Here is a 72,089-nt window from a genome sequence, read left to right on the forward strand (position 1 = left end):
TGTTCTTTAAAGATTAAAAGAAAATGAAAGCAATAAGTGTAGATATGGATTTCTCTTTGAAAATTGTATATTTCTCCAAGTGGGATTCAGGATCATTACTGGGTAATAGGTAACCCTGTTGAGGCTGTAAACGCCTGTTGGCAGCAGAGGCTCTACCTATGACAAATGAGCATATTTAAAACTGATTTACAGAGAAGTTTTTGTTTTTGTCTGTATAAACTAAGTAGTGACTGATATAGATACAATGACTAGCTCTAGGAAGTAAATAAACAAAGTTGACATAGAAGAAACAAACTATTATTGACGGCTAAAAGGCATAATGTATTTTATCTTTCTATAATAAAGTTTAATTTTCTAGAAAAAATTCTGTTTTGGAAGTTTAGGAAATTCAAAAGAAAATCAGAGATAACTGGTTCTTCCAAGTGAATCGCCAATTGTTGTAGCTAGCAACAACTCCCCTTCTTATTTCGTTTTATCACCAATACTAAATAAGTGGGGACCCTTATTCAAAAATTTAAAAAATCTATTAATTCTTGTATTTCCTTTTTCAATAAAACTTACTATCATAAACTTAGGAGAATACCTTCAAAAAATATAAAAAGACTTAAGTTTTATGATAAGTTATAATAAAATCATTCCTTCAAATGCGTTGCATTGCAAAAAGGGTAATGAATGCCTTCCTACAAGCGAAATTCTAAAAATGCGAAATTGCGATGCAAAATCACACATCAAAAGATCTTCATCACATCGCATGCCTCAAACATCACTTACGCTGAAACGCCTTAAACTACTGATATGTGATGGTGCATCTTGCGAATCATATTTCGTAGAAAATGTATTGACGGATGATTACCACATGCAACGAAATTGCGATAGTGCGATATTGCGATATGCGATACTACGATCTGCGATACTGCGATATTGCGATCTGCGATATTGCGATCTGTGATACCGTGATCTACGATATTGCGATTTGTGATATTGCGATCTGCAATATTGTGAAGCAAATCACAAAATCGCCTTATCGCAGATCTACAGGGCTTCTTGTTCCAGAAAGTTTTTCATAAAACCGAGGCCCAATTATGTGCATTTATGTTAATTAATGAGTTAGTTGGCAATCATTAATAAAATATGGTTTTGATCTTATCAAGGAGCCATTTCATGTAAGGTGGTATATTTTATATGTTTTCCTCATTTAAAGCTTTCCCATCACCTTTTTCTTATCATCATTTGTAAACTGCATGGGCGAAGAGCAGAGAAGTATACAGAGCAGAGTTCAAGATATTATGGGAAAGAAGGGTAAAGCTCCCAGTTCTGAAGATAAAGAGATGACTCCCTTGTACACCGACACCACCTGTAACAAAGGTGCCATTATTACTATTTGGGAAGGCATGTATAGTTTACTTGAGGAAGAAGATCCCAAGGTATTGGAGGTTATGGCTACAACAGGCTCACACGGGTCTTCTGAGGCATCTATTACAGATCTAGCATGTTCATTCTTGCACAGGATAGTGGTGAGGCCCAAAATCCTCCCATATACGAACATGGTTAAATGGATACTAGATAGTGCTGATATCACAAATAGACAATTCAAGACTCAGGGTCAAGGACTCATTGGCTCGTTCTTTCCACAAAATTTAAGCTTTATATCCTGTAGCAAAAAGCACGCAAGAGGCGAAAGTCACACCAAGGAAGCCTAGATCGTGAAACGAAGGTAGTTTCTGATGCACGATTAGCATCGCCAGGCAAAACCCCTCGACATGGAAAGGCTCAAATTGCTCAGTCACCTGTAAGCTCAGAAATTTGTAGAAAAAAAATGCTAAAGAGGGAAGGTAAAACTGGAACTCAAAACCAGTGGTATTTATCTTCACATAGTATGGAAATATCTACCAAATGTATAGCATCAACAAACAAGCTAGAGACAGAAGGCTCAAGAAAGGGCAGAGTCAATCCAAAGATTAACCAAGTTGAATTGGGATTCTTACTCAGCGTACTTGGTAAAACCACATAGCCAGTGCATGAATCTCAAATATATCATCAATTCTACCGAGAAGATGGCACCAGCTCTTACCGACTCTGTTTTAGCAGGAAAGCTAAAGTCGAAAGTCGGCCAGCCAACTCTCCTCAAACAAATGCTGAAAACTTGTGATTTCAAGGAATAGATACATAGATAGTTAGTTGTTAGTTTTAGTTTTAGATTCAGTTTTAGTTTTAAATTTTTCTTTAGTTTTGCCTGAAATGAGGACGGTCATTTAAACCGCATCCTACATTTTTGTAATAAATTATTTTTAGAATTAGTTAGTAGCATTTAAACCCTTCTCATGCATTTAGAGAAGGGTCCAGAAATTTATCAAAAACTTGTCCTCAGAATATGCACTTTGCACCCTCTGATGAGGTTTTGATGAATGAATGGAACAAGATTTCTTGATATCTATGTTTAATATCTACTACTGATGTTGCACTTTTGTACTCTTAGTGGATGTTGGATTAAGAAGAAATAGATCATTATTGTTGGAGCTCATGAGTAGAACTAGTTATAAATGGTACTTTTATCTCTTAACTGTTTCTTCTTATGTGTTATGGTGATATTCATGTTCAGTTATTTATATATGAATGCTTAAATGCTTGAGTTATCATTTGGAACTTTTGTACCCTGATAGCTATTTCTTTACGCTTAATATATAAGTAGCTTATTATGCGATATGTTTTTCACAACTGTTTCGTCTAACTTTTTATATGAAATGGTTTATCTTTATTGAATTCTTTTCTCATAGTAGTTGAATGATCTTTATTACCAACTATTATTTGAAATCATTTTAGATCGCATAATGGAAAAATTACGTCCCAGGTTAGTTTAGAATTAGATATTTCTATTTATTAGAATACAATTGCATGTTGTTAGATTAGATTTAAAATAAAAAGCATCTTACTTAGGAATCATTAGGAAAGAAATATCAATTCTCAACACACACACACATATATTGGGAAACTGGTCCCATATCCCCAGTCGGACCCATTATACCAAACGGAAAAGGGGCTGCTAACCAAGGTCCAGACCAGGTGCGTACCCCCCTTGTTGTAGACATGATTTTCGAGGCTTCAAAAGGAGGGGATGTGTGTTTGGCTTATTCAAGTATACATGAAACATGGTTATTCCACTTAGGTGGATCATTTCATATGTCTTATCATAGGAAGTGGTTTTTAGAGTATAAAAAATATGATGATGGTGATGTTTTCTTAGGAGATGGCTCAACAACTAGAATCATAGGATGAGAAAAAATTAAGTTAATGCTCATGGGTGGAAATATTAAAACACTCCATGGTGTTCTACACATCCCTAGACTGGCAAAAAATTTAATGTGTAAGAAATATGAGTGAATTAGGTGTAAAAGTAGTGTTTGAAAATGGTAGCTACAAGATAGTTCGAGGAGTAGTGGTATTGTTAAGGGGAGTTCAAATTATAACTATGTATAAGCTATTGGAAAGCACTATCACTAATGGGTGTAATAGTTCTAATGCTCCCAATAGTGCAACAGAAGAAGGAAAAATTGTACAACCATTGGATAAGTGTCTATGTTAACAATGTTACCAAAATAACAATAAATTTAACCTCGAAAGGAGAAATTTAGCCAAAATCCCTCTACTTTTGCGCAAAAAAACATGAAAAAACACCCCAAAATTGAAAAGTGGTGATGCTACATCACCTTTTATTTAGGGTTAAAATTACAACATTTTTAAACCATGACATTAAAAACCTAAATTATGATCATGAAGAGCCTTAAAATTCCAACATTTTCAGCCATGTCATTAAAGAAGAAATAATTAAAAAAAATTAATTAAATATTATTAAGACAAAAAATTTAAAGTAATTAAAAAGGAATTAAAAAAACATTTGAAAAAACAATAATTAAAAACTCTATATAAAAAATAATAATAATATAAATAATGTCTTAAAATATACATATATTTAAAAAAGAAAAAAAGGAATTAAAATGATATTAAAAAAGAAGAAAAAATTAAGAATATATATTTAAAAAAAATTAATTAAAGAAGTTAAGAATAAATGCAAACATATATATGAGTGTAAAAAAAATAAAATCAAACAAATAAAATGAAATTAAAAAAAAAAATTAAAAAATGAAAAAAAATATAAATAACATAAATAAATAAAAAAAAACCGAAAAAACAAAAATGATAAGGTAACTACAAAAATAAAACAAAATAAAATAAATGTTAGAAAGATTTGAAAACCAATTAAAAAATGAACATTTTAGGGTTTTTACGGTCATGATATTTCATTTTTAATGTTATGGTTGAAAAATGTTTGAATTTGAACTTTGAAAAAGAGGGTTCATGATGCACCACTACTTTTGCATTTGAACATGTATTTTTGTGTCTTTCATATTGTTGATATTCGAGTCATTAATGAAAATACTGAAAAATTGTTAAATTTTAACCTTAAGTTAAAAAAAAGGTGATGTTGCATCATTACTTTTACGCTTCAACATAAATTTTCATGTCTTTCATAATCATGTTATTTGGTTTTTAGTGACATGGTTAAAAAATCTTGGAATATCAACCTTGAAATGAAAAAATGGTGATGTTACATCGCCAATTTCTAGAATCAATCTGGAAATCATGATTTGTTGTGACCTCCAAAAAATGAGAACTTGGTAATAATTTTGTCAAGTTGGTAAGATTGTTGTGGCATCAAATATTGTGATATATCATAGAGAAAAGCATTTGAGTACTACACAATAATGTTATGGTAGATGGTACCTCTAATTTCTCTTAGGATTTTGATTTCTATGAACATTATTAAATGGTACGCAAAATTAGGTTAGATTCTCACATAGGAGCTTCACTGGGGAAGCAATACCATATCACGTGCATTCATATTGGGGGATATATATTGAGGAAAAAAGGACATAATATATTGAGAATATAATAGGGGGTAAAGGGTTTTTATATTTGTAGGTATAAAAAATGAAGCTCAAAGTTAATGAAAAAACATAAACGGTATAAAAAATGTCAATGAAAAATGGATACCTACAATATCGAGTGAAAGTAGGGGATTTGAAATTGGGAAGGTGTATTGGGTCTGTATTGGTATGGGGTTAAATAATGTGATTTTTAGAGTAATTTTTCAATATGTAGTCAAACTAAGGGTATTTTCAGTATGCCACGAATGCACGTGCTATGTCAGAGGTTCATTGAGTGAAGCCCCCATGGATTCTCCTCTAGTGCTACAAGGTTAGAGTGAATATTACATTTTGTATAAAATGATGCTTATGGACCTATGTTGGATCCATAATCGGGTAAATATTTGTATTATGTCTCATTTATAGATGAATTATGAAGGAATACACGTATTTATTTTTTCAGAAATAAATATGAAGCCTTTGGAAAAATCAAAGAGTTTAAGGCTCTCGTGGAAAATCACATGGAGAATAAAACTAAGTTTCCAAAGATAGACAATGGTGGAGAATTTAGAGGGAATTAATTTAGGAACTCTGAGGAAATGAGATCAACAAATTCTGTAAGAAGTGTGGTATAGCAGGGTAGAATACTACTCCATATACACCTCAAGAGAATGGAGTTGCATAAATAATGGACAAGACTATTGTTAGATATTTGGTGTAAGGGTGGAAAAAATCTCTATCTTTTGTAAACCTGTTGTTACCTGCAAGAGATCCAAAAAGCATATGGATAGAGTGTTGATGATGCAGGAGCATCCGACCACCCTTAATCAAAAGTCAAAGTCAGAGCTATGGAGGAGGAGACGCAGACAATCATGTAAACCGAGAGAAAAATTCTGTTAAAACATAGCTAATTTGATGGAATTGATAAGTCTCTAGAAGTCTTAAGTAATTGTAATTATTTTCCATGTATGCAAATAGAGAGGTTTAGGAGAATTGTGAGAGGAAATCGTGGATCTGAGATGATCCATGCTTATGTAATTTCCTATATAAAGAGAGTTTGTATTGTGAGATAGAGAGAGCATAGACAGAGGGTGAGAATACAATGTAATCAATAGAGAAATTGTGACTAAGGTTGAAATGCTTTAGACTGTAATTGATTCTCTATAATATAAATATATTTGTTATGTGGATTTCGCGTGTCCCATTACCAATAGTTAGATGCCTATGTTGAATAAGTGAAATTCCATGTTGCAGGATTGTTGATCAACCATTGATCACTATAAGGATCGATGGCGATCTACCGTTAATACGATATATCTGTGTGAGTGTTTAAACAGAGTGTGGCAGAGTTAATCCGGGTAGAAATGCAAATTCCATCATAAGCGAATAAGCGCAGAGGGAGCCGTCGAATTGTTTAGATTGACGGATATTAATGGTGGAAGAAGAATGGTAGACGAATAGATATGGATCTTTAGGTCGACAAATCTATTATATCGAGGGTGATCAGCAACTGGGGGTAGAAGTGCACGAATTTCTTAATCATGGTTGAAGCCCTGCACTCACTCCTAGTCGTCGATCTCATATTCAACATTTTAGGTCACAATCAACTACAGGGTAGTCGTGTGCTAGTTGAAGACCCGCAAGCCGAAGGATTTGATGGCCTCTGTTATCCAACAGATATTGGGTCATCAAGTGCTCAAACTTTAATTCCAAAAATGGACCCGAACGTTTATAGATCAAGGGTTATATTCCCTATCAGCTCCATAAGGAAGGTTAACCCTCGTGTAAGTGCCTCAACCAATATCGTTGTTAACCGTTGGATCAAGTGTGCTTAATCAAATGGTGGAGGATCACCGATTAGTTTCACATCGCAATCATTCATGAGTGAATGAACCTTGGCCTTGAGAAATTGTGATGTGCGATGTGCGATATCGAATGGTAGAGGATCGGCGATTGGGTTTGTTGATCGGGTGGATCAACAACCATCAGATTAAATGGTAAGATCAATGGCGTAGATTGAAGCCGATAAGACTTGGACTTGAGTAGACCCAGGAAGTTTATGAATGTGGGTTTAAATCTATTTGGGGTCCGGCTGTATGTGTTCGGAGTGGGACCGACGTTCGTTGGCAGGTTTCATTGTATTTTTTTGTTTTGTGATTGGTCAGGTTTTTGTTAAAACCCACCAATGTAAACACTTCCGTGTTAGATAGGTGGGACATAACCCACAGGTTCACGTAAGGATTTATGAAATGAAAGGGAAATTTCCTTTAGGCAGTTTACCCTGCATCAAATGGTATTAGAGTAGGGAAAGGTTTCCTGCGAGAAAGAATATTTTACATGCAAAAAGAGGAAGTACATTTGTGTTGAAGACTGGAGAGTTTATGATCTTTGTACTGTTGATAGTGGCATCAGAAGGTGAGAAAACTCTCAACAGCCTAGAGCATGAAATGCTCATATGGATCCACAGAAGAGAGAACCAGGGAGATGCTGGAAAACAAAGCTCAAGGAGGGAAGCTTGGTGAGGTATCATGTAGTAGAGAAGACTGTTACTGTGAGGTTTCATTGCAGCTCACAAAAATACCATGAAGGTAGTTCCACTAAGGACGTGGGTAGAATCGTTGTGGGATTAGGGAGAAGCATATGACCAGGAGGTCATAAATTTTTGTGCCTCGGGAGTCTAATGCAGGAGCATCCGATCACCCTTAATCAAAAGTCAAAGTTAAAGCTATGGAGAAGGAGACATGGACAATCATGTAAATCAGGAGCAAAATTTTGTTAAAACAGAGCTAATTTGATGGAATTGATAAGTCTCTAGAAGACTTAAGTAATTGTAATTATCTTCCATGTATGCGAATAAAGATATTTAGGCGATTTGTGAGAGGAAATCATGGATCTAAGATGATCCACGCTTATGTAATTTCCTATATAAAGAGAGTTTGTATTGTGAGATAGAGGGAGCATAGACAGAGGGTGAGAATAGAATGTAATCGATAGAGAAATTGTCACTAAGGCTGAAATGCCTTAGACTGTAATTGATTTTGTATAATATAAATATATTTGTTATGTGGATTTCATGTGTCTCATTACCAATAATTAGATGTCTGTGTTGAATAAGTGAAATTTCATGTTGCAAGATTGTTGATCGACCATCAATCACTATTGTTGGAAATAATACTTAGAAGGGGGGTGAATCAATGTTATGAAATTAATAATTTAATTTTCAAAACTAATTTGTATACACTACTTCAGCTCAACGAACAAGCATGTATACACGACTTTACCTGATGCAACCAGCGTATGTGCAGAGATATTTTGATTTACCCAAATTATCATGTATTGAACTTTAATCAGTATATCAGGAATTCATTAGACAGTGTAGTAAAAACAGATTAAAACATCACACATAAGAAACACACATGAACACCAAGATATAAGGTGGAAACCCAATGTGGGTGAAAATCACCTGCTGCAATCATCTCTGTCTTCTTTTAATAAGAAAATTATGTTTACAGTTTTTGTACTGGTGCAGTCTTACACTAGTACGTAGGCTTCTACTTGCAGAAGGCTATAACCTTCTCTCGTTCTCCAGCTTCTACTGGAACGGAGCTACAACCCCCTAGCTCTTGTACTAGCCAATATGTTTACTAGTAGATAGGCGCCGACCTACAAAAGGCTACAACCTTCTCCTTTTTCTTCCAGGGACCACGTTTCATAAATTTTCAGATTGGATCCATCAACAACATCATATCAAATATATCTGCATCAGCCAATCACCTTTTGAAACAACCACAACTGAATCAATCAATCACATTGACAACCTATCAATCCAATCATTGAGAATACTATCACCAGAATACAGTAACCAAAACCCAAAATAGAACCCAGAACAATGCAACAACAAACAAAAGCAACTAAAACATATTTTATAAGGTATACGCTACTTCCATTTGTCAAACCTACGTGCATACACGCTTTCCTTAAAGTGAACCAGCTTATAGATTTGCAAATCAAATTTATGATGTATACGCTTCTTTGATATGCAAAACTAGCGTGTATATGCTCCTTTTCTAAAGAGAACCTTTGTACAGATCTGTAAATGATGATTTAAACATTACAACAATTCTAGACTTCAGTCATACCTAGATCATCATATTTACAGACTAGAACATGCGCCAGTTATTCAGATACATGATCAAATCACATAAAGATAATTCACTTCAAGTCTTGAGATCCTGATACATCATTAAATCTTATCTTTCATCAAATGCTAAGGTTCCTCCTTGGTTCAGATCCAGCAATGCACCATAACACATTAACTTGCATACTAGAGCTCACACTTCATCAGCTATTCAATGCTTGTGTATGTTGGCCTAATGATCTTCTCCTCCTTTTATAGTTTTAGGTTTTTCTCAATACCATGGACCAAAACCACATAGGACCAATACCTTGGATCAAATACCTAGGATCAATACCTCGAACCAACTACCATGGACCAATACCATGGATCAAAATACCATGGACCAAATTCTTCGGACCAAAAACTTAGTCTCCCAAGGTATACGTGCTTTCCCTTTTGTGAAAGTGCATGTATACATATACGCAACTTGTATACAGTGAACCCACATGTGTACGCAACTTGGCCAATGGTGAACCTGCATATACCTCTCTTTCTTCATTCTGTGCAGTCTGATCTGTAACTCGGTGTTGTTAAACTGGTATACTATGATCTTTCGTCTAAGTGAGTTTCCTTCTAAACTGATTCCTTAAGGCTGCCCTACATTCCATCACACCTGTAAACACTACTATCATGCATTCTATCACATATGATATCTCTTCTATAGATTCATCTAGTTACCATATACAAGTGAGTTTTCCTGCTATAAGTGGGTTTCCATCAAGTACAACACATACATCATAATGCCAACAATCTCCCCCTTCGGACTTGATGGCAACAATAACCACACCAAGTCACTCTCCCCCTTTGACATCAAGTGCAAAGGGTGATGCTTGCCCTTAGTAGATGCTGAAATATCTCATATGCTAAAGTGTGCTGATTAAGCTCCCATGTTCGAGTCCATGCTCCTCCACAGCATAAGCAAAGTCTGCAAAATGATGTTCTAAAAGAAGAACATGACTCTATACATACGTCACAAATGACCTTCGTATCACCAATGACTCATACATACATCCATCCCCCAACCAAGTGGGGACATACCAAATTTGACTCACCCACCCAACCAAGTGGGGATATACAATTATTTATACATGGCAAAACACAAGCATTACATCATCCATCCCATGCATAGTGGGGTTACAAATTAGGTCTTTTCATGAACTTTACATTAAAAGATATACATGACTTATATAACAGAGACCAAATATATAAAACAAGACCATGATAGTCATCAGCAACTATCATATGATCTATACCATCAACAACATCTATTAATAAACATCCAAACCAGCAACCTGTATATGTCCATCATTAGTTCCCAAAATATCATCAACCATGCTCTCCCCCTGAACATGTTCCACCTATTCACTGTCAGATCTGATCATTGCATATGTCAGTAAGAGATATCAAAGCATCATCATCAATCAGATATTCATCAAGTTATCAACAACTTTATGAGAACCAACATATTTCCACATGTTATCAGCAGAGTGAAACCATCATCAAAGATAGCAGATAATTGATAAAACCATGGAAGACCCATTTTTTTGAGTCCGGCCCAAAGTTTTCCTTCAAACCAGTTTATACGCAACTGTGCCCACAGAAACCCGCGTATGTACGGGACCACACTTTATGATACTCATGTATAACCACCTTTATTTGAAGAAAAATGGATTTAACAACAGGATGATGTAGCAACTACTCCCATCTTTTGTCTGAGATATTCAAATGTCTCTCTGGGTAGTGGTTTAGTGAATATATCAACAACCTGTTCTTTGGAGGGAACATACTCTAGTTTGACTTTTTGTTCAAGAACTCGTTCACGTAAAAAATGATATTTGATGGGTATGTGCTTGGTATTGGAGTGCATGACTGGATTCTTCTAAATACTGATGGCACTTGTATTATCACATAGAATGGAGATAGGTGGAGTACATGTGATCTAAACATCTTGCAAGGTTTTCATCATCCAAAGTAGTTGTGTGCAGCAAGATGCAACAGCAACGTATTCTGCCTCAGATGTAGATAAAACAATTGAACTTTGTTTTTTCTGAACCAAAACAATAACCTGGAACCCATATAGAATGCACCACCACTAGTGCTTTTTCTGTCATCAACACTTCCTCCCCAATTTGCATCTGTATATGCATGAAGTGTAAGATTGGTAATTTCTAGGATACCATAAACCAAAGTTCTGTGTTCCTTGGAGATATTTGAAAATCCTTTTGATTGCCTGAAGGTGTGTTTCCTTAGGATTTGCTTGGAATCTTCCAATTATTCCCACTGCATGCATGATGTTTGGTCGGGTACCTGTTAAATAAAGCATACTGCCAATCATGGATCTGTAAGTTGGTTGACGCACTGCTGTTGATTCATCATTTGAGCTAAGACTGAATCCTGTTACCATTGGGGTATGTACTGGTTTAGAATCTTCCATGCCGTACTTTTTCAAGATCTTTTTGAGATATTTGGTTTGTGAGAGAAAAATACCATCTTTATTTTGGTGAACTTGTAGACCAAGAAAATAGGTAAGCTCTCCAAGCAAGGACATTTCAAATTCTTGCGGCATTACTGAGGAAAAATTTTGACTCATGGATTCTTCGTTGCTACCAAAAATAATATCATCAACATACACAACAATTATTAGCAATTTATTAGTGTCCATCTTTGTATATAGATTGCTATCTGCTGACCCCTTTGAAAAAACTGTGTTGATGGAGATATTTGTCAAGATGGTAATACCATGCTCTTGGAGCCTGTTTTAGACAATAGAGATATTTTGTAAGTTTGCACACAAGTTTTGCATCGTTTCCAAGAATGAATCCTTCTGGTTGTTCAATATAGACTTCTTCTTCCAAGTCTCCATTAAGAAAGGCAGATTTTACATCCATTTGGTATATTTTGAATTTCTGAAAACTAGAAAGAGCAAGAAACATTCTTATGGCTATTAGTCTAGCAACAAGTGCAAAAGTTTCTTCAAAATCTATACCTTCTTGTTGAGCATATCCTTTGCAAACAAGTCTAGGCTTGTTTCTAATAACTTCTCCATTTTTGTTCAGCTTGTTTTTGAATATCCATTTAGTTCCTATGAAATTCTTATCATGAGGTTGAGGAACTAATTCCCAAGTATTATTCTTTTCAATTTTCTCAAGTTCTTCATTCATGGCCTTGACCCAACATTCATCTCTGCATGATTCATTTATATTTTGAGATTCAGTGGAAGATATTAATGCTAGATAGCTTGAGGTTTTGGCAATAGTTCTTCTTATCTGCACATTTGCCCCTTTTCCCCCCAAAATTTGAGGTATTGGATGATTTTTCTAAACATTTCCAGACGGAGTCTTTTCTTCTATCATTATCTCTTCTTTTGGTGCTTCATTGGTTTCTTCCTTAGAATCAATGTGATTTGATGTGGGAAAATGATCCTCATCTTCTTCATTGTCATGATATTTGGTTTTTATCTGTTTTGGACTTTTACATACTTCAAGAACTACAACATCAATACTTTCAATACTTTTTCCAAGTCTTTTATTATAACATTTATATCCCTTACTTTAGGAAGAGTAGCCAAGAATAATACCTTCATCTACTCTAGGTTCAAACTTACCAAGTTTTTCTTTAGTCCTTTTGATATAACATTTGCTTCCAAAAACTTTGAAGTACTTTACAGTAGGAGTTTTACCATACCAAAATTCATGTGAAGTTTGAGTGTTGTTTACTTGAACATTTGCATGGTTGAGAATAGTGACGACGGCAAATGCAGCTTCACCCCAGAATGTTGCAGGAGTTCTAGATTCATCTAGCATAGCACAAGCCATTTGTTGAATAGTTCTGTTCATCCTGTCTACCACTCCATTTTTCTGAGGAGTCCTTGCAGTGGAGAACTGTCTTTTTATTCCATGTTGTTCATAGAAGTCAAATAATTCATCCGAGGTAAATTACCCTCCTCCATCAGATCTGAGGAATTTGATTTTGCGATCTGATTCATTTTCAACCAAATATTTGAAAGCTTTGAACTTTTCAAATGCTTGGTCTTTATGCTTTAGAAGACCTATCCAACACATTCCAGAAAAATCATTAATGAACAATATAAAGTATTCTTCTCCTCGAGGTTACTTTTTCCTTGATGGTCCACATAAATCAGTATGAACAATTTCAATAGGCTTACTAGCTTATCCTTCCTTTTCGATGAATTGAGATTTGGTTTGCTTACCTAATTGACATGATTTGCATATAGTATTTTCAGGAATGTTGATATCTGGAAGATCTCAAATAGCCTAGAATTTGCATGCTTTTCTTATTTGAGAAAAGCTTAGGTGTCCCAATCTTCTGTGACATAGCCAGTTTTCATCATTTTTCTTAGATAGCATTATTTTTGTCCTCCCTTGAGTATGTATAGGTTGTTTGGAGTTCTTGTACCTTTAATCATAGTTTTTCCTATATCAAGCTCACAAACAACCCATCCATTTGATTGAAACAATACTTCATTTCCTTGATCACACATTTGACTCACACTCAACAGGTTATGCTTTAAGCCATCAGCATACATGATATTTCCAGTTTTAACTTTTTCTTTCAAGAAAATAGAGCCTTTACCTTTTATGACAACAAGAGTGTCATTTCTAAATGAGACACTCTTTTCCTTTTCTAAGGCATTATATGAGTGTAGTTTTTCTTTGTCACCTGTCATGTGTTTTGAGAATCCACTGTCGATGTACCACTAGTTTTCTTGTACTTCTGCATACAAGGCTATACCACATCTTTCTGTTTGTGGTTCTTTCTTTCTCCATATTTTGGGATTTAATGGAGTTTGCTTCTTTTGATATTTTTTCCAAAATTTGCTCCTGCATTCAGATTCTTGATGGTGAAAGTTGTTACAGATTGAGCATTCTATTTCATTTTCAAGCAGAGAAGAGTTATTATAGGAACTTTTCTTCATCCCTGTCACATTCCTTTGATTTCATTCTTCTCTAGTCATGATGGTCTTGTAAGAAACACATTGAGTAGTTTTCTGTCTGGAATTATGACATGAGAAACATTGGCCACTAAAGAAGTTCCTGCCATTATCGAATCTACTGACCTGGTGATTGTAGTTTCTATTGATATTCATCTTTGAAGAAAATTGAGTACGATTTACCTGAGGTTAGTTGTGGCTTCTGTTCATCCTTCAAGTAAATTGAGCCTATTTTACCTAGTGGTCTACCTTATGCCTTTGCTGATGATTGTCAAACTATTCACTGCTCTTTGCTACATCAAGGTAGCTTTTAGTGGAGGTTGACGGCTTCTGTGCTTGAGATGCTTCTTCAATATATCCAAGAACTATATTTACCAGAGACAAACACTGCACTTTGATAATTTCATTTAAGGTTTCTAATCCTTTAGCAAATCTAAGATTGAGAACTTTTGTTTTCTCAAGATCCTTTCATAGACCCACAATTTCACATTCTAGTTTTCCATTGTGTTTTTCTCTTTTAGCAAGTTGGTATGTCAAGGTATCTATAATAATATTATTTTCTTCTAAATATATTTTGAGTTTAGGGATTTCTTCATAAAGGTCATCTTCATCTAAAGCATCAAAAATATCATCATCTTCATAAGCCATCAGAAGTATATAGTCATTACTATTTTCATCTTCATCACTATTTGATAAACCATCACTATCTTCATGAGTATAGTAGCTCTTTTTACTTACACTTTGTTTTCTATTCCATTTTACAGATTTCTTCCCTTTATCATATTTATCTTTACGAGGACATTTGGCAGCATAACGACCTACTCTAGCACAGGCAAAACATTTGAAAGGTAGTTTACCTCTAAATCTTCCGAAACCCTGTTGAAGGTTCTTGACAAAGTTTGCTTCTTCTTCTCCTTCTGAAATATGTCCTGATCCATTGAGTTATTCTTTTCCTTTTGCTGAAGCTCTGAATGTCGCTTCTCTCATATTTGATGGACCTCCTTTTCTCATCTCAAAGGCAGTTAAGATTCCGTGTAGCTGTGTCATAGTAATAGTCTGTAGATACTTCTTTTCTTCTATAGCAGATACTTTTGATTCAAACTTAGCAAAAAAAGATCTTAAAACTTTTTCAACTAAAGTAACTTCCTTTATCTCTTCACCCAGGTTCTTCATGCAACTAACAATCTCATCTATACGTAAGAAGTAACTAGCTATAATTTCATCATTGTGCATCTTGTGAGTTTCATATTGAATTCTGATAGTTTGCAGTTTAGCATGTTTTACCTGAGAGTCTCCTTCATAGCTTAGAACAATTCTGTCCCATATTTCTTTGGTGGATTTGAGCTGCATACCTTTGAAAAACTCTAATTATGACAAACTTCCCAATAATGTATTGATAGCCTTGGCATTGGTTTCATATTGCTTTTTACTTGTCGTATCTATAGGAATTGTTGATGGAAATGTATATCTTCCTTCCACGATTTCCGAGAGATCTGTTCCAAGATATTGAAGATAGGTTGTGGTTCTTACCTTCCAATAAACAAAGTTTCTCCTTTCAAAGATTGGCGGTCTGATGGATCCCCTGCTTTCTTGATTACTCATGATGGATCTTCCTTCAAGCGATCAAGCTTCTTTTGAAGAACCTGCTCTGATACCAATTGTTGGAAATAATACTGAGAGGGAGGTGAATCAGTATTATTGGATTAATAATTTAATTTTCAAAACTGATTTGTATACACTACTTCAGCTCAGTGAAATAGCGTGTATACGTGACTGTACTTAATGCAACCAGCGTATATGCAGAGATCTTTTGATTTACCCAAATTATCATGTATTGAACTTTAATGAGTATATCAGGAATTCATTAGACAGTGCAGTAAAAATAGATTAACGCATCACACATAAGAAACGCACATGAACACCAAGATATAATGTGGAAACCCAATGTGGGTGAAAACCACCTACTGCAATCCTCTATGTCTTCTTTTAATAAGAAAATTTTATTTACAGATTTTGTATTAGTGCAGTTGTATACCAGTACGCAGGCTTTGTACCTGCAGAAGGCTACAACCTTCTCTTGTTCTCCAGCTTCTACTGGAAGGGATTTACAACCCCCTAGCTCTTGTACTAGCCGATGTGTTCACTAGTATGTAGGCACCGACCTACAAAAGGCTATGACCTTTTCCTTTTTCTTCTAGGGACCATATTTCATAATTTTTTAGACTAGATCCATCAAAAACATCATATCAAATATATCTGCATGAACTAATCACCTTTTGAACCAACCACAGTCGAATCAATCAATCACTTTAACAACCCATCAATTTGATCATTGAGAATACTGTCACCAGAATACATTAACCAAAACCCAAGCCATAACCCAGAACACTACAACTTCAAACAAAAGCAACTAAAACATATTTTATAAGGTATACGCTACTTCCTTGTGTTGAACCTACGTGCATACGTACTTTCCTTAATGTGAACCAGTGTACAGATCTGCAAATCAAATTTCTAATTTATATGCTACTTTCATATGCAGAACCAGCGTGTATACACTCATTTTCTAAAGTGAACCTACGTATAGATCTGTAAATCATGATTTAAACATTACAATTATTCTAGACTTCAGTCATACCCAGATCATCATATTTACATACTACAACATGCGCCAGTTATTTAGATGCATGATCAAATCACATAAAGATAATTCACTTCAAGCCTTGAGATCCTAATACATCATTAGATATTATATTTCATCAAATGCTAAGGTTCCCCCTTGGTTCATATCCAACAATGCACCATAACTAACCTGGATACTAGATCTCACACTTCATCAGATATTCAATGCTTATGTATGTTGGCCTAATGATCTTCTCGTCCTTTTATATTTTTAGGCCTTTCTCAATAACATGGACCAAAACCATTTAGGACCAATACCTTGGATCAAATACTTAGGGTCAATACCTCGGACCAAATACCATGGACCAATACCATGGACCAAATACTTCCAACCAAAAACTTAGTTATCCAAGATATACTCACTTTTCCTTTTGTGAAAGTGCATGTGTACATATACGTGACTTGTATACGGTGAACCCGCGTGATATGCGGCTTGGCCAATGGTGAACCTGTGTATACCTCTCTTTCTTCATTCTGTGCAGTCTGAGCTGTAACTCTATGTTGCTAACCTAGTATACTATGATCTTTCATCTGTGTGAGTTGTATTCTGAATTGATTCCTTGAAGCTGCCTTGCATTTCATCACATCTGTAAACACTACTGTGATGCATTCTGTCACATCTGATATCTCTTCTGTAGATTCATATAGTTACCATATACAAGTTAGTTGTTCTGTTATAAGTGGGTTGCCATCAAGTACAACACATACATCATAATACCAACAACTATAAGGATCGATGGTGATCCAACATTTATACGATATATGCCTGTGAGTGTTTAAATAGAGTGTGGCAGAGTTAATCTAGGTGGAAATGTGAATTCCATCATAAGCGAACAAGTGCATATGGAGCCGTAGGATTGTTTATATCGATGGCTATTAATGGTGGAAGAAGAATGGCAGAGGAATAGATCTGGATCGTCAGGTCGACAGATCTATTAGATCGATGGTGATCAACAACTGCGGGGGTAGAAGTGTACGAATTTCTTGATCATGGTTGAAGCCCTGCACTCACTCCTAGCCACTGACCTCATATTCAATGTTTTAGGTCATAGTCAACTGCGAGGGTTAGATCTATTTTTAAGACGTGTGCTAGTTGAAGACCCACAAGCCAAAGGATTTGATGCCCTCTGTTATCCAACGGATATCTGGTCATCAAGTGCTCAAACTTTAATTCCAAAAACAGACCCGAACTTTTATAGATCAAGGGTTATATTCCTTATTGGCTCCGTAAGGATGGTTAACCCTCATGTAAGTGCCTCAACCGATATCGCTGTTAACCATTGGATCAAGTGCGCTTGATCAAATGATGGGGGATCACTGATTAGTTTCGCATCACAATCATTCATGAGTGAATGAATCTTGGCCTTAGGAAATTTTGATGTGTGATGTGCAATATCAAATGGTCGAGGATCAGCGATTGGGTTTGTTGATCGGGTGGATCAACAACTGTCGGATTAAATGGTAAGATCAATGATGAATATTGAAGTCGATAAGACTTGGGTCTACGCGAACCCGGGAAGTTTATGGACGTGCGGTTAAATCTATTTGCGGTCCGGCTATATGGATTCGGAGTAGGACCGACATTCGTTGGTGGGTTTCATTGTATTTCGTTGTTTGGTGATTGGTCAGGTTTTTGTTAAAACCCACCAATGTAAACGCTTTCGAGTTGTATAGGTGGGCCATAACTCCCAGGATCACATAAGGGTTTATGAAATGAAAGGGAAATTCCCTTTGGGCAATTTACCCTGCATCAGTTGAATACAAAAAACATGCAATCTAGCTATTTCTATGAAGGAACATGATATACAAACCAAAAAACTATGGAAAACATAAAAACAATGAACACAAGAACATGGGAAGCAAAATCCTCTTTACTGATTTGTGTAAAGTGATACAAGAAATGTCCTAGAGACACTATAGGGATCATGTTGAGCAATGAGGCTCTATAACTATCACAAAGGAACATCCCTATTTCCTATTCTATGTAATAATAACTCTCTCTTCAAAGAAGCTACAAGAAATCTCTAAATATTGAACTCTCTAAGTGCAAAGCAATGATTATTGACTTGGGAATTTTGGTAGCATAACTTGACATATCTTCTCTTGTTTTTTCTTCCAATTCTCTTGGCATTAGTAGGCCCAAGTCCAATGCTTGGCTCTCAACAAAGTTAAAAGGGAACTATACCAAATTTTCATTTTTTTAAAAGTCAAAAGAAATCATTATTTTCATGCCGATTTTGAAAAGTGTTAATGCAACATCAATCAATTTTTTGGAGCATATTTTTACACTTTAGATTTTAATATGTATTAAGAATGAAGATTTTCTTTAAATGTTAGTGCTTTTTATGTTGTTTTTGAAAAGTGTTTATTCCACATCAACCTTTTTTCTGAGTGGCTTATTTTTCACATTTTAAGTTTGTTTACGTATTATGTCTAAATATTTTTTTTAAATGTTGGTTATTTAACAAATTTTCATGTAGTCTTCTTCTTCTTCTCTTTCCTAAAATGTTTGTTTTTTAAGTGTTCTTCAACTTTGTATTTTTTTTGTTTTGTTTTTCTTTTCAATTTTTTTGTAAAGTTATAAAATAAAAGTTCAATATATTGAAGTGGGGATTTTCTATATATTTATGTACTATTATTTAATATTTCAATATACAACAAATAATTGCAGTAAAAAAACAATAATTTTTTAAACATTGAAAAAAAAAAATACGCATTTTGGGTATTTTCGCTAAAAATGACATGTCAAATAAATTATTTTAATGGGAAAAATTGAAGAAAAGAAGTTTAAAAAACAGCATTATTTTAAGAATTTTTTTATCAAAGAATAATAATATTCAAAGTTTTATGTTTTCAAAAATAACAATTCACATAAAAATTAAAGTGAAAATTAAATAGTAAATATATTAAACATATAACAACAATACTTTTTCTTATCATAAAATCTTAAAGTCATAACATTGTACAAATATAACTTATGGATAGTTCTCAAAATTGAGCTTGATTTTCAAGCATAACTTAAATTTAATCAACAATATCATATAATGCATGATGATTATGATCAAGAGCTTCATTATCTGCTTCCATGGTATTTTGTGCTTTCATTTGGTCATTTTTTCTCTCTCGTTGAATCTTTGATGTTCGCAAATCTCCCAGATTATCCCTTTCTAATCATTTCATCTAATGTTACCTATACTTTTTGAGTTTACAGGAAGTTAATTATTTTAGTAGTTTAAAAATAAAAATAAAAAAACATATAAAATCCAAGAAAAACCATTACAAAATATAAGTAGAAAATAAACTACAATAAAAATAAAAATAAAAACAAAAAACATAAAATTTAACTACAAAACATAAAATTGTAATTATTAAAAAAAAAACATTGGCTTAAATAACTTAAATAAAAAAAATACAAAATCAAATATATATATATATGAAAAATAACAATAAAAAAAAATTAAAATACTAAAAATTCTAATAATTGAATTCTAAAACAACATTTATAAAATGAAATAAAAATAAAAATTAATTGATAAAAACTAGAAAGAAAATAAAAGAAATAGAAAATTTACTAAAATTTTAAGAACTAAAATTAAAAATTTAACTTAAAAAATAATAAAAATAAATTATAATTTAAAATTACAAAATTAAAAACAAATTTTAAAAATATAAATAAAACAATTCAAGATAAAATAAATAAATGAAATTGTATAAAAAAATTGTATCGTGCGCCAAATGCCGACATGACCAATGTTGTGGTGTCTGTTGCTACACTAGCAATGCTGATAGCCCTTTGACACTCGATGCTATGCATATATATATAATTAAACTTTTTATTTTTATTCTTTTATTTTTATATTTTATCTTTTAATTTTTATTTTTAATTTTCAACTTTTGTTTTATTTTTAATTTTTTAGATTTAAAATTTTTATTGTTAGTTTAAGTAATTTTTTTCGAAAGTATAAGGAAAAAATTAATTTAAGTAAAAATATAGAAAAAATATGGTTTTTTCCATTCCAAAGTTATAAAAAAATTTGTTTTTTATTTATTTTTGTTCTAGTTTTTTCTCTTAAATTTTTCTCAAATATGTTTTTCTTGGGTTGTTTTCCTTCTGAAATATAAAAATAAAAGGTGGTTTTTGTGTTCTTAACCTACGACCATGAGTTTGTAGACAACCTATAATTGACGGTTGGAAAATAAATATTTCTCATGGTCTCAACTATAACAAAAGGGTTCAAAATCCCACAAGGCGTAGAATAGATTGTGATGGGGTGTACTGTTAAGTCACTTTGTGATTTGAAGCTCATCAGTTCGAAAATCCGTGGAAAAAAAATATAGTTATGTTATGGGCTAGTGTGGCGCAGGTCGGTTGTGATCCCTTGATGATTTTGACATCTCAAATTCCCTTGGGACATAGTTTCTCAAGCCACAAGTCAAGCTTGATGAACTCATACCACCTGGCAAAAAAAAAAAAAAAAGAACAAATGGGTTCAAAAAATAAACAAAAATAGGATAATTAAAAAATTAAATATTCATATATATAAAAATATGAATTTGGGAGCAGTTAACATCTTGGTGCAAATTTTCTTATAACTTGTATAATAGGTGAAAAGTTTGAACTACATCAATTATCAATTTGAGGTACACAAGAGATCCTTCCATTCAGATATTTTTCTACAGCATATGGAATGAACTACCTATTGAAACTCAAGGTATACAAAACCTTGTAGTGATACATAGTTTTGGTGTTTCAATTGATGATATCTATAAGAAGTGAAAGGAATATCTACTAAAAGAAAATTTAAGATAATGAAAAAAAACCATTCAATTGAGTTATCTTACACCCTTTGAAACAACCTATACAAGTTTTGTAACATGTCGAAATCTTATAAAAGAGGGCCATCTTCCACATAGTCCACTATTATGCTCCTATGTCAGCCATACAATCATGGGCAACTTGAGAAAATACCCGAATAATGCTTTCCATTCTTGTAGACATTTATTACAATGTTGTAGGCCATGTGTAGTTACTATTATTAGGGAAATTTCGAGGGAGAAAGGGGCCTCAAAACAAACAAAAAAATGCACCAAAAATATCAACTTTAAAATGACCAATAAGATTTAGGATGATTATGTCATCCCTATTCGAAATAATACTGAGAGGAGGGGTGAATCAATATTAGCAAGTCAATAATTTTTCATTTCCATAATCAGATTCATATACGCTACTTCAGTTAATGGAACTCGCATATATACGCAACTGTGTTTAAGGCAACTAATGTATATCTTGCAAGCTTATGATTCAGTTAATTCATCATATGTTGATCTTTAATCAATGCATCAGAACCATATAAACAATAACCAGGTGCAATAAAAAGAGAACAGACAGTCTCACGCATGAATACAAGATATAAGGTGTAAACCCAATGTGGGTGAAAACCACCAGCTGCAATTGTCTCTATCTTCCTTTAAATTAGAAACTTCTTTTTACAATTTTTGTACTGGTGCAGTCTTATACTAGTACGCAGGCTTCTACCTACAAAAGGCTACAACCTTCTCTCATTCTCCAGCTTCTCCTGGAAGGGAGCTACAAACCCCTAGCTCTTGTACTAGCTGATATGTTTACTAGTATATAGGTTCCGGCCTATAGAAGGCTACAACCTTCTCTTTTCTTCCACTTACAACATTTCATAAATTTTTAGACTGGATCCATCAATAGCATCATTCAATCATCAAATCAACCAATCTCCTTGACAACCCTTCAATCTGATCTTTCAAAATGTTGTAACCAGAATACAGTAACCAGAACCCAAAACACTGCAACAACAAACAGAAGTAGCTAAAACATATTTTATGGGGTATACGCTACTTCAATGTGTCGAACCTTTGTATACATCTGCAAATCAAATTTAAGATGTATACGTTGTTTTTATATTCAGAACCTGCATGTATATGTGCCTTTTCTAAAGTGAGCCTACGTACATATCTGTAAATGATGATTTCAACTTTACAACAATTCCAGACTTCAGTTATACCCAGATCATCATATTTACAGACTACAACATGCACTAGTTATTCAGATAAATGATCAAATCACATAAAGATACTTCACTTCAAGCCTTAAGATCTTGACCCATCATTAGATCTTATCCTTAGTCAAGCGCTAAAGTTTATCCTTGGTTCAGATCTAGCTATGCACTATAACCCATTAACCTGTATACTAGATCTTACTCTACATCAGATATTCAATACCTGAGTGTCTTTTCCTAATGATCTTCTCTTCCTTTTATAGTCTTAGGCCTTACTCAATACCATGGACCAAAACCACTTAGGACCAATACCTTGGACCATATATCTTGGACAGTTACCATGGATCAAAATACCATGGATCAAAGTACCTTGGACCAAAACTTAGTTTTCCAAGATATACACACCTTTCATTCTGTGAAAGTGTGTGTGTACATATACACTCCTTTTGATCTATTAATTTGCATGTATACGCTACTTTGTAAAGGTGAACTTGCATATACCTCTCTTTCCTCATTCTATGAAGTTTGATCTGTAACTCTGTGCTATTAACCTGTTGAACTATGATCTATCATCTGAGTGAGTTGCCGTCAAGGACAACACCCATGCCATAGTGCTAAATTTGTGTCATAATGCCAACAATCTCCCCCTTTGGACTTGATGGAAACCTCAATTCACTCTCCCCCTTTCTCATCAAAGTAAAAGGGTTATGCTCCCCTTGAGTTCTTGATGAGTTCTCTGCTATGCTAAAGTGTGTTGATTGAGCTTCATGATCGAGTCCATGCTCCCCCTGAATATAAGCAAGCTATGCAAAAAGATGTTATAAAAGAAGAACATGGCTCGATACATACATCATAAATGACCTTCCTATCACCAAAGACTCATACATACATCCATCTCCCAACCAAGTAGGATATACCAAGTTTGACTCATCCACCCAACCAAGTGGGGATATACCAATTGTTTATACATGTCAAAACAAGATCATTACATCATCAATCCCATGCATAGTAGGGTAACAAAATAGGTCGTTTCATGACCTTTACACTAAAATATATACATGACATATATAACAGAGACCAAGTGTCTCAAACAAGACCATGACAGTCATCAACAACTATCATCAAGAGCATCTGCCAATTATCATCCATACCAGCAACCATGTTTTCCCCCTGAACCTGTTCCACCTGAAGCAAAAACAACTGTGTGAATCTGTACCAACATCTTCTAAGATAATGCCAACAATGCATTATTGGAATTATATGTTCCCCTTGAACATGTGTCGGATGATCACTATCAAATCTAATCATTTCATATAGTAGAAGAGGCATCATCATCAATCAAATATACATCAAGTTGTCAACAACTTATGAGAGCCGCATATTTCTACATGTCATCCATAGACTGTAACCATCATCAATCAAAGCAGATAATTCACTTAACCATATCAAATCCCTTTCATCCTGAGTCTGGCCCACTGCTTTTCCTCAAACCAAGATATACGCAACTATATCCGTAGAAACCAGCATATGTACACAACTACGGTTCATGAAAATCACGTATAACCACCTTTCTTGGAAACTGATAAGTTTTAACAGCAGGATGATGCATCAACTACTCCCATCCTTTGTCTGAGATATTCAAATGTCTCTCTATGCAGTGGTTTGGTGAATATATCAGCAACCCGTTTTTTGGAGAGAACATACTCTAATTTGACCTTTTGTTCAAGCACTTGTTCACCTAGAAAATGATACTTGATGGGTATGTGCTTAGTCTTGGAATGCATGACTAGATTCTTTGAAATAGTGATGGCGCTTGTGTTATCACATATAATGGAGATGGGTGGGGTACATGTGATCTAAATGTCTTGCAATGTTTGCATCATCCAAAGGAGTTGTGTGCAACAAGATGCGACAGCCACATATTTTGCTTTAGCTGTAGATAATGCAATTGAACTTTGTTTCTTGCTTAACCAAGCCACTAATCTGGAACCCATATAGAATGCACCACCACTAGTGCTTTTTCTGTCATCCATTCTTCCTTCCCAATCTACATCTGTATATGCATGAAGTGTAAGATCTGTATCTCTAGGATACCATAAACCAAAATTTTGTGTTCCTTGAAGATATTTGAAAATCCTTTCGACTGCCTAAAGGTGTGATTCCTTTGGATTTTCTTGGAATCTTCCAACTATTCCTACTGCATTCATGATGTCTGGTCGAGTACCTATTAGATAAAGTAGATTTCCAATCATGGATATGTAAGTTGGTTGATGTACTGCTGCTGATTCATCATTTGAGCTGAGACTGCATCCTGTTACCATTTGGGTACATACTGGTTTAGAATCTTCCATGCCATATTTTTTCAAGATCTGTTTGAGATATTTGGTTTGTGACAGAAAAATACCATCCTTATTTTGTTGAACTTGTAGACCAAGAAAATATGTAAACTCACCAAGCAGGGACATTTCAAATTCTTGCTGCATTACTGAAGAAAAATTCTGACTCATGGCTTCTTCATTGCTAGCAAAAATGATATCATCAACATACACAACAAGTATTAGAAATTTATTATTGTCATTCTTTGTATATAGATTTCTATCAAATGATCGTTTTGAAAAACCTTGTTGATGGAGATAATTGTCAAGACAGTAATACCAGGCCCTTGGAGCTTGTTTTATACCATATAGGGCCTTTCTGAGTCTGCATAATAGTTTTGCATCACTTCCAAGAATGAATCCATTTGGTTTCTCAATATAGACTTCTTCTTCTAAGTCTCCATTAAGAAAGGCAGATTTTACATCCATTTGGTATACTTTGAATTTCTGAAAATTAAAAAGAGCAAGGAACATGGCTTCAAGTCTAGCAACAGGTGCAAAAGTTTCTTCAAAATCTATACCTGCTTGTTGAGCATATCCTTTACAAACAAGTCTGGCCTTGTTTCTAATAACTTCTCCATTTTCATTCAGCTTGTTTTTGAATATCCATTTAGTTCCTATTATATTCTTATCATGAGGTCTAGGAACTAATTCCCAAGTATTATTATTTTCAATTTGCTCAAATTCTTCATTCATGGCCTTGACCCAACATCCATCTTCACATGCATCATTTACATTTTGAGGTTCGGTGGAGGAAAGCCATGCTATATAGCTTGAAGCTTTTGTAATAGTTCTTCTTGTCTACACACCTGCCTCTTTCTATCCCAAAATTTGAGTCTCTGGATGACTTTTCTGAACATACCTGGATGGAGTCTTTTCTTTTGCCATTATATGTTCTTATGGTGCTTCATTGGTTTCTTCTTCAGAATTAGTCTCATTTGACGTGGGAGGATAATCCCCATCTTCTTCACAATCTTCGGTTTTTACTTGCTTTGGATTTTTGCATGCTTCATCAACCACAACATCAATACTTTCAATAATTTTCCCAAGTATTTTATTATAACATTTATATCCTTTACTTCGAGAAGAGTAACCAAGGAGAATGCCTTCATCTGCTCTGGGTTCAAACTTGCCAAGTTTTTCATCAGTCCTTTTGATGTAACATTCGCTTCCAAAAACTTTGAAGTATTTTACAGTAGGAGTTTTACCATACCAAAGTTCATGTGGATTTTGAGTGTTGTTTACCTGAGCATTTTCTTGGTTGAGAATAGTGACGGTAGTGCATGCAGCTTCACCCCAGAAGGTTGCAGGTGTCCCAAACTCATCTAGCATAGCATGAGCCATTTTTTGAACAGTTCTATTCATCCTTTCTACCACTCCATTTTGCTGAGGAGTCCTTGTAGTGGAGAATTTCCTTTTTATTCCATGTTCTTCACAAAATTCAAAGAATTCATTCGAGGTAAATTCCCCTCCTCGATAATGTCTGAGGCATTTGATTTTGCGATCTGATTCATTTTCAACCAAGGCTTTGAAGGCTTTGAATTTTTCAAATGCTTCATCTTTATGCTTTAGAAGTCCTATCCAACACATTCTGGAAAAATCATCAATGAACAATATAAAGTATTCGTCTCCATTGGGTGACTTTTTCCTTGATGGTCCACATAAATTAGTATGAACAAGTTCAAGAGGCTTACTAGCTCATCCTTCCTTTTCATGGAAATGCACTCTGGTTTTCTTACCAAATTGACATCATTTGCTTATTGTATTTTCTCGGATGCTGATATCAGGAAGATCATGAACAACCTATAATCTGTATGCTTTTCTTATTTGAGAGAAGCTTAGATGCCCCAATCTTCTGTACCATAGCCAGTGTTCATCATTTTGGCTTAGATAGCATTGTTGTTTTCCTCCCTTGAGTATGTATAAGTTGTTTGGATCTCTTATACCTTTGATCACGGTTTCTCTTGTATCAAGCTCACGAACAACACATCCATTTGATCGGAATACTACTTCATTTTCTTGATCACACATTTCACTGACACTCAATAGGTTATGCTTTAGACCATCAACATACATAACATTCCCAGCTTTAACTTTTTCTTTTAAGAGAATAGAACCTTTATGTTTTATGACAGTATGAGTGTCATTTCCAAATGAGACCATCTTTTTCTTTTCTAAGGCATTATATGACTGAAGTTTTTCTTTGTCACCTATCATGTGTTTTGAGCATCCATTGTCAATGTACCATTAATTTTCTTGTCCTTCTGCATACAAGGCTATACCACATCTTTCTGTCTGTGGTTCTTTCTTTCCCATATTTTGGGACTTAGTGAAGTTTGCTCCTTCTGAGATGTTTGCCGAAATTTACTCCTCCATTCAGATTCTTCATGACCGAAGTTGTTGCAGATAGAGAATTCTATTTCATTTTCAAGAAGAGAAAAGTTATTGTAGGTCCGTTTCATGATCCCTGTCACATTCCTTTGATTTCGTGCTTCTCTAGTCATGATGGTCTTGTGAGCAACACATTGAGTAGCTTTGTGTTCAAAGTTATGACATAAAAAACATTGGCCATTAAAGAAGTTCCTACAATTATCAAATCTACTGACCTGGTGATTGTAGTTTCTATTGATATTAATTCTTGAAGCAGATTGAGTATGATTTACCTGAGAGTGGTTGTAGCTTTTGTTCATCCTTGAAGTAAATTGAGCTTGATTTACCTCGTGATCTACTTTATGCCTTTGTTGACGATTGTCAAACTGTTCACTACTCTTTGCTGCATCAAGATAGCTTTTAGTGGAGGTTGATGGCTTCTATGCTTGAGATGCTTCTTCAGTATATCCAAGACGTGTCTTTATCAGAGGATAACACTACACTTGAATAATTTCATTTATTTTTTCTGATCCTTTAGCAAATCTAAGAATGAGATCTTTTGTTTTCTCAATATCCTTTCTTAGACCCACAATTTCGCATTCTAGTTTTTCATTGTATTTTTCTGTTTCTGCAAGTTGGAATGTCAAAGTATCTATAAACATATTCTTTTCTTCTAAATAGATCTTTAGTTTAGACATTTCTTTATAAAGGTCATCTTCATCTAAAGCATCCAATAAATCATCATCTTCAAAAGCCATCAGAAGTCTATAGTGATTACTATTTTCATCTTCATCACTTATTGATAAACCATCGCTATCTTCATGCATATAGTATCTCTTCTTACATACACTTTGTTTTCTATTCCATTTAGCTGATTCCTTACCTTTATCAAGCTTATCTTTACGAGGACATTTGGCAGCATAATGATCAACTCTTCCACAAGAAAAACATTTGAAAGGTAGTTCACCTGTGAATCTTCCGGAACCCCGTTGAAGGTTCTTGACAAAGTTTTCTTCTTCCTCTCCTTCTGAAATATGTCTTGATTCATTGAGTTCTTCTGTTCTTGAAGCTTTAAATGTGGCTTCTCTCATATCTTATGGACTTTCTTTTCTTATTTCCAAAGCAGTTAAGATTCGTGCAACTGTTTCATAGTAATAGTCTGAAGATCCTGCTTTTCTTCTATGGCAGATACTTTTGATTCAAACTTAGTAGACAAAGATCTTAAAACCTTTTCAACTAAAGTAGCTTCTTTTATCTCTTCACCCAAATTCTTCATGCAATTAACAATCTCATCTATACATAAGAAGTAGCTATCTATACTTTCATCATTGTGCATTTTGAGAGTTTCATATTGAATTCTGAGAGTTTGCAGTTTTGCACGTTTTACCTAAGTGTCTCCTTCATAGCTTAGAACGATCTTGTCCCATATTTCCTTGGGGTATTTGAGCTGCATAATTTTGAGAAATTCTGATTGTGACAGACTCCCCAATAATGTATTGACAGCCTTAGCATTGGTTTCATATTGCTTTCTACCTACCGCATCTGTAGGAATTGCTAATGGAAATGTATATCCTCCTTCTACGATTTCCCAGACATCTGTTCCAAGAGATTGAAGATAGGTTGTGGTTCTTACCTTCCAATAAATGAATATGCTCCCACCAAAGATTGGTGGTCTGATGGGTCCCTCTCTTTCATGGTTACTCATGATGATGGATCTTCCTTCAAGTGATCAAGCTTCTTCTGAAGGACCTGCTCTGATACCAATTGTTGGAAATAATACTGAGTGGGGGGGGGGGGGGTGAATTAGTATTAGCAAGTCAATAATTTTTCATTTCCATAATCAGATTCATATACGCTACTTCAGTTAATGGAACTCACGTGTATACTCAACTGTTTTTAAGGCAACGAGTGTATATCTTGCAAACTTATGATTCTGTTAATTCATCATATGTTGATCTTTAATCAATGCATCAAAACCATATAAACAGTAACTAGGTGCAGTAAAAATAGAATCGAAAGTCTCACACATGAACACAAGATATAAGTTGGAAACCCAATGTGGGTGAAAACTAGGTGTTGCAATCATCTCTATCTTATTTTAAATTAGAAACTTCTTTTTACAATTTTTGTACTGGTGTAGTCTTATATTAGTACGCAGGCTTCTACTTGCAGAAGGCTACAACCTTTTCTCATTCTCCAGCTTCTCCTGGAAGGGAGCTACAACCCCCTAGCTCTTGTACTAGCTGATATGTTTACTAGTATGTAGGTGACGGCCTAGAGAAGGCTACAACCTTCTCGTTTCTTTCAGGGACCACGTTTCATAAATTTTTAGACTGGATCCATCAATAGCATCATTCAATCATCAAATCAACCAATCTCCTTGACAACCCTTCAATCTGATCTTTCAGAATGCTGTAACCAGAATACAGTAACCAGAACCTAGAACACTGCAACAGCAAACAGTAGCAGCTAAAACATATTTTATGACATATACACTACTTCAATGTGTCGAACCTGTGTGCATATGCACTTTTCTCAAAATGAACCCACGTACAGATCTACAAATCAAATTTAAGATGTGTACGATGTTTTGATATTCAGAACCTACATGTATACGCACCTTTTCTAAGGTGAGCCTGCGTACAGATCTATAAATGATGATTTCAACTTTACAACAATTCCAAACTTTAGTTATACCCAGATCATCATATTTACGAACTACAACATGCACTAGTTATTTAGATAAATGCTCAAATCACATAAAGATACTTCACTTCAAGCCTTAAGATCTTGACCCATCATTAGATCTTATCCTTAATCAAGTGCTAAGGTTCATCCTTGGTTCATATCCAGCTATGCACCATAACCCAATAACCTGTATACTAGATCTTGCTCTTCATCGGATATTCAATACTTGAGTGCCTTTGCCTAATGATCTTCTCCTCCTTTTATAGTCTTAGGCCTTACTCAATACTATGGACCAAAACCACTTAGGACCAATACCTTAGACCAAATACCTCGGACCATATATTTTGGACCAATACCATAGATCAAAATACCATGGACCAAAATACCTTGGACCAAAACTTAGTTTTCCAAGATATACATGCCTTTCATTCTGCGAAAGTGCGTGTGTATGTATATGCTCCTTTTGATCTGTTAATCCACGTGTATATGATACTTTGTGAAGGTGAACCTACGTATACCTCTCCTTCCTCATTCTGTGAAGTCTGATCTATAAGTTTATGTTGTTAACCTACTGAATTGTGATCTTTCATATGAGTGAGTTGCCATCAAGGACAACACCTATGCCATAGTGCTAAATCTGTGTCATAATGCCAACAATCCTGAGTGTTTACTCAAATCTCAATTGTAGGTGCATGTTGGATGTGGAATTAATTTATGCATCCAATGAGTACCCACTCTGCATATTTTGAGTAGACCCAGACTGAAATATAAAAAATGCATAGAAAGAACATGTTTTAAAACACATTTGTTCCTTGCATTCTCAATCCTTTTAATATGGGTCTAATCAAATGTATGTAGACTGGGTACTCATCGGATGTGGAATTTAATTCCATATTCTATGGGTTCCTACATTTGATGTTTGAGTAAACCTTTTTTTTCCTCAAAAATTCAGGGTAGGTCCACCCAAAGGGAACACACCCCTCGACCCAACTAAACTGAGCCTAACCCTAAGTGTGTCGAGAAGAATTGAACTCGTGACCTCCCAATGGCAAGGTGCTTTAGCAATGGGGCCTCAAACAATTGAGCTAACCCTTAGGGCTTGATGTTTGCATAAACCTATAATGAAATAAGTTGAAAATAAAATTTAAAAAAATTAGTTTTGTTTCTTTTCCTTCAAAATTATAACTCTTATTTTATCATTTTAATTATTATTTTTATATTTTCCTTAGGAGGCCCATTTTAGACATATTCCCTAATGCTAGATAGAGAAGAATGAGTGTAAAAGGACCATCAAGAATGAGAAAGATTTGTAGGGTAACATGGGCTATTATAGAGATCATGGAAAGGTCCATGGCAGAGATTGTGGAAAGCTCCATGGGTGACATAAAAAGCCTACAATTTTTTAAAAAATGATATAAAGCAATTAGATAATGAAATCCACGTAATAATCCTCATAAACTGATGAACCTTGTAATACATGTGATCAAATATAATGCTTACAACATATGGACTAGAAAATAGAATCCAATAACTACAAATAAAAGTTAGATATTATTGTGAATCTTTGAATCCAAAGTATGCTTCAATCTACCTTATATGAAGCATTTACCTACACCCATACTAATGATATTAAAAGTAAATATTGAAAAAATTAAATGCTAAAAAAGGATTAACAACAAAACAATGTCAACAAAAATGATTAAAAATAATTCATGATAAAACATATGTAAAATGCACCACAAAAATATACCAAAGAGAATTAGACAATAAGGATTCTCTTAGGATGAAACATTACCTCTGCGGAGATCATTTTTTGGATTTATTCTCTAAACTTTAGCTCTCTTATTAATGTATTTACTCTAAACTTTATCTCCCTTATTAATGCATTTTATAAAGTTTCTTATTGACAATGTCAACTCTAATTAAATTTAACCCAATAAATTACATATCTATCATCTTTTTTCACATTTGATAAAAGAGTTTGTTTGTAAATTATATATTGAAAGATACACTAAACCTCCATATACAAACAAACGTATTTTTTAATGCAACCTCAATTATAATTTTGATAATTTTTAAAATAAATGGATCTATAGCACAAACCTTTATGTGTTTCAATGCTTTATTAATCGTATACTATTATTTTTCAAAACAATTTTATAAAACCTGTAATTTTATGCAAAAGATGCTTTAAAAAAAATACACCCACTCATTACGACGAAAGTTTTTATTTATAAATCTTAATTATAAACACATTCCCACTTTTAATTCTTTATCGTTACTATGTATCAAATCAGGAGGGATATGGAAACGAGAATCCTATAAGAAATAAAAATACAATGGGAAGAGAAAATATCGTATAAATCCTGGGCCTTAACAATAAATGCAACATTTCTGGTATATTCAAGTAAAAGTTTGATTAATGGTAAGGTATGCATGAAATTTTCATTTCAGCTACATGAAAATCATATTTAAGTAAAGTCATGATTAATGTAGCAAACATTATGAAATTTATTTTTCAATAAAGTCATCAAAATTGTATTTGATTTTTTCCTTCTCTTTTTGTGCAAAGTTGAAAAGTCGAATACAACTGAGCTGACTGTTTCCTGTAAATTAAATTATACGACACATTTTGTTATTAAGAGAAAAATCGTGGTATATTCAGACACTCATATTCATCATGAATTGAAGATATAATACTTGGCATATTAACCATATTTTCACACAAGATGATCATAATGGTCATTGGAATTATTGCAAGCAAAATCCTGTAAATTGCACATTAAGTCGACGTGAGATAAAACTAATATTATTGTTTTTTCAGTTAAATAATGAAATAAAAAATATTTTGTTTCTTTATATTTAATACTTAAATTCATTTAAAGAAACTATATTTAATATTTACATTTATTTAAATAAGAAACTATTCCTAATCACACTAAAATACATATATAAACAACTAAATACTTTCTATAATAATATTAAAATGAATATATTATTCAAACCCTTATAATATGCTCCGTCAATATAAATTGCAAACTTTTAAATTTTATAATCTGCTAAATAAATATGAAGTCCAAACTTTTTAATTTTATAATCTGTTGGATAAATGTAAATTGAAAGCTTTTAAATAGTTGAAATAAAAAAAATTTAGTGTTTTTTTTATATAAAAGAAGATCTCTGGCGGGAAAGAAAAATGTAAATTGAAAACTTTCAAATAGTTGAAATAAAAAAAATTTAGTGTTCTTTTATATAAAAAAAGATCTCTCGCTGGAAAGAAGGAGAAAGGAAAAATAGTTTGTGTTTATTTTCCCATCATTTGATGGGGTCTCTTACAATAATATGATTTATAATATGAAGGTTTTTTTTCTTCTTAAAAACACAATTTTTTAATATTTTAAAATACAAATAAAATAAAATAAATGCAAATCTCTGGACATCAGCTATATACAATATAGCTTTCACAACACACATGCACATGCATGACATTGACTTGCCTTTGGAATGGATTAGCGATCTTGCAGATACTTTCTTTTACTGTTCCTTTCTTTCTTTGTTGTTGGAGAGCACGACAGGGTAGCCCAGCTATTAGCCAGAAGGTGAAACTATGTTTTGACTCCCACATGGAACTAGCTTTGACACAGGCTCTTTTGTGCATCGCTTTCAGCAATCTTGAGCCTTCAACAATCTGATAAAATTAATCACGTTGAACTATGTGTCTTCACATATCTGCATTTTAGTGAAAGCTTGTTATTGCAATTCTGTGATAACTATATTACCCTCATCCCAAACTGATCTTCTTGGAATCTCAATCCAGTTGCCTGCCATCTCTGCAATCTTAGGACACTCAATCCAGTGAATTCAGGTTAGTAATCTTCGTGGCATTAGTTTCTGTTGTCAAACCCTTCCAATTTTTTCCCTGCATCAATCAAATACAAAATTGCCTCAACTTATCAATTAAGCTTGCCTTGCTTTCAGTTTGAGGCGATTTTTACTTCGAAACATTAGTAATATCTAGCATCAAAATAAAATTATCATATAAAATTCAAAATCTAGATATCCTGAGCTATGTCTCGCTGAACTTATGTGAGTTACATATTTCGAAAATATCTCACAAGAGAAATGTCAAGAAAAAGGTGAACAATTAACCTCTCCCTGACTGTAAAATTCCAAAATATTCCTTAAATAAAATATTCCCCCAGTATTACTCTCCTCTCCCCTTAACTTGTAAGCTCCATTTTATTACATGCCAGTCCCGTATCTGGCAGGAGCCGCCATGAATTTCGCAAGAGTCCCGTTTTCCAATTCCCAGTTCCTCAGACAACATGAACATATCTTCATCAATGTCGTCGTAAAGATCCTCGCACGCTAGCGTCGCCTCGTAGTTGCCGTAAAGATCCTCGTACACTAGCGCCCCCTCGTAGCCTTCTCCGACAAATCTTTCCAGGCCAATGATCGAATAAGTAACCAGTGGAGCTCGGCCCCAACTCGAACACACTTATCCAGCTTCCACAATCTATCCAACTCGGCCATGATTAGCTTCCATGATGTATCCGCTTCCAACTGGTAGAATGCAGCCCAATTCCAACTTGCAGAATGCCACTTACAAAATGCAACCCAATTCAACTAACAAGGTAAGCCTCTGCAATTTCCCTCATCTTCATCAACACCATTGATGAGATCTCTTCTACAGGAACGTACTCATGCGACAAGAAACTACTCTCCGCCTTCATAATTGATGATTATATCATTATAGTGGCCTTATCCCCAGCTAGGCCGCCAACATGCAAACAACCACAAGCCAACCACATGCAAATTGTCCCCGTTTGACACAGTGGACTTATGGCTCCAGTACGCCACAGGTATAGCGTTGAAACTTTAATGCATTTTTGAAATTTCAAACTGATTATCCTAAGTTTCGTCAAAATCTTGCCGTCCCCGTCTGACACAGTGGACTGATGGCTCCACTACGCCACAGGTATAGCGTTGAAACTTTAATGCATTTTTGAAATTTCGAACTGATTATCCTAAGTTTCATCAAAATCTTGCCGTCTCCAACACTATAGCGTTGAAAATTTAAGGAATTTTTTAAATTTCAAACTGATTATCGTAAGTTTCATCAAAATCATGGAATCTCCCTGAGGTGCAACGTGAAAGTTGGGATAAAAGTTTGTTTGAAAGCGTATTTTTTTTAAACATTTGTTAAAACATAAAATGTATTAGTTGGTCGAAGTCATTTACTATTAATTCAGCGTGTATCAATGGCAATGGCAAGTGTCCCTGCTATGCCGCAGGCAGGGGCTAATAATGGTTCAAAAACGTAAAGAAGAAGTCAAGAAATTTTCAATTAATTTTGCACAGGGAAGGGATTGCATAATTAACATTGATGGACTGCATAATGAGAATTGATGGTAATGTATATATATATATATATATATATATATATATATATATATATATATATATACACACGCTTCACTCTGCTTTTTATTTTTAAGATAATGTTAATAACTTCCATAGCAACCTCATTAGTAGCACGTTACAAACAAATCTATGAAGAAATAAAAGGAATTGAAATTTAGCAAAGATAAGTTTTATAAATACAAAGCCAATAATTACAAAGGATTTATAGAAAAGATACATTACGTTATTGAAATCCAGAGTGGAGAGAGTTTTGAATCACAACAAGAGAAGCTGCGAGGTAGCAAGTCACTGCATAAAGAAGGCTATGGAGGACAGCAGAGAAAAGCAGAGAAGCAAATATTGGGAATGCTTGATCAGTTTATGTGTGTTACTCGGTAACCCTGTGTTACTCGGCAACCCGTGGTAAAGGATAAATAGCATGCTTACAGAGAGACATGGTGTGTCATCTAACTTTCATGATGTGTAGTTGGTATTGATTCTGTTATAATTGACATTGAAAACAGGAGAGAAACTTTGGAATTTGAAGTCAAAAGCAACTTATCAGAGCCCAACAAGTTCGTTAAATATCGGCGAAATGCAGCGGAGTGGAGTGTGAGATCAGCTACGCGCAATAAAAAAAGAAACTTGCAATGTGAAAAACAAACGTACACACGTCTGTTTTGCCCCTTCTGTTTTGGTTTCAAATGGGAATGGCTTGCTTGCTCTGCTTTCAGATGAGCGTGGCCTGACCCAGCAAATAAGCGTGGAAGAAAATGGTGGAAATTACTGCGCAGGTCGAATTTGTCTTATTCCTGCACATGAGTCAATTCAAGAATAAATAGAATCCTTGGTAGTCAGCCGCCTCAGCCGTAGATACCCCAACCGTTGCCACTGTCGCTGACCTAGGAGTCGTCCAAATAAGAAGCAGAAGGTCGCAGCCCTAGCCGGTGTGAGTAGCATCTACAGCCGCTTCCACACCATCGTAAGTAGTGACAGAGCGCAACCGTTGAGAGCCAGCGTAGAGGTTTGAAAAGTCTTTAAAAGAGTCGTACTTGTAGCCGCCGCTGGAGGTTTTAAGTTTGAAGTGTTTGAAACATTTATTCAAAAGTTTGATACAGGTTGATCAAAAGATTATTAAAGGTCTTATTTTTTAAGCTAAGAGGGAAGACCATACGTCATTTTTTTTTAAACCTATGATACCAAAGCGTTACGGGCATCGAGGCAAGCGCGCGTCAAGATTCGACTACTCCAACACACAAATATTGCCTTTCGCATGCATTTCACGTGCAGTGCATGCAGTTACCACTAGGCCATAGTAACCGCAATTACCTGTTATTGCGGTCGAATAGCTCAGTTCAGAGGAAATCGCTTACAGCTGCTGAATTGAGTCCTTCCAGTTCGTCCTTTGTGCATGATCTGAACAGTCAACAACAGTCAGGTGACGGTAATGTTCTCGATATACATCCAAGTGAGTCTGTTTAACTGGACTCTTGCTCTGATAGCACAGTTTCAGTTGTTGAGATTAGTGAATGTTGTCTGTTTAAAGTTGATGCTATTTTCTTTCATGCCCAATCGAGTTGGTGCTTGGATGAGCTCAAGCTCATGATGGAGGGTTTCGATTCGTTTCATGCGATGTGAATAATAATATAATCTGATCATATATATATGTTTATTTGACTGTAATTGCAGTTAATGTGAACGGGTTCCCGTGTAAGGATGCAAGCATGGTTACCGCAAATGACTTCATGTTCAGGGGCTTAAATGTTGCAGGGGATACAAGTAACATGATGGGATCCAACGTCACTGCAGCCAATGTAATGCAGATACCAGGCTTAAACACCTTGGGAATCTCCATGGCTCGGATTGATTTCGCTGCTCCTCTCGGCCTTAATCCCCCTCACACTCATCCGCGGGCCACAGAAATCTTGGTGGTCATCGAGGGTACTCTCTCAGTCGGCTTTATCACCACTGCCAATAAATTGTTCAGCAAAACGCTTGAGAAGGGAGACGTGTTCGTGTTCCCCAAAGGTCCCCCTCACACTCATCCGCGGGCCACAGAAATCTTGGTGGTCATCGAGGGTACTCTCTCAGTCGGCTTTATCACCACTGCCAATAAATTGTTCAGCAAAACGCTTGAGAAGGGAGACGTGTTCGTGTTCCCCAAAGGTCTGGTGCACTTCCGTGAAGTCTGCTGAGCCTCGATGGGGCAGAGCTTCGATGGGGCAGAAGAGATGAGTGTATGCTGAAGCCCTACACACAGTTGCTGAAGGCCACCTTAACATTGACGAGCGATTACAGATGAAAACAAGAAGGTGCAATTCCAAATCCAATTCGAAGAGAAAGGTGCAAAAGGTACAGTTTTCTCTTAATATTTTTTTTTTTAATATGTGCAAAATAATATGTGGTTGAAAGCAAAATTCATTAGGATAATGCATTTCATGGAAGGGATACAGTTAATTGAGATTAAGGAAATACGTGATGAGCATCATATGTCAGAATAATATTATTACCGAAATGTTCTTATCTGGATATAAGAAGGAAAAATATAGAGTGAGGAAGTATAGAATTCCATTATTACAATAAACTAGAGTTCTGATGCGATAATAAACTAGAGTTCTGATGCGATAATGCCTCGTATGTTGGCCTGAGATTAACAAGAAAGAGAAGTCGTCATAGCACTAATGATTTGTTAATTGTAGAAACTTCTTGTACTACAAAAGATATAGAGAATATGATATTCTGAATAGTTGAATTTAATAGTTGAATTTATTAATTGATTATTAAGTTATTGAGTGAAAATCAGATTATGGGAAATTCGTTATCCTTTTAAATCATGAATATAGGAATATTGTTTTAAGTTTAATAGATGGACTTATTAGGCATGCGAGGAAATACAATTTATCTGGTTAAGTAACAGAGAACAGATAAGTAACAGAGGATTATTGTTTGCACTTAAAAGTAGAACTGTACCCTAAGACTGCAGACTTACAGAGTAAATATTGTTGTGGGTGAAGCCATTATTGTAAATAGAGTACAGAAGGGAGGATAATCCTAGAAATAAATGTCATCATCCCATATTTTCTATGCGGAAAAGTTAATTCTATGAACCTGGTAAAATTCAACGACACCGATAAGTTTTATACCTTGTCTTCTGTGGTGCAGGTGCAGGTGCAGATGAAAGGAGCCGCACAACTTCATTCTCCAAAAGTGGTTCACTTCATTCTCCAAACGTGGTATAGGAACCAACGCTCTCTCCATTTCTGCCACTCCTCCGTTTCCCCCACCACTGCAATTGCATGCTTCTCCGTTTCCCCCACCACTGCAATTGCAGACTTCGCGGAGGTTTTTAGAATGAATTTATCCAGTTTTCTGAAGGTCATAACTTCAATGGATCAAGACACTTGGAAAAAGCCATAGCAGTTGTCGAAGCCATAGCAGTTGTCGACGAAGCCGTGGCAGCTGTACATGCAGAGACAGCGAGATGCTTGTTCTCAGTATATACTAAAGAAATATACATGATTGACATTTGATTTTTTGATTTAATGCTAGCATTACTTGCAAGTTAAATTTTTAAATTTCTAAATGTGAAGTGCAAATATGATATAACCGTATGTTTTAGCCTCCCCGCCTCGGGAAGAGGCTAAATAAGACGATCAAATGGATTGCAAATGGATTGTTGTTCAAAAGTTTGGTTATTCGTCATAGTAGCTACTTATTCGGGATGATAAGCAGCTCAATTTAATGCTAAAAACGACAATTCCGATTCCTATAGTCCCTGGCCATTGCCAGATTGCAGGGACTAATAATACCAAAGTAGCCCTCCATTTAAGGAAAAGAAGAAGAAACCAACTTCCTAATGGAATATTTATTTTTTTGAAATTTTGAGGTTTTTTAAAAAGATAAAACTTTTGATGATATATTTTTTCATTTTTTCATTTCTAATTAAGATTTATAATAGTTTATTTATTTATTTAAATGGTGATGGTTTTGAGTAAATCTCAAGTAAATTTAATGATTTATATAAATAAAAACTAAAAATTATAGAAAATATAAATCACATTGTGAAATAATTATGTATATTATGAACTTTTGGTGGGGTGATGTACAAAGAATTGGTGGCTCCAGCGTTGGTCTTCAATTCCTCACTCACGCAACATTAATGTCACCAAAGCGTGTTGAGGATGCTCCATTTGGTGTTTGATCACAGAAGGATATAGAGGACTTGTTTCATTTAATTATCACTTGGTTGGTCAAGGGTTGTTTTTGCAAGATTTGGGAGATGAAGGACAAGTCTGTGGTATCAGAAATTTCATCAGGAGAATTGGGTGGCTTGCAAACAAAGCCATTCCTTGATCCCTGGGTGAAGACAAAGACATTCTGCTATGTCTGCAAGAAGAACGGTGTTTACTTGACTCTGGGTGTGGCACTGGTGATTGTCATTTCGGATCTAGGGGAGTGGTATTTGGGAGTGTCTCGACACAACATATTAGTGGTAGAGTTGACTGACGCTTTGATGGGGAAGAGGGGCTTTTAGGGGCTGGGAACTTCTAGAATTCTGTCCTCACTCATATATTTTGGTTGCTTCATCTTTGTTGGTTCTCTTGTCAAAGGCATCGAGGGGTTTGTTCTGGTGTTCCATGAGGAAGTTGACAGAAGCTGGGTCATTGGGGTAGTGAGTGCTATAGGTGGTGAGAATCCCTCTATGGTGTTGCTCAGTTGTCCAAGGCTAGTTTTGTCCCTTCTTTTGGTGGTGCAAGTACTTGGTTTTGGTCTAATTTTCATTGTTTGTTGGTATTTTCTTAGTGGGGCTCTTACAGTTGCAAGGGGTGAGTCTTAAAGTTTATATACGACATTCATTAGGGATAGTGATGCCCTCAGTGCGAAGTCTTCTTTTTATTCTTATAACCTTTTATATTTGGAAAGCCATTTTGGTGGGGTGATGGTAGATTTTGGTTGTACTCTCTTTGAGGTGGTGGTGGTTTTTGGACACCTGTCAAGGAGGAGGGTCTATAGAGGGATATGTTGGCAGACTCACGCCATTTGGCTCGTCATGTGGGGAACAAATTGCTGAGTTGGAGGGTGATCTGGGTATACTGGATGTGTTGGTAGACTATCTGCGCTGGTAGTTGTGTTTCTGGTTTATCTCTCCTGCATGGGAAAAAATCAATGACCAACTAGGACACTATGTAGTGCTAGCGTGGTTAAGCATGGTGAGGGGTTGGGCCATGTGGGAAAGGAGGTATTCACCTTATGGAGCAACCAAATGAGGGTGAGGGGGTTGAGCAGCAACATGAAAAATTGTTGGGTCGAGTCGACCTTCATCCTCTTTTTGATGTGTTGGAATCACATATTCGCTAAGTGTCCAAAGAAATGAAGCAACTCGTCAAAGACCAGCATGACGATCACAACGAGGTCATGTCATTCATGAATGGCATCCAACAAAATAAATGGTAGATGATGGATCGCCTTCTTTCCCTTCGACAAGGTCAAAAGTGGCTCTAGGAAAGGCTAGATAACTATGAAGGGAGGATGACACATATGGAGGATCACATCCATGAAGCTATTCGTTAGCCACATGGTGATGACCGAGATTATTCAGCTCAAGGTAACGTTGTTGGTTAACGATGTTAGTAGGTTGTATTTGGTCCCTTGAGTAGTTCTGGTTTCTACGGAAAATCTGATTTTGGTCTCCTAGTTTTGATATGCTATTGTTTGTATCTTTTTGTCTTTACCACCTGACCAACAAGTATAGTCGGAATGTAGTCAGAGATATTTTGAAACTATACAACTCATGATATAACTTTTTCATAAATTAATAGATTTTGTTGATTAATTCTTTTATATATAATGAAAAATTAAAAAAAAAAAATGTTAGAAATTTTTTATATACCAATAATTAGTAATACAAAAGAAAAAATATAAATAATAGAATATAAATGACTTTGTGACCTAACTAGATTTTCAAGGAGAATATAAATGATTTTGTGCATAACTACATTTTTAAAGAAAAGGTTTTACTAATAGAAAATTCTTACAGGTCAATCATTGATATCGAGACATATTTTGGAAAGGAACTGAAGGGATAAAGTAGAATCAAAGGATATTGAAATATTTTTTTTTAAACTAGGTTGTACTGAAAATGACAATAGGACCATTTAATACAACTTAATAAAATTCAGTGAAGTCAAAAGATGGGGATGAATATATGTACGTCCCAAGTGAAATCCCGAATATTATGGGCACCATTATATAACTATCATTGGGCCATGTTAAAAATTCACAACCATATCAAAAAGTTCCATAGACCCATCAAAACCTTTTCATCCCTTAACAAAGTAACATTTCCCTTTAATGCACGGGTGGTTTTATTCCATAACAAGAGGAAACAATGACATTTCTCTTTATTGCACGGGTATTTTCCCACAATAATTGAAGGAAGGAATCTTTTCGAAAGTATAACCTTGCATAGGGATAAGTATGATAAGGAGAAAGGAATATGAAGTGTTTTCCACCACTAGTGTGTGGAACAAACAAGATCTTTATGTCTAAAGAATATACTTTTGTTTTCATCTATTTATCTCTATATTTCCAAATTTATATTTCACCATGTTTTAGCTTGAGGGATGAATATCAAATATGCGATTTCTAAAGACCAACATAGCAACAATGTATAGGTACCATTTCTAAATTTATTTGAACTTATTAATAAAAAAAATTAAGTAAATTTTAAACAAATTTTAAGTATTTATTTTTTAATTAAGAAAAATATAAATAACTTTGTATTACATTTTCTTAGAAGATTTTAGGAAATTTCCATGTGCACAAGGGATATCCCTTTTAAAAATTGAAAGAGAGCATATAAATTAGGTTAAGAAACTTGTTTTATATATCAACTTTTCCATAGAGTTTTAAGGCTTAGGAATGTAGATTTAAATTATTAAGGTTTGATTTTGAAATACTTCTAATATTTTAATGATACTTCTCTACATATCCATTTATTATTAAGATAAAGATAAATGGTTTTGAAAAATATGTTGAAAAGAGAGAGCTAGAGATATAATACAAAGAAAAAAAATCAATGCTCATTTTTTTTCCAATTTGAGTTTAAGTTGTTTGAAAATTCATATCTTTTTGAGAAAAACAATCTCTATATAGATTTAATTTAATATTTAAGAATGTAAATTTGTATCACTTATCTTGGAGTTCTAAGAAATTTCCATTTTTTAAGTGTAAGGTTAATATAGGATGTATAATTTGTCAAAGCTCTAGGTCTTTATGTTATGGTTATAATATGAATTTATCATTAGTTTATATCTTATGGATAAGTTAGTATAGTGGAGCTGACATGATGTTATTTTATTTCTTATTTATAATAAATAAGATTCATTTGTATATGTCTCATATCTTGTTTCATGTATTGGATTTATTATAGAAGGAGGTTTTTCCATTTAAATAATCTATTATTAATTGGATTTTTATCATTTTCAAAGAGTTGGTTCATAACATTTGGTATCAAATCTATAATTCTAGGGTTTTTTCCTTTCATTCATGGCATCTTTGCATTTTTTCTATATCTTTTTTTATGGGGGTTTTCATTATTGAGATAATTTGAAAGTATAATCGATAAAAAATTTAATATCTGGTTTATTATGATTTCAGAGATATCACCTATGTCAGATAGCCTCTATAACTATTCATAAAATCATCTTTAAATGAGTCACCTTGGAACTTTTAACTATAACTAAGTTTATGTATGATTTTAGATAGTGAAAATTCCAAAAGACTAAGGAGACATATTAATGTGTTTGAAGGAAAGAAATTTAAATTTCCTTTTCGTTATAATTTGAAATATATGGTTTGTGGAATATAGGGTTCATGAATAATTCTGAAATCAATTTTAGAAGGGTCATTTTGCAATTTTTTCTATAACAATTTTTTGGTAAATTATTAGAATATACAATATTTCAAAAAAAAATTGAAACATAGTGAATTATGTGTGGAGAAATTTTCAAATTTCGAACCAAGATATTGTATAAGTTATATCTAGTGCAAGTTATGTTTTTTTACTGAACCTAAAATTTGCTTCAAAGCAAGTCATTTTAGAGTTTTCATTATGATTTCTTTTAGTAACCTTCATCATATAAAATTTTCACAAGCGTAAGAAGACATATAGAAGAAATACAAGTCAAACTTTTAGACTCAAAAGTACTCAACTTTCATATATATATTGGGACAAATATTTATCATTTTTCCAAAGGAAATATCATAATCTTTCATTATGTTGAAAAATTACATGTAGTAGATGCCCAAGGCATATGCAGAGTTGTTGGCCCATGGCCATTTCAAAATACATATCAGTAAATTTGTTGGTGAATGCCATTCACTGTGGGTATTGTTCAATAAAGATAAAACTATACATAATAACCTCGCAGAGGTATTCATTCTATTGAGCCATATGTGCATATATATCGTCAAAAAATAGATACACTATTTTTATGAAATATAAAAAAAAACACAATAAAATTAGGGCCTTTCCACCCTATGATATTCATGATCTATATAGGGGCAGTGATGGTATTGGTATTGTTCAGTGCCCTTCTATTCTATGATCATCCACAGGCCTTGGGGTAGTAACGTGGCCTCCTTGGAAATCCTTGGCACTTTTGTTATATTCCCTGTATATATGATGACATGAAATTGAATTAAAAATTTCTTTGAAGATGATGACTTTGTCCAATATATTTCGAAGTGAATGAGTATGACAGTGATTTTTATTGTTGAACCAGTTAATTGTGATTTTAGAGTCCTCGAATCATGTTCTAATGCAAAAAGCACCAGATGTCTGAGGGTGATTAACTTGGAAAAATTGTTTGTCCCCTCCCCCAATCCCATTTTAACTTTGAAAGAGTGTTGTTCAGAAATATGCAGAATGAAACCCCCTCCACAATTGTGGCCTTGGGCTGCGCCATCGAAGAAGGACCATGGCCAGGATTTATCGATTGGTCTAGGGGAGATAGTTCGATGGTTGTGGGAGCTATCAACTTCTGAGATGTCATGATAGGCTACCACAACCTTGGTATTGATGACTGGCAAGCATGCAGTTGTTTCATTAAAGATGATTTGATTTCGGGTGAGATATATAGTCCAGCAGAGGATGAGGGGTAGACATTGCTTTTTATAGCTGTGATGCACAACGAACCATGTGTTCTAGGCTTATGGGATTGAGGATCCCTTCCATCTTTCCTGTATGGGTAGGAGTTGAGTAACAGATTACCACAGCTAGACGACGATTGGACAGAGCAGGAACATATGCTCATTTTTTTCAGAATCTTGTTTACACAAGACACACCAATTCGGACCATAAATAGATCTGTGAATGAGGGAGACTCCTGTGGGAGTTTTATTGCTAATGACACTCCACATTAATAGTCAGGCCCTTAGAGGTGTTTTCAGCTTCCATAGTTGGTGCCAAAATTCCTTATCTATCTTTGGTTTGCTATCGGAGAGAAGAGAGATATAACAAAGTTTCGAGGTGTACTTACCGTGGTTAGCTGGAGTCCAAACGAGTTCATCTAGACCTTCTTTTATATGCACATGTGCCTCAGTCAAAGCATTTAAGTATCCTTCCCAGTTCTATTGCCACTGTATAGGGATACCCACATTGTGAGCAGACATCCATCCTTGTTTAATGACAGTGTTGTGTTCGCGATTAGCTATTTGTGCAATCACTTTGATGTTTCTTTGATGTAGGAGTTGATAACTGTTTCCTCCCCCAATCCATGGATTCATACTGATGCACACTAGGTTGCCATCATTTATTCTCCAAACTAGGCTAGATTTGATGAAAGGCATAGTTTGAAGGATTTTTTTCCAGACTATAGAGATTCCAGTTTGCAGCCAAGCTGGTAGGTGAGCCCAATCCAAGACTTGTTGCGGCCAAATGTATTCGTGGTATGTAACTGTGGTCCAGAGATTCTGTTTATTGAGTAGTGTCCAACTCATCTAAGCTACAAGGGCTTGTGAAAATAAAGCCAGATCCTTTAATCCCTAGCCTCTCCTTTTTTTTGGTAAGGCGATTTTCTTCCAGCTAACCGAAGCAAATGTTTTTCCTTCTTTTTGTTCATTCCATAGGTATCTGCAGCATAGCTAATGAATATGTGCGAGTATTCCTCGAGGGATCTAGGAAAGTGACATTTGGTACACAGGTGTGGCTTCCAGCACAGATTTGACACAGGTGTGGCTTCCAGCACAGATTTGATGAGGACAAGGTGCCTAGCTCTGGAGAGAAATCTATGATTCCAAATTTTCAGTCTTTTCTCGATTTTAATCACTAACCAGATCCAATCAGCAATCCTGTAGCTATGAGGTTTGATCTAGAACCCCAGGTATCTCAGGCCATTTTCAAGATTATGCATTTGATAATGGAAGAAAAGGTGTGCAACTCTGTCTTCCTATGGGGAGGTGTGTGATAGAGAGATAGTTAACTTGTTTTGATTTGCGACCATACAAATGGCTTTTGTAAATAGAGAAAGGATTTCATGGAAAGTAGTAGAGTCTCGTATGAGACCATCAAGGAAGATGAGAACATCATCAAAAAAAAGGAGCTGAGTGAGGTAATAGACGTCACCCATTTTCATTTCTTTAAGTCTACCTTCCCTTTTTGCAGATTTAATGGGCCCGTTGAGGCCCTCCATCAAAATTAGGAATAGAAGGGGAGAGAGAGGGCATACTTGTTGGAGTCCCTATTTTGCATGGAAGAAATGAGAGGCAGATCCATTTATGAGTACATTGAAGGATGTCGAGTTGATGTAGCACATGATCCAATCCATGAATGACAATGGGAGACCTAGATGAATTAGAATCATCTTTATGTAGAGCTAGCTAACTCGATCAAAAGCCTTTGCAAGGTCAATCTTGAGGATGATGTTTTTCAAATTTTTTACGTCCATAGAGTGTACAGCCTCCTGTGTAGTTCCTATGGCCTCATTGATCTAGCGGACTTGTATGAAGGAAAATTGCTCAGGGGAGATATGGTGAGAGAGGATGGGCCATAGACAATTTACAATAATCTTGGCTATGAATTTGTAGAGAGTATTATAGAGAGAGATTGGGCGAAAATCATTGAATGATGAAGGGGAGTCAGATTTAGGGATCAGAGCAATGAAGGTAGAATTGATGACCTCATACATTTTTCCTATGATTTTGCATTCTTTGACTACTTTGAGGAGATCATTCCAAATAAGCTGATAAAAATATAGATATAATTCGATAGTCCATCTATTCGGGCTAGGACTATTGTGTTTTTGAAACCATTTCAGATTCCCTTGTAGTTCTTTTGTGGAGATAGGTGCAGTTAACTCATCTACTATATCCAGATCTACAAACCTTGGGAAACGCCATGCCAATTGAATTATATCTACAATATTTGTAGCCGAGGGTTCTTTGTACAGATGTTGGAAGTGAGAGATTGGTAGCTAAGAGAGATGGATGAAAGTATTAGCTGTGCCACCATCCTCAGTGGGCATATTCTAGATGGTGTTTGAGACTTTCCTCTCCTTAGCATAGTTCTTAAAGAAACTCATGTTCTCATCTCCAACATTTAGCCAAAGTGCTCTGCTCTTGAGGCACCATGTCTCTTCTCTTTCCTTAAGGATTGTTTCCCTCTGATTTTCTAATTCAATAAGGTGGACCTTGGATTCTCCAAATAAGAAACCCCTGTTCCGGTAATCCATTATGAGGGCCAAAGAGGACTCGACAGTGGTGAGGGTGTTGTCATCCTTTAATGTTTTTTCCTTTTCCCACTTGATAGTTAATCTCTTGAGCTGTTGGAGATTATAGCAGAAAACTTCAGGTGTGACCCCTTGTGGGAGGCTTTCCTAGCCAAAAATCAGAGATTAGCATGGAGTAGGAGGGGTCTTGAAGCCAATTTGAGTTGAATTTGAATGGTGCCTTGGGCTTATTATAGGGGGGATGGTGATTTATAGGTAGATAGGTGAGTGATCAGAGATACAACAAGGAACTGACCCATTCCCTGTAGTGGGATAAATGTTGTAGTAGCAAGGTCATAATTCAAAATATGTCCAGCTTTCTAGATAAGGCCACCTCTCCCACTCTCCTATTCCTCCAAGTAGGCAAAGGTCTGCTGATGGGAATATTAGTCATATGAACCTATTCCAGAAGGTTTTCCATGATGATAGAGAGTGAGTTAGTTTGTGCAGATGAACCCCAAGACTCGTTGAATCCGATAGAAAAGTCTAGATCTCCACCAATAATGATGTTTTCAGGCGATGTGATGGAGAGGTTTAGGAGCTGATTCCAGAAGGCCTCCCGCCCCTGGGAAAGCCCATATACGTTGATGACTCAGAGTTCCATTTCCAGGTCAGCAGAGAAGATATCCATCCCAATGAAACCTTACCCTCCCCAAGCAGATTTTAGGTAGACGGAATGAGGGTTATAGCCTAGAGCGAAACCTCTAGACCTCTCGACTGCATCAAGGGAGAGAAATGCCCATCCTGGTTTCAATTTCCCCAGTATATGGTTAATGTGATTCACTTCACTAAGGGTTTCTTGAAGAAAAATGATGTCAACAGGCTTGGATTCGAAGAGCCTTCAGAGGGCTAGTTTTTTGTGCGAGCTAGCCATGCCCCTGCAATTGAAAGATAGCCACTTCATGGGGGTAACATGTGATCCAGGTGGATATTGGTGGCCAATCTCCAAGTTCAATTAGACCCCCACCATTATTTATTTCAACTTTTCAATTTCCTTAATTGTAGCACAGTTTACTATTTTTAGCAATTTTTCAGGTCTTGAACTTTTGGAGTCGTTTTTAGACCTTAAATAACATTTTTTGGGAAAATTGGGAGCAACATGGGTCCATGGACTAATGTTTCTCTTCCCAAAGTTGTAGTTCTTAGATAGATATTTATAACGAGATATTGTGCGCATGAAACAGAGATCGTATGCCAAAGTTACAAACTCGGGAAGTTGATGTACCAATTTACCCAAATGAGGCCCACAGTTTGGTGTTTCATCTTCTAGGGTTAGGTTTTTTGATGTTTAGGGTTTTCCATTATTTCTCAACAATAAATAGGCCTTCGAGCCTCATTTTAACATAGTTCAGAGACATGTAGCCAGCACATCTCTTCTCAGAGATAAGCTACCATCGCCCTAGCTGGCTTATTTCCATTTCTGTTTGTAAGCATATTTTAGTATTTTACATTAATGAAATGAAGTATTATTTCCATTGCATCTCTATGTTTATGGTTATCTCTGTAATTTGTTACATTCATGTTTAAATCTAGATCAATGGTATTAAAGTGGTCTAATTTTTCTCTGTTTTTCTTTGCATGTCCCCAGCGAGGTCGGGATATAAGGAGTTAGGGATTGAACTGGTCGAACCTTTGCAAGCCCAGCCTTGCAAATCCCAATGGCCTCCCATGGCAAATGAAAAGAAATATGAGGGGGCAAGATATCCTATCAACATCTTGCTCAAAGAATCCCTCGAGCAACAAAGGAACGCGAAGATGGATAGCTTTGCCCAAATCCTTTAGTGGCTACCTAGGGGTGACGCATCGGCTTCCAACAGCTACTTTGGAAATGCCACATTATTTAAGGTACAGGTTAATTTTGAAATCCCCATATTCGAGGGTCAGATAGATGCAGATGTCAACAATAAATTTTTAAATATGCTAGAGGGTTATTTTCTAGTCGGGAAAAGACTATTTTCACTCTTCTCAAAGCAGACCCCCACATCAAGGACTAGTGGGAAACCTACTACGAGAAGAAGGATGAAAGTACAGGCTCACTATTTTCAGTCGCACTCACTTGGAATTCATTCCATGATGCCATCAAGGAGTAGTACTACCATGTTGGAAGTTATGAGGATCAATGCATAAAGTGGACTACGTTGTGACAAGGAAGTGACCAAGATGTGCTGTAGTTTACCAATATTTTCCATATCCTTCACATAAAATTGGGTATCAAGGATTCAGAGCAGCATTTGGTACTCAAATATTGTGGTGCTTACACAAGTACATCTAGGAAGAAATAGAATTCCTGAACATCTCCTCACTCAGCATGGCATACCGATATGCTGTCAAGGTCGAGAAAAAGTTTAAACAAAAGAACCGAGACTTTGGATCTACAGATTCAAAGCAAGGGAAAGGTGCCCCAAAACCACAGAACAAAGGACAAAGCCAAGGCAGGGCAGCCCAAGACAACCCGCAAAAGCTACAAGCAAAGAACAATACTGCGAAGCCAAAAAAGGACACAGGAAAGTGGTGTGAGTTCCATAAGAGCTCCACTCACAACACAAGTGATTATCAGGCCAAGAAGTCACTAGTGGCTGAGCTAAAGGTTTCAGAATTAGATGCATGTTCTGACTCTAAGTCAGAACTTGACAAGGGGAATGATAAAGGGAAGCAGATTATTGATGCAGAGCCCAATGCCATCATTGCCACCACGAAGATCCAGAAGGAGCAGCCCGAAGATCCAGAGGAGGAGGAGCGTCTCTTCCACTCTTAGATTTGGGTAAAGGGTCCCTGCTACAACTCATTGTCGACAACAGGAGCCAAAAGAACCTCATTTCGGCAGAGGTCATGAAGCAGCTGGGCTTACCAACCATAACACATCCACAATCGTACACCATCATGTGGCTTCACCAAGGACGAGATCTTCACATGAGCTAGTAGTGTCGCCTTCCATACAACATCAAGCCCTTCACGAATGAGGTATTGTGTGACATTGCTCCCCTTGAATTTTGTTATGTATTATTAAGACAACCATGCTTTTGGAATTGGCATGCTATGTATGAATCAAGGCCCCATGTTGTTATTGTTACTTTTGGAAATAAGTTTTACAGTATACGGAGGTATCACTACCTACCGCCATCTCTTTGGTTACTACAAAACAGTGCAGTAAGCTCATTTCCAAAACCGCAATTTTTTTTTTCTTGATGATACATCCTCAAGGAGAGAGGAAGATAGTGGCCATGACCTCGAGATAGGGCCCCTCCACATGACAAATACAGATGGACAAGGTCATGGAGGAGTACGAGGACATCTTCACCTCCCTCGTAGGGATTCCTCTGCACTGTCAGGTCAAGCACTCCATCAATTTGACGCTAGGTGTGTCGTTGCCCAATGGACCAATCTATTGATGCTCTATTCTAGAGAATGATGAAATCAAGTGGCAGATTCAGGAGCAGCTACAAAAAGGTCACATCCATCCGAGTTCATCACCCTGTGGGAGCCTGATCGTGTTGGTACAAAGGAAGGATGGGACTTGGAGACTCTGTATTGACTATCGGGCGCTGAACAAGATCATTGTCTGTAATAGGTACCCGATCCCATGGATTGATGACCTCCTAGACAAATTGAAGGGGGGAAAATATTTTAGCAAGATTGATTTGAGGTCAGGATATCAACGAGTACCAATCGAACCCTCTGATGTGTGGAAGACTGCCTTCAAAGCCAAGGAGGGCCTTTTTGAATGGTTGGTTATCCCTTTTAGATTGACGAATGATCCTACAATCTTCATGAGGATATTGGATGACATCTTGTGGCCATTCACAAACTCATTTGTCATGGTATACTTGGATGACATCCTGATCTTCAGCCAGAATTGGGAAGAGCACCTCCACCACATTGGACAGGTTCTCCAAACATTTCGGAAACACAAGTTATGCGCCAATTTATAGAAATGCACTTTTAGCATGACCCAAGTTCAGTTTTTGGGATACATTATTTGATGAATAGGGGGTGCATGTGGATCTAGCCAAGATCCAAGTCATTCAGGATTGGCCATCTCCAACCACACTTACAGAGCTTTGCATCTTTCTAAGCATTGCCAACTTCTACCATAGGTTTGTGTTGGGATTTTCTCATATCACATGGCCCTTTAGTCAAGTCACCAAGGGAGGAGCGAAAGAAAAATTATTTTGGTATAAATCTCAATAGAAGGCATTCACAAAGTTGAAAGATCACCTGTGCTCGGCACTAGTGCTCGCATTACTAGACTTGCATCAACCATTTTAGGTTGAGACAAATGCCTCTGACTATGCTATTGGGGTTGTCCTTCCTCAACACAGTCATCTAGTGGCATATCATAGTGAGGCAATTTCAGACACAATCTGGAAGTATCCCACTTATGACGAAGAGATGTATTCCATTATGTAGGCCTCCCGACAATGGAAGCATTATATTTTGGGGAAGGAAATGGTCATCCACATAGACCACCAACCCTTGCAGTTCATACAGACCCAACAGAAATTGTAGAATGATCGCTGTTAGAAGTGGTCCACATACTTGCAACAATTCCATTTGAATATCAAGTATAAGAAGGGGAACACCAATAAAGTTGCAGATTGCCACAGTTGACCACAGATCATGGCGTTAAGCACGGTACTCAACTCTTGTGGGCACGAGACTTCTGATTGGCCACTTCTCTACAAAAGTGACCCAGAATTTGGCCACACATACTAGACACTCTTGGAGGGTTAGCATGTCCCAGATTTTCACCTCCAGGATGCCCTGTTATGCCACCTAGGTCACCTTTATGTTCCTTTAAGCGAGCGTGCCAAGATGGTTTGGGAAGCACACTACAGTTGGGCTACTGGGCATTTTGGGGTCGAGAAAATGGTGGCAGTACTGTAGAATTATTTATATTGGCCGAATCTTCAACAAGATGTCAGGAAGTACATTAGATCATGCACTATTTGTGCCATTTCCAAACTGACCATCAAGAAGCAAGGCCTCTATACTCCGCTACCTACCCCTAGTCGACCTTGGGAATCCATCTCCATGGATTACATGTCAGGCCTTCCTTCCACTAAGCATGGAAACGGCTATGTTTTTGTGGTCGTGGACAGAATCTCGAAGATGGCCATTATGGCGGCCTGCAAGAAGAATATCACAGCAGAAGCCACTACTAAACTCTTCTTTGAACGAGTGTGGGTACATTTTTGAGATCCCACAGTATATCATCTCATATTGGGACAGAAAGTTTCTCAGTATATTTTGGCCCAGTCCCTTGTCAATGCTAGACACCAAACTCATTAAGTCGACAACCTTCCATCCTCAAACTGATGGCTAGATAGAGGTTGTCAACAAGATGATAGCCTCCCTTATGTTCAGCACAACTACAATTGTGCTCTCCACAGCTCGAATGGCCACAACCCTTTTCAGGTAGGCTTGGGATTCTAGCCACTATGTCCCATTGATGTGGTCATGCCATTTGCAGCTACTCACACAGATTCGGCTCATGTCTAGTCCGAAATAGATAAGGAAAACAACTTCATTGAGCACATAAAACATATTTGCAAATAGGTCCATGACATTCTAGAGAAATCAAATGTCAAGTACAAGCAATTACATGATCAACATTGGGTGCCACATAAGTTTCATGTGGGCAAAAAGTTTGGTTGCATTTACAAAAGGAACACCTTACCAGAGCCTATTGGAAACTTAGACCAGTCCAGTATGGTCCTTACACCATTACCAAGGTTGTGGGAGATAATGAATTTGAGCTCAACATTCCCCCATTCCTTGGCCTGCACTCAGTGTTCAATGTGGACTGCCTTCACCCATACTTTCCACCATTACTAGACACATCCAACATTGCAGAAGAACTCACACCCAGAGAGTGAAATCTAGATTACATGGAACAAGCTACAACTGAATGGATCATGGAAATGGATTAAGAACACTCACCAGTAGAATATCCAACTGTATTGAGTTGTCAAAGTAGGCCAACTCCTTCACCAAGGAAAGTGGCTCACCAGGGACCTCATCTCATGGAGAAAATCAATGCAATGGTGACCGTTGCTTCCTAAGGGGGGAGGAATGATTCAGGTGGATATTGGTGGCCGCCCACCAAGTCCACTTGGACCCCCACAATTGTTTCTTTAAGCCTTTTAGTTTCCTTAATTATAGCACAATTTACTATTTTTAGCAATTTTTCGGGTCCTGAACTTCAAGAGTCGTTTTGGGGCCCTAAACAATGTTTTTAGGGAAAACTGGGAGCAGTGCAAGCCAATGGACTAATGTTTCTCTTCAAAAAGTTATAGTTCTTGGATAGATCCTTCTAACGAGATATTGTGCACGTCAAACGGAGATCGTATGCCAAAGTTACGACCTTGAGAAGTTAATGTAGCAATTTACCCAAACGGGGCCCACAGTTTGGCATTTCATCTTCTAGGGTTAGGTTTTTAGATGTTTATGGTTTTCCATTGTTTCTCAAAAATAAATAGGCCTTCGAGCCTCATTGTAACATAGTTCAAAGGCATGTAGCTGCCACATCTCTTCTCAGAGATAAGCTACCATCGCCCTAGTTGGTTTATTTTCATTTCTGTTTGTAAGCATATTTCAGTATTTTACATTAATGAAATGAGCTATTATTTCCACTGCATCTCTGTGTTTATGGTTATCTCTATAATTTTTTGCATTCCTATTTAAATCTGGATCAGTTGAATGAGGGTTATAACCCAGAGCCAAACCTCCAGACCTCTTGACTGCATCAAGGGAGAGAAAGGCTCAGCCTGGTTTCAGTTTCCCCAGGATACGGTTAATGTGATTCACTTCACTAAGGGTTTCTTGAAGAAAAATGATGTCGATAGGCTCAGATTCGAAGAGCCTTCAGGGGGTTAGTTTTTTGGGCGAGCTAGCCATGCCCCTACAATTGAAGGATAGCCACTTCATGGGGGTAACATGTGATCTAGTTGGATATTGGTGGTTACCCGCCAAGTCTAATTTGATGCCCACCATTGTTTCTTTCAACTTTTCAATTTCCTTAATTGTAGCACAATATACTATTTTTAGGAGTTTTTCGGGTCCTAAACTTCTGGAGCCATTTTAGGGCCATAAATGATGTTTTTTGGGAATATTGGTAGCAAAATGAGTCCATGGCCCAATGTTGCTCTTCCCAAAGCTGTAGTTCTCAAATAGATCATTCTAACGAGATATTGTGCGCATCAAATGGAGATCATATGCTAAAGTTACGACCTCAGGAAGTTGATGTACCAATTTACCCAAACGGGCCCCACACTTTGACGTTTCATCTTCTAGGGTTAGGTTTTTGGATGTTTAGAGTTTTCCATTATTTCTCAACAATAAATAGGCCTCCAAGCCTCATTGTAACATAGTTCAGAGGCATGTAGCCACCACATCTCTTCTCAGAGATAAGCTACCATCACCATAGCTAGTTTGTTTCCATTTCTGTTTGTAAGCATATTTCAGTATTTTAAATTAATGAAATGAAGTAGTATTTCCATTGCATATCTCTGTTTATGGTTATCTATGTAATTTGTTGCGTTCCTATTTAAATCTTGATCAACATGTCATGGGTGTTCACTACTCTAAAAACCCGATCTAAGGAAGTTTTCCTGCCAGAGGTCACCTCAGACCCTACTTGAAGGATAGCGTGCGAGAGGTAGGATTTGTGGCCACGATGTGGTTTAAGGGGTAACGAGGGAATTGATAGGCCTAGGCCAGTGTGTTGAGAGGGGGATTCGGATGAGAGGGAGTGAGGGCACAAATTGTATGAGTGGGGAGGGGCAGACGTTGATTGGGGTGGACTAAAGAGTTCCTCTACAGGGAAAGACAGGAAGATAGTAGAAAATACAGGCTAATGGGAAATCAGGGGGTAGGGGATGGGAGGGAGGGTGGTGGTTTGATCTAATACTGATGCATTATGTAGATGGTGTGCAGAGTATGCATAAGTAGAATATAAAATAGGGAGAGGTAGAAGAGGAATACCCGAGGTACGTGCAAATTCAGCTACTACCCTAGCTCAATTCAACGGCAGAGATGGAGGTCGCAAGGAGCTGCTAGGAGATTACTGAGCCTGCTGAACTATGGTCGCCTTCCCAAGTGAAGAGGGTGATTCTGACGAGGTCTTCTTGATGGTGACTATGGTGGTCTTACTCATCCCGACCTCTTTTTGCAATCGCAATTCGGGGAATTTTTGCACTAGAAAGCATTCATTGTATAGGTGCCTCACTTTGTGCCAAATGACAACATCTGAATGGAACTCCCTTGTAATTTACGATTTGAATCCTTGTAAAATTTTTCCATTGTAGAGTAATCTTCTCCTCCAAGCCCTCCCGAGTATCCAGGTGTACTAGGATGCGAGCTAGAGTGTGATTTTTGGAGTGGATGGTAGATTTATCATAGTCCAAAAATGTGCCCAGGGTGTTTCCAATTTTCACAAATACCTGTTTTGACTAGTACTGAAGGGGTAAACCAGGTAAACGCACCCAAAGGGGTCCAGCGTCGATCTGTTCTCCTTCTGGATCAAAGAGAGGGCTCCATCATTTTAACAGGACTGGGGTCATTTCAATGTGCTAATATCGGGTGAGTGCCATGTTTGTATATTCTTCAAGAGCAAAGTGGAGTGCAAGCCATCCTCGTGGTAGGATCTGTACCTCTAGAATTTGTATGAAGATCTCCCCCTAAATTTCTTTTACCCATAACCCTAGATATTTCGCCAAATAGGTTCTTCCATGAACTGTACCCACCAGAACTTTTCCCGCTATGTCTGCTACTTCTCCAATGGTGACTCATTCCCCAAATTTGATCGTGTATTCCTTCCCTAAGGCCTTAACACACTTAGCTTTCCTTTTCCTTGATCTTGGTGTTGTTGGCCGATCCTACAATGGATTCAAGGAACTTAGGGTTTCTTGCTGGGATTGTTGAGCTGCAATCCTTACGCTGATTATATTACTTTCAAAACATCCTGAAGGAGGGGCCGAAGCGTGTGCTACTACGCAACTGCCAGGAGTGTCGTGAGTACCGGCCTGAGTCTCTGCTACCGTGGGAATTTCAAGGCCCAGGGAGGAGGAAGGATTGGTGGGGAACAGATGATCCATAGGGGTGAGGGATCAAAGGATGGGGACGAGCAAGAGGCCAGGAGGTTGAGGGTTCTGGGAGAGAGCGGGGGGTAGTCAAGGGCAGGGGAGTCAATGGAGAGGGTCGCAATGTGGAGGGTGGAGGCAGATAGCCCGGGGAGGGAGATAACCAGCGTCAGGTTCAAGCAGGATGGAGCTGTGGAGGAAGCGAGTGATGACTTAGGGTTTGGGCGGTAAAAAGTGGATTGCTCTAGGAATGGGTCCGGTGAGTAATCCACCGATTCCAAGTCCATATCCTCCAAGATGAGCCTATGAACAGTAGACCGTAACTGTCAATTTTCGGGAGCAGGTGCAGGTGGGGGCATATGGTAGTGGAGGGAGCCCGAGGGACTACAGAGTCTGTAGTTAGCTGTAATCCGATTCATGTCTAGGGTAAGAAAATTGAAGGAGTGCCATCAGTCCATCCTTCGTCATCACCATTTCCACCATCATTCATCCTAGGTTGATCATTGGGACATATATTTATCATCTAGACAAATTCTAAATTAAGGTTTGAAAGGTACATAACTTACAATGAGCCTAACATTCAATTAGAAGTTCCATTTTTTGGTGACTCCAAAATTGTGATAAAGAAAACAAATGAGATTATTAGTATTTTTTAATATGACCCTAGAGGGTGCTCTAAAACTTGCTTCAACAATTAAACTTCCAAAAATGTTAGCCACGTCTTATGACTAAAATGAAGAGTTACAAAACTAGCTATCCGATTTGTAAAATCAACTTAATCATCTCAATGTTAGGCCAAATGAAAAATATTGAATTGATAAATACACCAATATAAATATAATAAAATATGGAAAAAATGATAGAAAATTTTGGATAGAAGATCGATCAAAAGTTGGAACAAATGGAAACTGTTGAACATGATGTTGTCATTGATGACAACTGGTGGCATTGATATCAAAGGGGAAGTCTAATGAAGCAACAATGAGTCGAAGGATGCAATATGCCAACCCGATGATCTTGTTTTCACAACATCCTCATCAAATGGTGTTTAAGTGCCTTGAAGTTTAGTGAGTTTTTGGCAAAGTTATGATGTTCAAATGAATCTATGGATAATATAGTTCTGTAGTCTTCTCCAAGAATTTCCCAATGGTATATCATAGTTGCAAAAAATCCTCCCAGATGAGAAATTATGACGACTTGAAATTGGAAGCTTCAATGAGGGTCAAAACACCAAATTTTATTAGAAAACAACAAATTTATTAAATTTTGTGCATGTGTTTATAATGGATTGGGTTTTCCATAAGCAATTCATGGCATTGCAAACTTAACTAAGATGATGTTTAATGGATTAAACATCACACATCATCCAACAAATCTAAAGACAGTAATTGAGAGGAGGAAGATCTATGACAGACAAAATGCAAACTTTCTCACTACTTAATGAAATGCATGCCCCCACATAGGTATGACACGTCAACTCATTGATGGTGTTAACATGGACAAATAATAGCATGACATGTTAGCATGTATATCTTAGCAAATAAGCATGGCTGAATAATAACATAGCATATTGGCAATGCATTTTATACTAGCCAATGTAGGGGAATTGGTGACACATGGCACCACTCAGGGTGTGCCACATCGTAGTTGTGACGACATGGTCATGTTAGCGTAGGGAGTCTAATGAACCTAGGGTCTAAGTCACATGGAATTATTTTATTAAAATTCAAACCATTTTATATTACACCCCCCCCCCCCCCCCCCCCCTTGCTCTTATATATATGTCACAACTTGAGGTTAAAGTTCATGTAATAAAGGTTAATAAAGGAAAAATAAGACCAAGGTCATGGGACACATATTCCAAGATGAATATTGGGAAAATCACTATAGTGGGAATCACATTTGGTTTATTAATGTCTAAGGAAATTAGCAAAGGAAAATAGGCAATAATTGGCATTTTATTTACGAAAATAAGGGTAAATAGGATAAAAGGAATTTGAAGAGACACATATTTTCATGAGAGATAAATTGAAGGAAAATAAATACAATGGCAGCCTCATTGATAAAAGAGCTTCTGAGGACTACTTCACAACTTTGGTTAATGGATGTGCATGTTCAGTACAAGATGTGCATGTAGAGTCTTGGTTGGTGTAGTTGGTTACAAGTACTAAGAAAAGAGTTCATCATTGGGTGGGATCTTATGCATTTAAGTTGAATTGTATACCTGCATTAGTGCATCTAAATGTGCTTCCTTTAGGTTCATACAATATGATTTTGGGTAAGTATTGGTTGTACTTTCATAGGACTAAGGTAGATTACTGCGAAAAGGCTATTGAGTGCTTGGATGATGATGGAGAGAAGAGAATCTTGTAGGGTAAGAAGAAGCCTACCTAGATGAGAATGGTTACAACCATGCAGGAAGAGCGCAGTTGCAAGAAAGGGTGTGTATTGTTTGTAGTGCATGTTTCCAAAGAAAAAAGGAAGGATGTTGAGGATGTTGATGTCTTGAACAATTATCCAGTTTTGTAGTAGTTTTAGGATGTATTTCCAGCAAAGATTTCATATTTACTACCTCATAGGGAAGTTGATTTTTCTATTGTATTGCTACCAGGAGCAACACCAATATCAAAGGTATCTTATAGGATGAATTCTCTAGCCTTAGTGGAATTGAAGTTGCAGCTCAACAAAATTATCGATAAGTGATACATTAGGCCAAGTGTGTCACCTTGGGATGCACCAATGTTATTTGTGAAGAAGAAGGATGATACTCTCAGGTTGTGTATTGATTATAGGAAATTGAACAAGGTGACGATCAAGAATAGGTATCCTTTTCTGAAAATTGATGACTTGTTTGATCAATTGAAGGGAGAAAGAATGTTCTCGAATATTGACTTGAGATCAAGATATCATGAGGTACACATCAAGGAAGAGGGCGTCTACAAAATTTCATTCCTTATTAGGTATGGGCATTATAAGTTTTTGTTTGTTCCTTTTGGTCTTACTAATGCTCCAACTACTTTCATGTGTTTGATGAATAGTGTGTTGTGTCCCCAAGTATGTGATAGTATTCATTGATGACATATTGATATATTTTAAGAATGAGGAAGAGAATGGAGAACACATGGAAAGAATGTTAACATTATTTGGAGAACATCAGTTGTATGCCAAGTTTAATAAGTGCAATTTCTTTCAGAAAAAAGTTCATTACTTGGGGCATGTTGTTTCCAAGGAAGGTATTGTAGTGGAACCTAAAATGATCAGAGCTATCATGGACTAGGAAACTCCTAGAATGTGGATGAGGATAGATTATTCATGGAACTAACAAGATATTACAAGTTGTTCATCAGCAACTTCTCATGGATTTCCTATCCTATTACATATTTGCAACGAAAAGGAAAGAAGTTTGAATGGGCTTAGGAGTGTGCATCTAGTTTTGAGTAATTGAAGTATTTTTTTACAAATGCTATGGTTTTGGAGATTGTGAATCTAGTCAAAGGGTTTGTGGTATGTACAAATTCTTACAAGAGAGGACTTGGTGGAGTCTTGATGCAGGAAGGAAAGGTGGTATGTTATGAGTCAAGGAAGTTGAAAGAGAAATGAGCAGATTTATGTAACTCATGATATTGAGTTGGTAGCTATTACTCATGCCTTGAATATGTGGAGGTATTTTCTAATTGGTAGGTGGTTTATTTTGATGACTGATCATAGTGGATTGAGGTACAAGCTAGTTGGTTGGATACTCTTAGTGAGTTTGACTTTAAGATCAGGTACATTAAAGGAAAGGAGAATATGGTTGCAGATGGTCTCAGTAGAAGAGTACAAGTGAATCGCATTGTAGTAATAAGTTCTTATGGGATAGATTTCCAGGAGCATATCTTGCAGGTAGGACAACATGATGATAGGTATCAACAATTGAGGCCTATGTTACAAGAACAAGGTGAAGGTAAGAGGAATGAGGAGTGTCATCTCACGGTAGATGGTTTAGTTAGATTCAAGAACATGATTTATGTAGCAGATGATAATGAGCTTAAGAAGCTTATTTGGAGGGAGTTACATGTTAAGTCGTATTCAAGTCACCAGATATATAAAAAGACATTGACAATTGTTCAAAAGTTTTATCATTAGCCAAAATTGAAAAAATAGGTAGTTAAGTTTGTTGTGAAATGTTTGGATTTCCAATAGGTAAAATTAGAGTGTAAGAATCAAAGTGGTTTATTTTAGCATAGAGTGGAAATGGGAGGTCATTTCGATGGACTTCACTACAATTTTACCGAGGACATCAAAAAAACATGATTCCATCATGGTTGTGGTTGATAGGTTAAGTAAGGTAGCACACTTCATTGCAGTTAAGTCTACAAATTAAACTAGTGAGGTAGCTCATATTTTCATCAGGGTGATAATGAAATTTCATGGTGTTCCTTAGAATATTGTGTCTGACGAAGACGCCAAGTTCACCTCTAGACTTTGAAAAGAGTTGTTTACAGGTTTGGGGATAAAGTTGGCTTTCATTACAACCTATAATCCATAGAAAGATGGATAGACAAAGATGGTTAACAAGATTCTTAAGCTAATTTTGAGGTTGTATTCATGAATCAATAGAGGAAGTGGGAAAAGTATCTTCCACCGATAGATTTTGAATATAATAATGGGTATCAGGAGTCCTTGAAGATGAGTCCATTTGAGGCACTTTATGGGTGAAGTTGTAGTGCTCCTATCATTTGGAGTGATCCAATGAATAAAATGTTGATTGGAATGAATATGTTGGAAGATATGGAATAAGAAATATTGGCTATTAAAAGGGGTTTAAATTGAGGACAAGACAAGAAAAAGAGTATGCAAATTGGCACATGGAATTTAAGGAGTTTCAGGTTGGGGAGCATGTGAAATTGTCCATCAAGCCCAAGAAGACATCCTTGAGGATTGGGTCGTGTGTCAAGTTCGCACCTCAGTATTACAAACCTTTTGAGATCCTTGAGAGGATTCGACCAATGGCCTACATACTTGCACTGATTTCGACAATGAAAGTCCATGATGCTTTCCATGTTTCATTGCTTAAGAAGTATGCCCAAGATGTTGATCATTTGATTGTGTTGATGGTGTTGGGCCCACCAACATGTCAAGGGGATCTCCCCAATAAGAAGTCCTAATTAGACCTCAAACTATTTGGTGTAGGAGTCCCAGCAATGGGTCGTATAGCTATTCCTTAATCGTTATTTCACATAGAGGCAAGTAAGATAAATCTGTTAGTAGCAAGGGTGTGACCTTTGTAGTGAGTCAAGCAAGGTGCATGAGAGGTTCTAACACATGTGGGTTGAGATGAGTGTGCCACCTGGCAACCTATACCAGTACTCAGATGGAAAGGGAACACACAAGCGAAGATGCATCACAAGCTAGAAAGCAAGTCAGCTGGAAATCCAAAGTGATGCTTAAACCAATCAACACATTTCAGAAAGATTCATACATGATCATACAGAATAGTCCATACATGCATGTGTAAGAAAGCAAATACATATGTCATTTAGAGTAAACAAGACAATTGGAATACAATACAACATATGCATGAAATGTGTTGGCTCTTATTATATAAATAAGTGTAAGTTCTAGTCATACAATACATCCATGTACACCCACTATCCCCAACAGTGGAATGTTATAGCCACATCCACCTACTCCTCCAAAGAGATGTACTAGCTCTGTGCAGTGGAGAAGCCAAGGCGTGTTACAATACTATCCAATCCCTCTCCAAGATAGTCTTATCGAAAGCTTGGCTAACCAAAAGGCTCTACAATGAGTTATGAGGGACTATTTATAGAAAAGGGTGTGGTGGCCCTTGACATTCCCCTTTGTGATCGTTTAACTACCCTCATGACTCTTCACCTACTCAATGACTGTTACTTCCAACTATTGACACTTGACTTACACTTGACATGACTTAACTTTACAATGCACATGTACCCATGTGAACAAAATGGCTTGAGCAAGAAAAGTTAGGCATCAATCTAACTTAGGCAACCATGGAAGTCCAACTCCTCAACATCCTCATGCTGATCAATAGTAACATATTAATTCCAAGATCTGTATTCCTTGATGGTGTCCATGTGTTTTGCGGTGACATACGTCTGAAACCTAACTCTTTCCTCCATAGCATCCGGGTACATTGCTCAGGCTCCTATATCCAACTTGTCTGAAAGCATGTGCATCATTGCTTTCAATGCAGCTAGACCAGAAACATACTTGTGCATGATGTCTCCATTGATGGGCAAGTCTGGGCTGATGGCAATGCGCATCAACTCGTTGAAGTATGAGTCATGCTCAAGTCAGACCTATTTCTTTGTCTTCACTTGGGTGAGAGTTCCAAGTGATGGGATCGCATGTGTATGCACTACAACATCCATACTCTTGAATACTTGTGCATGGGATTCTTGTATGCTCTTGATGAACTGTGTGAGATCTTCATAATTTCGGATCTGACTCTAGATATGTGCCTTCAGCTCGACCGCATTGGCCCTCATCATCTTAGGCAAGTGAAGTGGGGCTCTCTTGTACTTCATCATCCATTTTTACATGTCATCAAAAACATCATGAAATTTCATCAAGATACGTGCTCTTCTAGCACATCACTGCTGCAAAATGTTGAGATGGACGACTGCCTTGTGCACGGTACCAAACTTGGAGTACAATGTTCACATAACTGTGTGAAGGGTGGATACTTCATCTAATATTGCCTTCTTCAATTCAGCTTGGGTAGACATTGTCACTAAGTCTCCTCCGTTCTTGGCCATTTGTAGTTCCTTTACCATTCGCTCATTCTCAGCTATTAGGAAGTGAACACTTGAGCTAGTGGCTTTGGTATACACTCTCGTTGTATCAGCCAAGGGAGATGGATGTTTACGCACATCAATCATGATCACTCATTCCTCAGCTTGTGCAGGAGATGTATGATCCTCCAGAGTTGAAACCTTGTGAGACTGCACAACTCTATGTTTGGATTCATCAAATGAGATGTTGTGCATCTCTTCTTCCGGCTGATCACCAAGGATCTTAGTGCTGCCTTGGTCATTCAAGACTTTCTCATCATCTGGATGCATTGAAGCTGGTGAATCGACCTCTTTTTGGTGAGCCATGAGGTTGGTGTCCTATTACAGCTCCTCCTACTCCATGTCTACATCCAACTATTGAAGTGCTTGTTCTATCTCATGAGCGAAGTTTTTCCCCTACGATGGTTCGCCCCCTTTGCCTGATGTCATCTGTTCAAATGAATCAACTACTTGTACAACCGTTGCTTCATTTGTTTGCACATCTTGCACCCCCTGCTATATCTACTATTGTTGCACTTCATTCTCCTGTTTGCAGTGCTCTTGTTCCTTTCAGAGTTTCTCCCTCAGCTCATGCAAATCCTTCTCTACTTCTTTCATTCTTCTCCTATCCCTCGCATGATATGCTTGTTGTGTTGGTGCCTCTTTGCCTCTATAGCCATAGTTGCTTTCTCTACAAGTGGATCTGCTCGAACCTTGTAGTTTTCCTCCTCCTCCATGTGATTGACAATCTTCCTCTTACCTTTGTCACGCACTAGTATGCTTGCCTCCACTGCTACAATTTTTGCTGGTACTGTCCTTGATGTTGCTTCACTAACCACTCCACAGTGAGGCCAACCTATTCATTGGGTCTGGAGAAACTGTAGCAATATCTCCATGGGTCCTACTCGGCCCAATGACAAACCCTGTAGATCCAGTTGAATTGAACTCTCGTGTAGTGATCCTTCACAATAGAATGTGGGTCATACAGATTGTAGTTTCAGAGGTTGAATGGGTACTTCTTCATCAGTTCTACTTTGACATCCACTTGCCTGATACTCCGAATCTCATATAACCCAATCTACAATGGAAGAGTGGGCCAAGGTTCCTTCTTCTTCTGATGCAGTCTAGCTGTCAATCGTGCTAAGATATGATATGCTACTTCCTACATGACAAGTACATCCAAGGAAAAATTTGGTAGAACATGCAGAGGATTCTCTACGTTGGAGATTCAGATGAAGGTGCTAGACAATGAGGGGTACCAATCAGTAATTCCTATTAGTGCCTCCATTGCTTCCTTCGACATGCAGGGTGGATCATGGTCGAACATAATCTTGTACACTAGGGTGACAAAATAATTAGACAACCCTGTGATTACTCCTTCGAAGCTGCATTCAAACAACAACTTGAAATACATGTTCACAACACTCTCCATCGGTGACCATGCCCACTCAAAACCTGGGAACTCTTTTCGGGCATAAACTACATCTAAGATGTAGGCAGACATGTAAATCTCTTTATGCGTACCTGTGGGTTACTGTCAAGCCTTCATTACTTGTTCCTTCAACTGATGAGCCAGCATGTCGGACTAGTTACATGGTTTACCTTCACTTGGTCCGGTGCGATTATGCAACTCTGTGGGAAGGTTTCCGTGCTTGCTTGTCCATATAGTCAACAAGAAAATATAACCAAGTATTGGTATGCCTTCCTCAATATCTTTTTCTTGTAGATCTGGTTGGGTGTCAACCTGAATCGAACTGGCTCCTTTACCCAGTTCTTCACAATGTCTCTTGAGTTAGCATTGTTGTTGGGTAAGATGAATGGGTTCTTCATGAAAGTCATGAGCTTTGACATCTAATACATCTCATGATAATATCATGACTAGAAGGTTGCAAGCTTCATCCCTCTAACACTGCTCGAGGTCATTGTCTCAGGATTAGTGTGAGAGATGATCCACTTGATCATGTCCACGCATGGGAATGTGGGGTATCTGCATGCAATTTGGTACAAGCCGGACTTGTGAATGTTCACGTACACTTGACGGCATTTGATGCCTTCCTTGAAAGTGCCTACAAATGCTTCATTGAACTCTTTCCACTTCTGTTTGATTTCCTTGTCTAGATACAACTTTGTATCTTCATAGATCGGCATACCATAGGATGCTCGCTCAATTGTTGCTCTACTTGCATTTTCATTAGTGTCATGTGATCCTGTTCTCTTGGAAGCCATTGAGACGAATGAACACATGAAAGATCTAGAGACAAGAAACATGCATGGAAAGAAATCAGTTAGCGAAAACCAAAGAAAATTTGGGGAATGACATAGCACATACCTGGGAAACTGATGGGAAAGATTACGTAATTTATTCTAGGAGGCTGGGTGACTGGCTGCAAGAACTATGCAAAAGGCAGTCTAGGCTGTCTAGGAGGCAAGAATGGTTGTTGGACTTGCGCAATGCACAATCCAAATTTGTTGTTGGCTACTAGAATTGCACAATGCACAATTCCAACTGGGAGTGACTACAGGCTCAGGGACTACATTGCACAAGTTTTTGGGCCAACAGTCACTATCTCTTAGAAATGTGCAAAATAGTCTTGGAGGATAGTGCTGGGTAGAAATGCGCATTTCTAGAGAGGAAGATAGAGCCTTCCTTCCCTAGATTGCATAATGATGGCTTAGTGAAGGTAGAGTCTGGGCCAAGGTTGGCCCGACTCACCGATGTGAAACTGAAAGAAAATATGGCAGTGAATGCATGGTGACACTAAGTGATAGAAAAAGCGATTGAAAATGTGTTCAAACATGAAGGAAAGATTCAACAAACAGATCAACATGCATGTCAGTAAATCGATTCGCCGAACTAGTGACCGTTCGTGCAAAACAGTTTCATGCATGCAACAGCAGTGAGATAGCAATGAAAACTTAAATAGAGTTAGGAAAAGATAGTATACATGTAAACGACAGCAGGCATTCAAAGAAATCAAGCAAACAAAACTCACACAAGCGAATACACAAAAAGCGACAAAAATGATGAAAAAGACAAGTTGAGGCCACTTACCCATGAATAGTTGAGTCGGATGTGTCGAAGAGTCCTGGATGTCTCATGGGATGTTGAAGCTTCAAGATCGATGTGAAAGAATGAGCTCAGATGTGTCAAATAAATAAGTTTTGGCTCATGACGCACATGCCACAAATCTAGGAAAAAGCGACACTTGGAGGAAAGTTTCTAAAAAAACTTTGCATGTAACCTCCAACTGCTAAAAATAGCTCCCTAAATCATGGGATTCATTTTTCATGTTTCCTTTTTCTATTCTAGGAAAAATCAAGCCATGCATGCAAGTAAAGTTTCCTTGGTCCCGGGTGGAACTAGTCAACCAGACTGCTCATGCATGAAGTTGCTCAAATGCTAGAGAAGAATGCACATTTTTGGCTTGGAGATGGGCTAGCTGCCATGGAGATTTGTGAAATTTCTTGGTAGAGTAGCTGACTGCTGCCCATATTTGTACAAATTCTGGGCTAAGCAGCCATGTTGGGAAAATTGCGCAATTTTCACTAAGATTGTTGAATGGCAGAATTGCGCAATTCTGGAGCCCAACAGACTGCCAGATAGTATTGCACAATTCGTGGAGGGAAGACCAGTTTCCATCCAGAAATACATAGTTTCTTGGGGGAGTTGTTAAGCCTATAGCTGGACCAAGTCCAGTTGATCAACTTGTGAGGGGGATGCATCTAGGTGTGATTGACATGCTGCCTTGGTGAAAGCAAAACACTGAGGCTTGTGTACTTGACTGAGCAAGACAAGGTGTTGTGAAAGGTTGGTATGGAGGCTCTAAACTGAAGCTAACGCAAAATTCTGGAGGGTGGCTGTAGCTGCTACAACACTTGGCGACACACTAGTAGAACTGCATCTCTTTGAATGGACCTTGTTCGTGAAAAGAAAGTCTAACACCTTCGAAAGTATTGTTCATTTATTAGCTCATATTAGTTTCACACTAGATTGATTGTAAGATGTAGAATATGCCAAAATCTTGGTCAATTGACACACATTCCAAAACAAGACAACACAGTTTTTTGATTGGGGTTGATGGTTATATTGGTGTACAAGCAGTATAGTCGTCAGAGTCTTACTTTCATCTCTGGTGTTGCTCCGCTGCCAGCAAACCTGGACAGTACCTCGGTAGAGTCACATAGGAACACAAGCATGGATCTGCTACCAGCAGGCCTAGTCAGTAACCCAATGGAGTTAATTGCATCACCTCCCTACGCAGGAAGCCTTTCTCTTCTTTCGCCTTATTCATTTTTCATTTTCATTTTTTTTACTTTTCATTTTTTCATTTTCTCATTTTTCAACTGTGCATAGAACTTATTCATTTTAGAGGTAGAAGAGGGATCCCGACTTATTGAGAGAAGACGAGGTTGTTCCAGTAGAGAAGTAGTTTATTATATCTCTGACGTGCTTGTTAAGGTTTTCCCCCTCACCTTGCTTTACTTGACTGAGCTGACAAGGGTTAACCCAAAAACAACCGAATAGAGAAGGTGACACTAATTAGTGCACAAGTGTTATGTTTTCACAAAGTTTCACTTCGAATAGTACATATTTTCCTTCGACATATCACAGGCTAAAAGTAACAAGTTCTTCATACAAAGGCAAGATGATAGATAACCAAGTCGTGATAGTTGTACAAGCCCTCTTATACTTTACCCAGCTCGTTTCAAGAGTCATTCATGGTTTCATACGAAACTAACCTATGAACGAAACAAGAAAACTATATGAATGACAGAAGAGAACTAAAAAAAAAAGAAAAGCAAGTATGCAAACAAGCAAGCAGACAAACAAACAAATGAAGAAAATTAGAAAACAAGCATGCAAGCAAACTAACTGAAAGTAAACACTACTCCTACTCCTACATTAATGGTGCATGGGCCTGATCACGTGAAGTGATATTTCTAATGCATCCACTGGCACATTGGTTGACCCATATTGCTGAGGGCATGGTCTGCAAGCAACCCAGTTGTGCGAATTAGCAAGCAAGAAATATATAACAATGAGGACAACCACACTTCGTGTTTCAAAGTGCCCACAAGACATAAGTAAGTACAAGTGCATGATGAGAAGTATGTGGACTTATCATAGTGCTGTGTGACACTGCATGCAACTTTGGAGCATAAGCACCCTCTTGACTCTGACATGCAAGCAAATGAAAGAAACAAAGACAACTTGCATCGCGAATGAGTGTTTGCAATGTAAAATTCCTCCAATGCATGAGGGATGGGATCGTGAAGTTCGAGTGGGGGAAGTATGATTTGTGCGTGAGATAGACCTTTAATGCATACAGATGAGTGATGAGGAGCCTTGGGTGATTGAAAAGTTTCATGAATGGAAGTGAGACTAACCCCGAGAGAGCAAGGACCTGACATAACCATCGGCTCGGGCTGAAGTGCCTGGATAGTCTTGGGTGTTTCAACTTCTTCATCAGGTAGATCATCATAAATGGTGGCTTTGAAAGATAAACTGCGATAGAGCCATAATCGTGATCAAATATGGAAACAAATGGATCATGACTGCCATAATTCGAAAAATCAATGAATTAATCAGCATCCTCATGATCATATGAATAAAAAAGAGGGGTAGATGAAAAGTAGACAAACTCATCCTTTGCGTTTCTGGAAAAGACAGATGAAAGATGAAGTGGATTTTCAATAAATAACTTATCCTCTCCGTTATCAAATGATGGACCAACATCCAGTGAGTCCCGTGAGTGATAAAAAATGGGTGCATCCGTGCATGAAGACACACATGCGAAATCAGGGATGGCAAGTTCATAAGTGATGTTAGGAAACAACGGAGGGGGCTCGAACGGAAGGGAGTCATCCTTCTTTGAGAGTTGAAGCTCAATATCCCACTCATACTCTTTGTGAATGACAACGCATGTTGGTTGTGCAACACCAACTCCGTCAGTGGTTTGTTCCTTGTTCACAACAAGTGGAGAGTCTGGAATGGATGAACACAAGATAGTATCATATGGAGGAACACTTGAGTGTGAAGACAGAGGTTGTAGAACAGAATACATATGAGAACTCAAAGGAATCACAATCAAATCTGTGCAAAAATTGAGTGAAGTGATGTTGGGAGGATGTGAAAGTTGAACAAGTATGTGACCATGATCCTCAACATCACTCAGCAGTGGTGAAGTTGTTCAATGAGGGGATGGTAGATAGTCAGTCGAGACAATGACCTCATCCACATGAGATTGTGTAGCTCCCTCACTGAAGAATGTTGAGCGAGGCTTGATTTCAAGCTTCTGCTTGGGACGGGCAGATTTCTTAAGGAAATACTCGAACGAGTCCCAAAGATAGGAAAATTTCATCTGGCTCCTCGGATCTTGAAACTGCAAGTCACGGAAGCATTGCCAAAAATATATAACTTATTCATGTAAAGCCTTCTATAGCTGTAACAGTTTTCGGTCATGATAGTTTATATCAAAATGATAGAGAGTGTCTTCAATGAGATCAGATAAGTGCTCGAGTCAGTGCATGATGTTAGCAGGTAGGCTGAGAAGCCATCGATGTTGAGACTCGCAAAGTGTGTGCGCAAGAAACAAGATGGCTTGTTTGTCATAACACCCATATTCCTGATGAATCATGGAAAAGAAAGTCAGGTAAGTACCTAGCCCAAGCCACTTTGCCTTCACCATCATACCTGCAAGTGGACAAGAGATTGAAAAATTCCCCCAAGATGGAGACATCTTCACAATTCAAGAGACATCATAGAGGGAGAAGAGTGCAAGAATCAATGAAAGGTATGTGAAGGTTCAAAACTAGATGAGAGGACATAGCTTATCATTAGGCCCTCCTTCTAGTGCTAGAAATGTTGACGTTGTTGGACTCGCCAATATGTCAAGGGGATCTCCTTAGTAAGAAATCCCAATTAGACCTCATACAGTTTGGTTTAGGAGTCCTAGTAGTGCATCGTATAGCAATTCCTTGACCGCGATTTTGCGTAGAGGCAATAACTCTCTTAGTAGCAAGGATGTGACCATTGTGTTGAGTTAAGGAAGGTGCATGAGAGGTTCTAACACATGTGGGTTGAGATGAGTGTGCCCCTTGGCAACCTGTAGTAGTACTTGGATGGAAAGCGAACACATGAGCGAAGATGCATCATAAGATGGAAAGCAAGTCATCTGGAAATACAAAGTGATGGTTAAACCAATCAACACATTTCAGAAAGATTCATACATCCTCATACTGAACAGTCCATACATGTGTGCGTAAGAAAGAAAATACATATGTCATTTAGAGTAAACAAGACAGCTGGAATATAATACAACATATGCATGAAACGTGTTGGATTTTATTATATCAAGAAGTGTAAGTTCAAGTCATACAATACATCCAAGTACACCCGCTATCCCCAACAATGGAATGTTACAACCACATCCGCCTGATCCTCCAAAGAGATGTACTAGCTACGTGCAGTGGAAAAGCCAAGGCACATTACAATACTGTCCAAGCTCTCTCTAAGATAGTCTTATCAAAAGCTTGACTGACCAAAAGCCTCTATAATGAGTTATGAGGGACTATTTAAGTGAAGGGTGGGGTGGTCCCTGACATTCCCCTTTGTGACCATTCAACTACCCTCATGACTCTTCACCTACTCTATGGATCTTACATCCAACTATTAACACTTTCCTTACACTTGACATGACTTAACATTACAACGCACATGTACTTATGTGAACAAAATGGCTTGAGCAAGTCAAGCTAGACATCACTCTTACATGGAAAACCATGGAAGTCCAATTCCTCAACATCGACATGCTGATCAACAGTAACATATTGATGTCATGATATGTAGTCCTTGATGGTGTCTGTGTGTTCCATGGTGACATCCATCTGAAACTTGAATCTTGCCTCCATAGAATCCGAGTACACTACTCGGGCTCCTCTATCCAACTCATCTGAAAGCATGCACATCACTGTCTTCAATGTGGTCAGACTAGCAACATACTTGTGCATGATGTCTGCACTGATGGGAAAGTCTAGGTTGGTGGCAATGCACATCAACTCATCGATGTAAGAGTCAAGCTTGAGTCAGACCTATTTCTTTGTTTTCACCTGGGTGAGAGTCCCAAGTGATGGGATCAGATGTGTGCACACTACAACATCCATACTCTTGAATACTCGTGCATGGGAAGCCTATATGCTAGTGATGAACTGCATGAGCTCTTCATAATTCTAGATCTGACTTCGAATTGGCCCTCATCATCTTAGGCAAGTGAAGTGGGGCTCCCTTGTACTTCATTGTTGATGTTTTCATGTCATCAACAACAACATGCAAGTTCATCAAGATACGTGCTCTTCTGTGCGTAGTACCAAACTAGGAGTACAATGCTCGCATAACTATTTCAAGGGACAATACTTCATCTAGTATTGCCTTCTTCAGTTCAGCTCGGGCGGACATTGTCACCAAGTCTCCTCCTTGCTTGGCCATTTGTAGTTCCTTTTCCATTCGCTCATTCTCAACTATTAGGAAGTGAAAACTTGAGCTAGTGGCTTCGACATACACTCTGGTTTCATCGGCCAAGGCAGTTGGATGTTTGCACACATCAATCATGATCACTCATTCCTCAACTTGCGCATGAGATGTATGATCCTCCAGAGTTGACACTCTACGAGACCGCACAACTCTATGTTGGGATTCACCAAACGAGATGTTTTGCATCCCTTATTCCAGTTGATCACCAAGGATCTCAGTTCCCCCTAGTCATTCGAGACTTTCTCATCATCTGGATGCATTGAAGCGAGTCAATCAACCTCTTTGTGGTGAGGCATGAGGTCGGTGTCCTATTCCAA

This window comes from Pinus tabuliformis, chromosome 1_2, assembly GCF_031772625.1.
Source record: "Pinus tabuliformis cultivar Carrire ecotype Pingquan chromosome 1_2, CPIR1, whole genome shotgun sequence".
In the NCBI taxonomy this organism is placed as follows: domain Eukaryota; kingdom Viridiplantae; phylum Streptophyta; class Pinopsida; order Pinales; family Pinaceae; genus Pinus; species Pinus tabuliformis.